Source organism: Pristiophorus japonicus, chromosome 7, assembly GCF_044704955.1.
Source record: "Pristiophorus japonicus isolate sPriJap1 chromosome 7, sPriJap1.hap1, whole genome shotgun sequence".
NCBI lineage: Eukaryota > Metazoa > Chordata > Chondrichthyes > Pristiophoridae > Pristiophorus > Pristiophorus japonicus.
This window is the reverse complement of record NC_091983.1, coordinates 32,929,229-33,001,317: the sequence shown is the minus strand read 5'-3', so window position 1 is coordinate 33,001,317 and position 72,089 is coordinate 32,929,229. Positions and strand designations below refer to the sequence as shown.

Genomic DNA, 72,089 nt, shown 5'->3' with positions numbered 1-72,089 from the left:
TTAATTGATTACATAACTTCATGGTTTGATAAACAATAATTGGGAAGTACTCAAAGAAAAAGAGTAATTGCTCATTAGTTTGGAAATTTTGTTAAAGGTTGCTACAGACACACATTAAGGGCCCAAGTTTCGAGCCGCGCCTAGAACGGCGCAGTCCCGACCTGGACGCCTGTTTTTCGCGCCACAAAGTGCGCCTAAAAAAACCCTCCATATTCTCCACCTCCCTGCAGGTCCTCTGGCCCTCGGCGCAGCGCAGCAGGAGCTGTAGGGGGCGGAGCCAGGTCCCTGTGCTGAAAACAGTGCCGGGACCTCTGCACATGCGCGCTACAGTGGGCACGCAAGTGCAGTAGCTCCAGGCGCCCGAAACTGTGTGGGAGGGGCCCGAAGCTCGCAGCCCCTAGCCCTGGCCGAATGGCCTCACTGGGACTGCGTGAATAAGGCTCCTCCCACGGCCAGCTTTTGCTTCCTCCCGACCCGGACCAGACCCGACACCCGCTCCCCGCCTCTGGACTCGACCCGACCCGACTCCCGATTTCCCCCCCCCCCCTCCCGATTCCCCCCCCCCCCCCCCCCGGAACCGACCCGACTCCTGCTCCCGCTGCCCCCCCGGACCGGACCCGACTCCCGCGCTCTCACCCCCCCCCCCCCCGGACTGGACCCGACCCTCGCTCTCTCTCTCTCGCTCTCTCTCTCCCCCCCCTCGACTGGACCCGACCCGACTCCCGCTTCCCCTCCCTCCCCCCGGACTGGATCCGACCTGACCTCCCCAAACCGAACCTCCCTCCCCCTGACCCGAACCGAACCTCCCTCCCCCCAACCCGAACTGAACCTCCCGACCCAACGCCACCTACCTGTAAATCTGGTGCTGGGGACGGGCCCTGCCCAAAGTTTCGGGCCCGGCCCATTCAGCCTTCGGTCCCGCCGGCAAACCGCTGCCTGAAAGGCATGCCTGAAGCACTTTCACACAGGTAGAAACATGGTTTATTTAATATTTTCTTTGCTTATAAATTTTTATTGAGGTTGGATTTATTTTTATAATATTTGTATAAGTATAACTAAGGATTTATTGCAGAATTTAATGACTTCCCTTTTTCCCCCCCCCCACCTCGTTCCCTACGCCTAATTTGTAACCTGCGCCTGATTTTTTAATGTGTAGACAAGGTTTTTTCAAGCGTACAAAAATCTTCACTTACTCCATTCTAAGTTAGTTTGGAGTACGTTTTCACTGTGGAAACTTTGAAATCAGGCGTCAGTGGCCAGACACGCCCCCTTTTGAAAAAAAAATTCTGTTCCAAAGTGAAACTGTTCTACCTGACTAGAACTGCAGAAAACTAAATGTGGAGAATTCCAATTTCTAAGATACTCCGTTCTACACCAGTTGCTCCTAAAAATCAGGAGCAAATCATGTGGAAACTTGGGGCCTAAGTAACTAACACACTGGTTCAGTGGGTTAGTGCTCTATGTGATGTGACACTCACTGACGACTAAGGTCCCAAATTCAATCCCTATTCTGTGTTAATTTAGCTGGTGTCTGTTGGAATAGTTGGGCTGCAATTGTCCTCATTGTCAAGTTAGGAAAGTTGGCCTTGATATTCCAAATCTTGAGCTTTCTGTACCCAGAAGTGTCTTCGTTGTTTTGATTAGGTATACGGTGGTAACAACGCAAATAGGGAAGCAAACCATTGGATCTGGAATTTCTTCAGGCTGTCTAACCTAACTGTAACCACTAGTTGGATATTATTTTTGAAGCTATTAGTAAAGAACCAGCTAGAAAAATATAGAGACTACGGGCTGGAATTTGCATCCGGATTGCCCCCACCCGATCGTTAGCGGTATTCTGGTGGTTGCATCTTTTTAACCGCGTTTTAGGGTCGGCGGCAAAGCGTTGTGATAAGCGAAGTCAAGCAGGTGGCCAAACCGGGATAAAATTTGTCGATCAGCTTAACTGTAGAAAGAAAAATGGCCAGAAAAGCTTCTCTGCGCATGCACGACCATTCTGCGCAGAGAAGAGAAGGACAGCACTCAACATTTTCAAGCTGCAGAGATTGGTTCATGTCAGTGAAGCTGTGAGGACTTTTCGGGTTTTTTGAGGAGTATTTAGTATCTTGACAGTTATATCATATTGTAAAAGAATCCAATAATATAACATAATAATTGTACTAATAAATCTATAATAAATAAATAATTATTTAAATTGACATATATATCAATACAAGTGAGAATCAAGCCATGGAAGTGGAGAGGGCGTTAGGTGGGAGGAAGAGGGCCACTCGTTTCTCGGAGGAAGCCCAGGAGTCATTGGTGGAGGAAGTGGAGACTCGCTGGAATCAGTTAACACGGGGTGGGCGAGGGAAACCATCACTGTTCATGTATCAGCGGTTATGGCGAGAGATCGTTGAGGGCAGTGTCCTCTGTCGCGCTCGTGATGCGGGGGCCGAACCAGTGCCGCAAGCGGTGGAATGACATCGTTAGGTCTGCGAGAGTAAGTACTAACTTTTATCATGCATTGACAATTAAACTCTTAAGTAGTGACACGTTTTATTATGTTGTAAAGCTTGGTGTCATTTTTATTTCCCATCATCGATCTCATTGTGTTAGTCCTCTGTATTTTCATGTGTTCATCATGCGACATTTGCATTCTAACAAAACTTAAATCATGCACTTGTTGACAAAAAGACTGGGGGACGGTTAATTGGGGATGTGTACCTATATATTATGTATGTATGTGTGTGCTTGGTATTAGTAGCTGTCAAATTAGTTCTCTCATTTTTTTGTCACCTTTGTAGAAAAAACTAGCCGGCAATAGGGCGGAGCTACGCAAAACAGGCGGTGGTCCGCCCAAGACTACTCCTCTCACGGACCTCGAGGAACGCGCTGCAGCCCTGACGGGGCATATGTTCACACCACCACGAGTGTTGGTGACGAACCAGTTGTCCCGGAGGGTAAGTCTGCATAATCCCTGGACTTGTACTTCGGTCATGTAATTCAATCTTATGGCAATATAATGTTGAATGTAATGCGATGCTGGGAGCAAGAAATGTTGTTAGTTGTGACATGATTTTTTTAGTTGATCACACTGTGCCACTTGGAAACCAAACTGTTTGGGACTGAAGTTTTATATCATGTCATGTACTTTCTCTATACTTTGCTTATGATACTTTCATGTAATGATTCTCAGTAAAAAATGTTTATTCTCCACGTGAGCTTGCGCAATGTGAATTGCTCTGATGTTACCTCTGACCCCTCCCCTCCCCTGTCGCCAACCATTAATGTTATGTTTTTACAGTTGCAGAGGTGGAGCCGCCTGCTCCTCCCAGGGAGGAGTCATTGCAGGGGAGACGAAATGAAGAGATGGTGCTGGAGGAGCTGCAGGAGAACACTCCTCAAAGCGTTGTAACGCTGGTGTTGCATGAGAAGGGAGGGGTGGCAGGACTTCAAGGGTCGTTTCTACCTGTGGCCACCGATTCCTCGTGGGAACGCTGCGCGGCAGGCAGATGCTAGCCTGGACATAGTGGGACTGTCCAGGATGAGCAACGACTTGATTCGAGAGCTCCTCCAGTCCATTGCTGGGTTGTCCGAAAACATTACGGCTTTAGTAGCCTGCCAATCGGAGGACATGGTGGAGCTGAATGCCAAGGTGAGGGAGAATACCCAGACCGCCAATGCTATGCGGCAATCGACGGTCGTGGGATATGGCACTGCGTCCTAAGGTGCCATACCACCAATGGTGACAGCACCTGATCATCGGGAGGAACCAGTTTCTTCCGACTTTGAAGATAGGTCCTCAGCACCCCCAGCTTCTCCAAAACCGCCAAACACAGCGCTGCCATTGTCCCCCCCCCCCCCACCCCCAGCAGTCACGCCCAAGGTGCTCCGCTGGAGTACGACGTGCTGGTCCCAACGTGGGCAGGGCCAGGGGTATTGTTAGGAGGAGGAGGAAGGGGTCAGGGCCAAGGATCGGGGGGCGGGGATTGGGGAGGAAAGGCGTTGGGAAAGGTGGCCGCAGGTAGAATTGTGGGAGGGTACAGGATCTTTTCAGTGGTGTTTATACTGTTGTTGATGATGATGTTGTTTGTTGTTCATAATGTTTGTTGTTGTCAAAATTGTATTCCTAAAAATCTTTTATTTTATTACATTATTAACATTTTTTAAAAAATGACAACTTTTATATAAAATTTTATTGAACGAAACCATTCTTGTACTGTGTCTCACTCACTTCTGGGAAAGGGAAAATATATCCCATTTGACAACATTTAGGAAAGACAACTTTAAATGTGTGATTGCCAGTGTCCCTTGTAAACTCATACTTTATCTTGGATGACCTAGACCCAACTGACTGGGGTTTTCTTGAGTCTTGTGAACATCATGTAACTGGGTAAGCCACTCACAATGCAACAGCTCTACCAATCTGTGAGCATTCTTACAGGGGATACATTACAGTTGTGACGCCTGCTACTGTTGAATAGTCCCATGACCACACTGTCAAGCCACGTGAAGAGTGGTTACTTGGATGTACACCTAGTGAGTGACTCCCTTCTCTGGCCAACCCCCCCTCCCCTCGGGTCATTATGTACACAAAGTTACTTGGATGAGGCCCCATTGTGTGGACACAACCCCTCCCTCCGCGTGAGACAGTGAAACCCTTTCTCTCATCCTGTACTGGAAGTTCATTCAGTGCCTGGTGTTTGTGTGAGACAGTGAGCCCGTTCCCTCTCTAATCCTGTACTGGGAGATAATTCAGTGCCTGGTGTGTGTGTGAGACAGTGAACCCCTTTCTCTCTCTAATCCTGTACTGGGAGTTAATTCAGTGCCTGGTGTGTGTGTGAGAGACAGTGAGCCTCTTTGAATACCCCTTTGAATATGAGAATTTTTAGATTACACAATGCAATAATTTGCAAGGCTTTTAGAGGTCACAATCCTTCATAGACTTCCTGATACAATATTTGCACATTGGTGAGGTGACGTTCCAGTCCACCACAGGGTCGTATTGTCAATCAACTGACACAGAACTAAATTATAGCAGAAACTCAGCATATGTGTCAGCCCAAAGCCTACTGAACAAAAGGTTCTCCCAATCACATTCAAATGATACAAAAGTTCATTTTCTGCATAGAATCACTTAACTGCAGTAGTGGTGGTCATCTTGTCGAAACCTCACATATCTGTTAATATGTACAGCACATATCTTGTCGAAACCTCACATATCTGTTAATATGTACAGCACATATCTTTACATTTGCATCAAGAATTGCTTTTCTTCATTATCCACGATCTTTTGGGCCACTGTCATGCTGCAAACAAAATGGAGGGAGGCATAACGTTGGGCCCAAGTCAGGTAAGTACTCCAGAAATGGGCGGTTTCCAGCGCCGCGATAACGGGCGGTAGCGGGCCTTAAAAAACAGATTTTAATGGAATTTAGAGTTGGGAGTGAATTTTGCGATATTTCTGGATGTCCAAAGTGGGCGGGCGATTTGCAGCAACGTTAGCGGTAATGGTAGGCCCAAATTACCGGGAGCGGTACCGGGTGGGATTTTACATTTTTTATGAAAACAGGCGGTACTTCGGCCTATTTGAGAGGAAATTCTAGCCCCGCGACTAGAAAGTTCCTCTGAGCAACTCCCGCTCTGCTGCCATAACATGCTCAGAGGTGCAATGGAAATGTGGTTTCTGCTACACTTCTGGTGAAGTTGCGGTGACTGAGCTGGAGCAACTGCGAGGAAACTCCCAGCCCAGGAAGAGAGATAAAATAGTAGTGCATTGAATTTCATTGTATTCCTGTTCAGTTTATGTCATGCAAGTGTTAATGGTAATTTTTTACATTTACCTTATTCTAACTATTGTAAATATGCTGTCAGGAATTCCTAATAGTTAAAGAAAGGTTCAAAATAAATCAGCACATCGCTCCTTTTTAGGATAAATGCTAATTTTAAAAAAAATTTGAGTTCCTTTTTTCTTTAAAACAGAAGTCTCCGGATTATCAGAAATACAGATATTACCGGCGCGCTCCTGCTTCTACCCCTGAGACCGAGCACAGTTTTCACGTGGGATTACAACTTTGTTCCAGTGGGCGACAGCGATTCAACAAGCTAGTTTGGCTTCATCACTCATGCCTGATTACCTATAAGTGAGTATCCGAGTGTGCTGTTGTGGTAATTGATATTTTATAATAATCTTTAACATGGATATTCCTAGATGTTCACCACTGAGAAGCAGAGTATTCCCTCTCTTTTGAAGGCACTGATTCTTCCAGGGGTGTGACTCCATGCAGTCAGTTGCCTTCCAATTTATTATTCTTGTGCACGCCTCGACAATTGGTCGGTTATTCAACAATAGGTTGGGGAGGCAAAGGCGTGATTGTTTCCTTGCCTGATATCCAGAGATGTGTACCTCATAGCAGGAGTCACTGGACAATAACAGTATGAGAATCCAGCATTATAAAATGCTTCTTTTTCTAAAGGATGCTCTGTAATCTGGTGAGGTTAACAACGCTCATCGTTATTATGGAGTAAATCGGACAGCAACCTCCAGAGTATGCACATGCACAGTTAAGCGTGGAAATCCAGAAGTATCCGTCCGACTACGTTGCTCCTCCACAGGCTGAGCTACAACAGCACCCCACCAATAAATGTGGCATAGAAATCGATGCAAGAGCATGAAGTTACTGTACTTACCCACTAAATAAGCCAGAAAAAGTTTGGGCTGATAACATTCAGGTATACGTGACTTTTTAATGGCGTGATAAGTCGCAATTACTGTCAAACAATCTCGCTGGCCCTCAAAATTTAATTTTACAAGCGTGGAGTCTCGTTCCTTCAGAATTTAATTAGTGTCAGAGATTTTTTTTTATTAAAATTTCTTAATCCCATTTTTCTTTCCAAATCTTTATTTCGCTTTCAGTACATGATTTAAATCTAATTTATACTTCCTGGTTTAGACTGCGGGGCCAAAATTGCCCTCCACTTTAAGGTCCATTACCACCCTAAGAGGCGGTGATGGGACGGTAAGGCCTTTTTGACCGGGAGCAGGTGGATGGGCTGACCCATGCGAAATTGCCCCCGAGCCGGGGCCACCCCCGTCCGTGTTCCCGATATCGGGAACACAGCAACCCCTTGCCGCCACTCGGTGCTGCCGGTGGCTGACGGCATAACCACCCTTAAAGGGGAGGGCGCACCGCCATGGCCGGCATTTGATTTTAATTGTCAGCCAATTCTGAAGTCGGCCCGATAATGGCGGCCATGGGTTCGGCCGGGCCACAACAGGCAGCCCGGCACCCCCTCTTGGGTACTGGACCGCTGGCCTGGCTGAAACACTCCCTGGTGGCCCAGTGGGCGCCACTAAGGTGACTGCAGAGCTAGCAGCAGCCCTCCCCTTTAACTGAAGGGGAGGGACGTCGCTACACGTCGGTGTCACGCTGACGTGCTCAGCGTGACGCTGATGACATCGCCCGCCTTCGGCCCCGCTCCCGACCAGATAAATTAAAACATTTAAAGAGGCCAATTTGGGCAAAGAATAATGATTTCATTCGAATTGTATGCCCCGTTTGGGGCGGAGGGCAATTTCGGGCCCTGCATGTCTGTCTCAGTGAGGATTTTTCAATCCGATTAGTTGAAAAGCCTTGCTGTTACCTTTACCTGCTCACAGACACCATAGATCCCCTGTAGAGGGCGCTGCATTGGATCAGATGCCCGATAACAGCAAGTCTCCTCTCAAAAGCCTGCGAAAACTCTGGGCAGTTGTCAGCGGAGTGATCGGCGAGCGCTGTCCCTTTGTTGCTGACTGCAAAATCCGGGCAATTTTTTTCCCCAGCAAGAAGCAGTGGTTACTGCCTCAACCACTCCATGTAGAAAAGCATTGCATGCTCCAACAGCCGTGTGTAAATAACGTTCTTCTAATATGCCTCCTCGCTGTCTTAGTGATGATTTTAAATTGACTCCTCATCACTAGCTCCTCAATCAGAGGAAATAGCCTTTTCCTTATTCACTCTATCAAAGCTCTTCAAAGTTTTTAAAACCTCTATTAAGTTGTCTCTACTGCTTCTGTCCACTGCTTACCGTCTTCTTAAACCCCTCTCCCCTGCCTCCACCCTCGCCTCTGACAATAAGTGTGATGAACTCATGGATGACTTTGTCTCGAAGATTGAGACCATCTGTTCAGCTGCCTCTGCCACTACCCTTCCTTCCCCTCGCCCACAGGGACAAACTTCCTCTGAGGCTCCCCCCTGCCCTAGCCCTTACCTCACATCTTTCTCCAGTTTCTCTCCGATCTCCCCTCATGACCTGACCGAGCTCATCTTGTTCATGAGACCCACATCCTGCTCCCTCAACCCTATTCCTACCAAACTGTTGACCACCCAACTTCGTTTTCTGGCTCCCATGTTAGCTGACATTGTTAACTGTTCTCTCTCCTCATGTACTGTCCCCTCTCCCTCAAATCTGCCGTCATCACCCATCGTCCGCATGCCTGACACGAGACTCCCAAAGCAAGCACTCTACTCTGAACTCCTACACGGCAAGCGAGCCCCAGATGGGCAGAGGAAACGTTTCAAGGACACCCTCAAAGCTTCCTTGATAAAGTGCAACATCCCCTCTGGCACCTGGGAATCCCTGGCCCAAGACCGCCCTAAGTGTAGAAAGAGCATCGGGTAACAAAGATTAGTGGGAAAGCGGGTTGTGTAGAGGACACAGAGAGGCTGCAAAGAGATTTAGATAGGTTAAGTGAATGGGCTAAGGTTTGGCAGATGGAATACAATGTCGGAAAATGTGAGGTCATCCACCTTGGAAAAAAAAACAGTAAAAGGGAATATTATTTGAATGGGGAGAAATTACAACATGCTGCGGTGCAGAGGGACCTAGGGGTCATAGAAACATAGAAAATAGGTGCAGGAGCAGGCCATTCAGCCCTTCTAGCCTGCACCGCCATTCAATGAGTTCATGGCTGAACATGAAACTTCAGTACCCCCTTCCTGCTTTCTCGCCATAACCCTTGATCCCCCGAGTAGTAAGGACTTCATCTAACTCCCTTTTGAATATATTTAGTGAATTGGCCTCAACTACTTTCTGTGGTAGAGAATTCCACAGGTTCACCACTCTCTGGGTGAAGAAGTTTCTCCTCATCTCGGTCCTAAATGGCTTACCCCTTATCCTCAGACTGTGACCCCTGGTTATGGACTTCCCCAACATTGGGAACATTCTTTCTGCATCTAACCTGTCTAAACCCGTCAGAATTTTAAACGTTTCTATGAGGTCCCCTCTCATTCTTCTGAACTCCAGTGAATACAAGCCCAATTGATCCAATCTTTCTTGATAGGTCAGTCCCGCCATCCCGGGAATCAGTCTGGTGAACCTTCGCTGCACTCCCTCAATAGCAAGAATGTCCTTCCTCAAGTTAGGAGACCAAAACTGTACACAATACTCCAGGTGTGGCCTCACCAAGGCCCTGTATAACTGTAGCAACACCTCCCTGCCCCTGTATTCAAATCCCCTCGCTATGAAGGCCAACATGCCATTTGCTTTCTTAACCGCCTGCTGTACCTGCATGCCAACCTTCAATGACTGATGTACCATGACACCCAGGTCTCGTTGCACCTTCCCTTTTCCTAATCTGTCACCATTCAGATAATAGTCTGTCTCTCTGTTTTTACCACCAAAGTGGATAACCTCACATTTATCCACATTATACTTCATCTGCCATGCATTTGCCCACTCACCTAACCTATCCAAGTCACTCTGCAGCCTAATAGCATCCTCCTCGCAGCTCACACTGCCACCCAACTTAGTATCATCCGCAAATTTGGAGATACTGCATTTAATCCCCTCGTCTAAATCATTAATGTACAATGTAAACAGCTGGGGCCCCAGCACAGAACCTTGCGGCACTCCACTAGTCACTGCCTGCCATTCTGAAAAGTACCCGTTTACTCCTACTCTTTGCTTCCTGTCTGACAACCAGTTCTCAATCCACGTCAGCACACTACCCCCAATCCCATGTGCTTTAACTTTGCACATTAATCTCTTGTGTGGGACCTTGTCGAAAGCCTTCTGAAAGTCCAAATATACCACATCAACTGGTTCTCCTTTGTCCACTTTACTGGAAACATCCTCAAAAAATTCCAGAAGATTTGTCAAGCATGATTTCCCTTTCACAAATCCATGCTGACTTGGACCTATCATGTCACCATTTTCCAGATGCACTGCTATGACATCCTTAATAATTGATTCCATCATTTTACCCACTACTGAGGTCAGGCTGACCGGTCTATAATTCCCTGTTTTCTCTCTCCCTCCTTTTTTAAAAAGTGGGGTTACATTGGCTACCCTCCACTCCATAGGAACTGATCCAGAGTCAATGGAATGTTGGAAAATGACTGTCAATGCATCCGCTATTTCCAAGGCCACCTCCTTAAGTACTCTAGGATGCAGGCCATCAGGCCCTGGGGATTTATCTGCCTTCAATCCCATCAATTTCCCCAACACAATTTCCCGACTAATAAAGATTTCCCTCAGTTCCTCTTCCTTACTAGACCCTCTGACCCCTTTTATATCCGGAAGGTTGTTTGTATCCTCCTTAGTGAATACCGAACCAAAGTACTTGTTCAATTGATCCGCCATTTCTTTGCTCCCCGTTATGACTTCCCCTGATTCTGACTGCAGGGGACCTACGTTTGTCTTCACCAACCTTTTTCTCTTTACATACCTATAGAAACTTTTGCAATCCGCCTTAATGTTCCCTGCAAGCTTCTTCTCATACTCCATTTTCCCTGTCCTAATCAAACCCTTTGTCCTCCTCTGCTGAGTTCTAAATTTCTCCCAGTCCCCAGGTTCGCTGCTATTTCTGGCCAATTTGTATGCCACTTCCTTGGCTTTAATACTATCCCTGATTTCCCTAGATAGCCACGGTTGAGCCACCTTCCCCTTTTTATTTTTACGCCAGACAGGAATGTACAATTGTTGTACTTCATCCATGCGGTCTCTAAATGTCTGCCATTGCCCATCCACAGTCAACCCCCTAAGTATCATTCGCCAATCTATCCTAGCCAATTCACGCCTCATACCTTCAAAGTTACCCTTCTTTAAGTTCTGGACCATGGTCTCTGAAATTACTGTTTCATTCTCCATCCTAATGCAGAATTCCACCATATTATGGTCACTCTTCCCCAAGGGGCCTCGCACAATGAGATTGCTAATTAATCCTCTCTCATTACACAACACCCAGTCTAAGATGGCCTCCCCCCTAGTTGGTTCCTCAACATATTGGTCTAGAAAACCATCCCTTATGCACTCCAGGAAATCCTCCTCCACCGTATTGCTTCCAGTTTGGCTAGCCCAATCTATGTGCATATTAAAGTCACCCATTATAACTGCTACACCTTTATTGCATGCACCCCTAATTTCCTGTTTGATGCCCTCCCCAACATCCCTATTACTGTTTGGAGGTCTGTACACAACTCCTACTAACGTTTTTTGCCCTTTGGTGTTCTGCAGCTCTACCCATATAGATTCCACATCATCCAAGCTAATGTCTTTCCTAACTATTGCATTAATCTCCTCTTTAACCAGCAATGCTACCCCACCTCCTTTTCCTTTTATTCTATCCTTCCTGAATGTTGAATACCCCTGAATGTTGAGTTCCCAGCCCTGATCATCCTGGAGCCACGTCTCCGTAATCCCAATCACATCATATTTGTTAACATCTATTTGCACAATTAATTCATCCTTGTGCAAGAAACTCTTTTTGGGAGTAAACAAAAAACATTAAACCGTGCCTCCCCGATCTGGGATAAGACTTTTAATATCAAGCTTATATCAAGTGTGCTCTCTCAGCCAAAGCTCCTCAAATTAATTGAAAGAGAATGATTTTAGAAATCAACCCTTGTCAAGGCTGGATGAGTTGCAGTGGAAATGTTGGCCGCACCCACATTAAAGATTGCAGTTAGCAGAGGATGGTTTCGATCCATTGACCTCTGGGTTATGGGCCCAGCACTCTTCCGCTGCGCCACTCTGCTGCTGGTTGCATGAATCCCAAAAAGTTAGTTTGCAGGTGCAGCAGGTAATCAGGAAGGCGAATGGAATGTTGGCCTTCATTGCGAGAGGGATGGAGTACAAAAGCAGGGAGGTGTTGCTGCAACTGTACGGGGTATTGGTGAGGCCGCACCTGGAGTACTGTGTGCAGTTTTGGTCACCTTACTTAAGGAAGGATATACTAGCTTTGGAGGGGGTACAGAGACGATTCACTAGGCTGATTCCAGAGATGAGGGGGCTACTTTATGATGATAGATTGAGTAGACTGGGTCTTTACTCGGAGTTCAGAAGGATGAGGGGTGATCTTATAGAAACATTTAAAATAATGAAAGGGATAGACAAGATAGAGGTAGAGAGGTTGTTTCCACTGGTCGGGGAGACTAGAACTAGGGGGCACAGCCTCAAAATACGGGGGAGCCAATTTAAAACCGAGTTGAGAAGGAATTTCTTCTCCCAGAGGGTTGTGAATCTGTGGAATTCTCTGCCCAAGGAAGCAGTTGAGGCTGCCTCATTGAATGTATTCAAGTCACAGATATAGATTTTTAACCAATAAGGGAATTAAGGGTTACGGGGAGCGGGCGGGTAAGTGGAGCTGAGTCCACGGCCAGAACAGCCATGATCTCATTAAATGGCGGAGCAGGCTCGAGGGGCTAGATGGCCTACTCCTGTTCCTAATTCTTATGTTCTTTTGTTATGTTCTTATGGGAGGGCGCTGAGCACCCCGAGTCTCGTCGCTGAGAGCATGGAGAAACCAAGCGCAGACGGTGGAAGGAGCGTGCGGCAAACCAGACTCCTCACCTGCCCTTTCCTTCAACGACTGTCTGTCCACCTGTGACAGAGACTGTAATTTCCGTATTGCACTGTACAGTCACCTGAGAATTCACTTTTAGAGTGGAAGCAAGTCTTGCTTCCGAGGGACTGCCTATGATGATGATCTCAAACAAACACCCCTTGACCCCCTCCATCCTTCCAAACAACTACCCCCTCTCCAACCTCCCTTTCCTCTCCAAAGTCCTTGAACATGTTGTTGCCTCCCAGATCCGTGTCCATCTTTCTCGCAATTCCATGTTTGAATCCTTCCAATCAGGTTTCCACCCCTGCCACAGTACCGAAACGGCTCTCATCAAAGTCACAAATGACATCCTTTGTGACTGTGACAAAGGCAAACCATCCCTCCTCTTCCTTCTTGACTTGTCTGCTGCCTTTGACACGGTTGACCACTCCATCCTTCTCCAATGCCTCTCCACCATCGTCCATCTGGGTGGGTCAGCACTTGCCTAGTGAGCATGCAGAACTCAAGCGCAGGCAGTGAAAAGAGCTTGCGGCAAACCAGTCCCTCCCACCCACCCATTCCCACAACGACTATCTGTCCCACCTGTGACGGGGACTGTGGCTCTCGTTTTGGACTGTTCCGCCACCTAAGGACTCATTTTTAGAGTGGAAGCAAGTCTTCCTCAATTCCGAGGGACTGCCTATAATGATGATGATTCTTATCTATCGTAGTCAGAGAATCGCCTAAAATGCCCTCTCTTCCCACTCCCACATCGTTACTTCTGGTGTCCCCCCAAGGATCTATCCTTGGCCCCTCCTATTTCTCATATGCATGTTGCCCCTTGGTGACATCATCTGTAAACATAGCGTTAGTTTCCACATGCTCTACCTCACTACCACTTTTCTCGACTCCTCCACGGTCTCTAAATTGTCAGACTGCTGGTCCAACAAGCAGTATTGGATAAGCAGAAATTTTCTCCAATTAAATATTGGAAAGACCAAAGCTATTGTTTTCTGTCCCCCACCACAAACTCCATACCCTAGCTACTGACACCATCCCTCTCCCCAACATCTGTCTGAGGCTGAACCACACTGTTCGCAACCTTGGTGTCATATTTGACCCTGAAATAAGCTTTCGACCATATATCCGCAGCATTACCAAGACCGCCTATTTCCATCTCCGTGACATTGCCCGTCTCCGCCCTTGCCTCAGCTCATCCGCTGCTGAAACCCTCATCTATGCCTTTGTTATCTCAAGACTTGACTATTTCAATGCACTACTGGCTGGCCTCCCACATTCTACCTTATGTAAACTTGAGGTGATCCAAAAACTCGGCTGCCCATATCCTAACTCGCACCAAGTCCCACTCACCCATCACCCCTGTGCTTGCTGATCTACATTGGCTCCCAGTTAAGCAATGCCTCGATTTCAAAATTCTCATCCTTGTTTACAAATCCCTCCATGGCTTCACCCCTCCCTATCTCTCTACTCTCCTTCAGCCCCACAACCCCTCAAGATATCTGCGCTCTTCTAATTCTGCCTTCTTGAGCATCCCTGATTATAATCGCTCAGCTATTGGTGGCCATGCCTTCTGTTCCCTAGGCCCTAAACTCTGGAATTGCCTGCCTAAACCTCTCCGCCTCTCTACCTCTCTTTCCTCCTTTAAGACACTCCTTAAAACCTACATCTTTGACCAAGCTTTTGGTCACCTGCCCTAATTTCTCCTTATGTGACTCGGTGCCAAATTTTTTACATAGGAATACATTGGTTATACGGCACAGAAACCAGTGCATGCCGCCATTTATGCTCATCTAAATCTATCCGCATACCATTCATTCCCTTCTTCCTCATATATTTGTCTAGCCTCCCCTTAAATGCATCTATACTATTCGCTTCAAACACTCCCTGGTGACTATCTGGAATTGATGGCCTCTAGCTATGCTCATCCCCACAAGTGGAAACATTCTCTCTGTATCCACTCTATCAAAACCTTTCATAATTTTAAAGACCTCTATTAGGTCATCCCTCAGCCTTTTTTCATGAGAAAAAAGACACAGCCTGTTCATCCTTTCCTGATGTACATATCCTTGCATTTCTGGTATCATCCTTGTAAATCTTCTCTGCACCCTCTCCAGTACCTCTATATCCTTTTTATAATATGGTGACCAGATCTGTACGCAGTGTGGTCTAACCAAGGTTCGAAACAGGTTTAACATAACTTCCCTATTTTTCAATTCTATACCTCTAGAAATAAACCCGAGTGCTTAGTTTGCTTTTTTTAATGGCTTTGCTAACCTGTGTTGCAACTTTTAGCGATTTCTGTATTTCTCTCATAATACTCCTGTGAATCGCTTGGAAGGTTTTACTATGTTAAAGGCGCTATATAAATACAAGTTGTTGTTGTCTCCTCGCCTTTTGCACTCTATACATTTCATATTTAAAGATTTGCCATTGCTCATTTGTTGATCTGCTTGCTAAAATATCTGCCCAGTTAATTTGAGCCAGATTCCTTTTTATCTTGCTGAATTTTACCTTTTTCAATCCAGCATCTTTGCCTGTTCCTTGTACCTTTCTATTCTTACATTGAACCTAACTTTGATGTTGCTATTTTCCAAATGTTTTCATACTCACATCAGTTAATTGCCCCACTTCATTTCTTAGAACTAAATCAAGCAATGCTTCTTTCCTTGTTGGGCTGGAAATACTCATCTAGGCAGTACAAAAGGAAAAAAAGCCTTGCATTTATATCGTACCTTTCATGACCACCAGACGTCCCTAAGCGCTTTACGGGCAATTAAATTCTTTTTGAAGTGTAGTCACTGTTGTAATGTGGGAAACGCAGCTGCCAATTTGCGCACAGCAAGCTCCTGCAAACACCAATGTGATGATGACCAGATAATCTGTTTTAGTGATGTTGATTGTGGGATAAATATTGGCCAGCCCACTGGGGATATCTCCCCTTCTCTTCGAAATAGTGCCATGGGATCTTTTACGTCCGCCTGAGAGAGCAGACAGGTTTAATGTCTCATCTGAAAGACAGCACTTTCAACAGTGCAGCAGTCCTGGATGTGTTCTTCACTTTGACCAGTTCGTCATGGGATTGTGTAAATCACCAAATATTTTGTTTTTCGTGCATATCCTTCTGAAGTAACAGACGATCACCACCTCAATTTTGGCTCCACTGTTTGGTGGCTTGTAATGCGCACCAAGGAATACACCATTTCTTATTTCTTAACTGTAGCATTTGGATTCTGTCTTAACGCATCTGCCCCCAAAACATTCTTAAGTTCTCGCACTGTGATAAGAGTGTGAATGTACAGGCCATTATACACTCCCTTTTAATCCTCTATCTCTCCTGAAAATGTTATGACCAGGAAAATGAAGTTACTAATCTTGTCCAAACTTCAGCCACTTCTCTATTATAACTACTATATTTGTTAATGATTCCAACTCTCCAGATATGTTTTGAAGACTTGTGTTCCCATACATACCACTCAACCCTCACTTCAGTTTTTTTTTTAAAGAGCAGTGACGCTTTTTCTGATTTCTGGTTTCCTCATTAAATTTTTTGATATACCTTGCTCTTCTACAACAATGTCCCAGATTTTACAAGGGCTAGGACCCCCGTATGCCCAGCGTACACGGTCATAAGTGCCCACCAAGTTCCGGGTTTCCGCATGCGCACCTGGAACTTGCGATCTGCAAGTTTCAGCTTGACATATCATCTGCATGCGCAGGAAATGGACATTCGCTGCCACAGAGTTGGGCTATTTGCCCAAGTACTACCCAGCAAATATCCACAAAACTCTTAGGCCTGGTAAAGGCAGGCATAAGTCCTTCTTTTACCAGCATACGGGTTTAAATAAATAAAAAAATAAATTTCTTTAAATCATTTAAACATTCAAAAATCTTTAAAATTAGTTTAGGTTATTTTTGGCCCATTTAAAAATGTCTAAATTTAGTTTACAAAAAATTTAACTTTTTTAAATGTGTAATTAGCTTGTATTTTTATTAATTTTAAACATGTGATGATTTGTTTTTATTTAGATTGTGTGAAAGTGTTTTTTACGTCATTCCGAATATGCTTATGAGCATTCCGTATGAAAATGGAATCCCCATAAGCATAATGGGGATCCTCCTTTTTGATTGGTTGGGCCGGCCCACGTGATCCCAGGGACGCTTGTGAACCACATGTGCCCCTGTGATACGTAAAGACCCAGGACTGCAACAGTCCGAAGATACGGAGGCACCAGGTAGGTGCGTACCTTTCTTGCGGATCGGAGGCATTCGCCCGCGGGAAGCCACCAATTACAATTTTGGGTCCAATGGTTTTATCTCATTAGCTCAAATACTTTCCCTTTCTAATTATTTTAGCTAAGACTTTTACTTCTATTCTAATAGCTTCATTAATCCTATTCCCCATCACTAATCTCACACCTAGACTTTTCCCAAGCCCCTGCCATACTGTTTAAATCTTCCCCACTGCTTTTAATGTCTCAGTTCAGGTGAAGTCCTTTCCATCGGTATAGCTTTCCCCTATCCCAGAAATAGCTCCAATGCCTCAAGAATTTAATTCCTGCCCTTATTCAGCCATGCAACAACCTTCTTAATCTTCCTTTTATTAACCCATTCAGCAAGTGGCACAGATAATCCAGTAATTGCAACTCTTGAAACAGTACAGAGGCAAATGTGTGGTTGAGAGAAGTTGTGTAGTGTTGGGTGTCATCAGCATACATGCGGAAGCTGACTGCACATGTCACCACAGGGAAGTGCATGGATGAACGAGACAGCTGAAGTGGTGGGCAAGAATTAATCATTGGGGAACTCCAGAGTGACTGTTTTGGAGCAGGAAGAGAAGTCATTTCTGAAGATGAGCTGGATGCATTGGGACAGTTAGATGTTGGAGCCATGCAAGAGCAGTCCCATGGAGCTATGGAACTGAGGATGGCATGGGTGGCCTTGTGAAACACACGGAATATGTCATGGAATATCAGGCTGGAAAATGCACCATTGTCACAGTCTCAGGATATCATTTGTGACTTTGGCCAAGGGGTTTCGGGTGTGAGCAGGGCTTTAATGTCAGAAGCGCATCATACTACAAGTTCAGAGTTGGTGTAAAGATGATACAGCTTTGCATGGACACTAAATTTGAGCACCGTACAAGTACAAACTGACTGAAATGAAGGTGAGTGCTAGCCTTGCTCTTCACTTCACTTCACTGTCAGGTCCTGACTCCAGATTCAGGCTGCATTTGCACTATAACTGCAGGATCAGTGTGATTGCACCCAGAGATTGAAAATTACAAGTACACTTACAAATTCTGGTGCAAGAGCGCACAGTTTGCAAATTAATTTTCAAGAAAACTGGATTGAGATTTTTTTTATACAATCGATACAGTATGGACTTTAAAAGGTTTTATATATAAGGTGTCAAAATAGCAGTTGCTGACTAATTTGTACATTCCAGATATTATTTTGTTTGAACAATATTCCAGTTACATATTTTTTCTGAACATAAGAACATAAGAATTAGGAACAGGAGTAGGCCATCTAGCCCCTCGAGCCTGCTCTGCCATTCAACAAGATCATGGCTGATCTGGCTGTGGACTCAGCTCCACTTACCCGCCCGCTCCCCGTAACCCTTAATTACCTTATTGGTTAAAAATCTATCTATCTGTGACTTGAATACATTCAATGAGCTAGCCTCAACTGCTTCCTTGGGCAGAGAATTCCACAGATTCACAACCCTCTGGGAGAAGAAATTCCTTCTCAACTCGGTTTTAAATTGGCTCCCCCGTATTTTGAGGCTGTGCCCCCTAGTTCTAGTCTCCCCGACCAGTGAAAACAACCTCTCTGCCTCTATCTTGTCTATCCCTTTCATTATTTTAAATGTTTCTATAAGATCACCCCTCATCCTTCTGAACTCCGAGTAAAGACCCAGTCTACTCAATCTATCATCATAAGGTAACCCCATCATCTCCGGAATCAGCCTAGTGAATTGTCTCTGTACCCCCTTCAAAGCTAGTATATCCTTCCTTAAGTAAGGTGACCAAAACTGCACGCAGTACTCCAGGTGCGACCTCACCAATACCCTGTACAGTTGCAGCAGGACCTCCCTGCTTTTGTACTCCATCCCTCTCGCAATGAAGGCCAACATTCCATTCACCTTTCTGATTACCTGCTGCACTTGCAAACTAACTTTTTGGGATTCATGCACAAGGACCCCCAGGTCCCTCTGCACCGCAGCATGTTGTAATTTCTCCCCATTCAAAAAATAATCCCTTTTACTGTTTTTTTTTCCCCAAGGTGGATGACCTCACACTTTCCGACATTGTATTCCATCTGCCAAACCTTAGCCCATTCGCTTAACCTATCTAAATCTCTTTGTAGCCTCTCTGTGTCCTCGACACAACCCGCTTTCCCACTAATCTTTGTGTCATCTGCAAATTTTGTTACACTACACTCTGTCCCCTCTTCCAGGTCATCTATGTATATTGTAAACAGTTGTGGTCCCAGCACCGATCCCTGTGGCACACCACTAACCACTGATTTCCAACCCAAAAAGGACCCATTTATCCCGATTCTCTGCTTTCTGTTAGCCAGCCAATTCTCGATCCATGCTGATACATTTCCACTGACTCCGCGTACCTTTATCTTCTGCAGTAACCTTTTGTGTGGCACCTTATCGAATGCCTTTTGGAAATCTAAATACACCACATCCATCGGTACACCTCTATCCACCATGCTCGTTATATCCCCAAAGAGCATGATTATAAATGGTTTAGAATCTGTTGGTGTCTTTTCCTGAGTTAGCTGTTGACATTTATTTCCTCTTGTGTAAGAACTTTTGTGTTCGTAATACATGTAACCATTTATTTTTGTTTACCATTTAGTAAAATTGCATGACAAACTATTCTTTTACTGTACCTTTATAATTACTGCTACATTATTTGCTGCATGCCTTAAGTTTACCACAATCAGTGTTTTTGTTTGAAGAGAATTAGCTGCTCATCCAAACTATTCACTCAAATGCTTTCTAAGTACTTGTTGACCTACTCACTAAGAACTTTGGAATGTGAAGACTGTTACAACAGAAGATCGTGATCGAAGCCTCTGCAGTGAGGAGGATTATTAATATATCTGTGCTAACTCTTGGTTAAAAAACTGGCATGAGCACTGCGGATATTCATGGCAGAAATGCCATTGAAATCTTTTCAAAGTCTTATCAGCTACCAAATCGGGAAAAAAAAGAGCTGCGATCTCCCCTAACCAGTGATCTTTGTTCATTTAAAGGTGTCCTGTCTTCGTAATGTAATAATTTTGCCATTAATTTTCAAGATAATAAGGACATTCTACTTTTACAACAGAACTTGCAAAATATACCTAATTTTTAAATTTATTTTTTTAGGTCAACTGGTGAGACTGCTGTTACCACATTTGACATCGATAAAATGTACACGCCCTTGTTCTTTGCCCGTGTGAAGAGTTTTACAGCGTTTGCTGAAACGCCTCTTTAATTTGATCCAATCTGTCAGTTTAGATTTAGATTCATGGCAAAGCACTTTTATCTTCTACCTTTTGCATGAGTGGAATGACACTAACTCTACAGGAAGAAGTTGCTTTCTGAGTTTGTATATTGCTGAATCAGTGCATTTTTTTCTAAAGTGCTGGGGATATTGCAAGAAAATAGGTCTGAAATCTCAATCGAAGTTTCATTATGTTGTGTCACAGATTGATGTTTTTAAGTGAAATGCATAAAGAAATTTCAGAGGTCTATAATTAGGCTTGGGCCATTTAAATATAAATCTTGAGGCTGTTATCATTGCAAGCATTGTTTCAATTTTACCGACAATATATTGGTACTGTCAGAATTTTTACACTGGGTTACCAGAATGTAACCTTCGGTGAAATGTCTCATTTTTACTACAAATGGAATCATTCATGTTATCTATGACTTTGCAGGAAAATAGTCATCGTCTCTTCATGTCTTCTGACTTCAAAGCTTTAATGGATTTAGAGATTTTTTTATTATTTACTTAAATTGAAATTATGTTTGGATAATGAGATAAATAAATGTTTTCTTCCAGTTCACTTTGCTGTTTATTTATTGACTGCTCTCCTTATACTACTAACCTTGTGGCATTTTAAATATGGCGTAAAAAGCTGGACAATCTACATCTGAGTTTTTCTTGCACTTACTTTCCAAAATCTTTCCATATTTGCTGAATCCCCACATTGGCCAAGTCAATCTAATGAGGCAATTCACAGGAATAAAAGTACCTTAACGAATTTGGTATCATGGTAGATTACATGATTCCCATTTATGCACTCAAAATATCAACATTGGTGAGGGAAAGGGCTCATGGGATTTTTTTCTCATTTAAATTCTCATTTTTATTTGGGTTTATTTTATAGCCATGCAAGTTTTGAATTAAGAATTTTTCAGAGTGCAGAGTTCCGTTATCAACTGCATTTCTGTGGCCTTTATTGACATTTTTCAAGTGTTGTCACTTTGAAGTTTTGACCTTGCTTACACCAATCCTCAAGTGTTTTCAGTGCAGTGGAAGGTCTTTCCAACTATTGACAGACATGACCTACTCCTCCATTGCCTTTGTGCCAGCCATAACTTTGAGAATTGTGAAAAGTCACTTAACCTCTCCAATGGAGCATAATGCAAATGCTGGCAGATTAGCCTTCAGGGCTACATAGCTTTACTTGGCATAAACCCGTCAAGTACTGGAAATGGGCTTATGAAGCGGAGTGCCATACACAAATCCTGAAAGCCCAGATAGTCCATGTCTGAAAAACTCACTAAGGTTTTAGCATCAAACTAATATAGAGCTGTATTCATAAGGGATTGTACTGGGTATCAAGAAACACCTTTTTTCCTCATAATACAGGAGCAGCATCAGTCTTTCAAATTCAAGGCTGACAGCACTGACCAGCTCAACTTAAAGGTGAGTTCTCAGCATTTCTGCAATCTATTGTGGGGCGGGTGGCAAGATTTTCAAATAAATGGCAAATTGTGGCATTCTTGTACCCTAAATATATATCTACTAAAAATGGAATTGAAACTGCCAATACATCTGGCCTTTTGAGGTTGACAGGTAAGAAATTTTCATCTGATCAAATTTGAATCCAGAATAGTATGCCATTCACTGCTCTCCAGAATTATTGTTACCGCGGTTCTGATGAAGAATGTGGCATTGGCTTAATAAATAGTTAAACTGGCACTAGGAAGAGCTTGTTCTCTTATTGCTATCATTATACCATTTAATAAGCATCAAGCACAGCTATTTTATTATATTTTGGACTGTGCAGTTTTGATTAAAAGCAAACAAGCCATTTCCATTTAGAACAAGTGGTAGCATCTTGCAACAAACTAAATGTAAAAGCAAACCATTATGAACTCTGGTCCTAACTAAAGTTAAATTCATCAGCAACTTTCGAATATATTTTAAAACATAGCTTTACTATGTCTTTACTATAGGGAAGAGAGACCAGTCATCTTGGTTAATCCTTGCCACTGGACCAAGACCTAGCTCTGTCAAGCCTGTGTGGTGGCTGGGGTGCAATGGCCACCCCACGTTAAAAAAATCCATGCACAGGCATCTTCCACCCTTCAAGATGTAGTTCGGGATCCGGAATATTAGGTCTTTCATTGAAACACCTGTGAACTCATCCCTTTTTGACGTGGAAGCAAGTCATCCTCGTTTTGAGGGACTGCCTATGATGACTATAGGGAAATCATGTTTGACAAATCTGTTAGGAGGTTGTAACTAGTAGAATAGATAAGGGGGACCAGTGGATGCGGTGTATTTGGATTTTCAGTAGGCATTTGATAAGGTGCCACACAAGAGGTTATTGAACAAAATTAGGGCTTATGGGATTGGGGGTAAAATCCTAGCATGGATTGAGGATTGGTTAACGGACAGAAAACACAGTAGGAATCAACGGGTCATTTTCTGGTTGGCAGTATATAACTAATGGGGTGCTGCAAGGATCGGTCCTTGGGCTCCAGCTATTCACAATCTAGCAATGATTTGGATGAGGGGACCAAGTGTAATATATCCAAGTTTGCTGATGTGGTGGGAATGTAAGTTGTGAGGAGGGTTCAAAGAGACTTCAAGAAGATATCGACAGGCTAAGTGAGTGGGCAAAAACATGGCAAATGGAATATAATGGAGAGAAATGTGAAGTTATCCACTTTGATAGGAAAAGTAGAAAAGCAGAGTATTTATTAAATGGTGAGAGATTGGGAAATATTGGTGTACAGAGGGACCTAACATGCAGGTACAGCAAGCGATTAAGAAAGCAAATGGTATGTTGGCCTTTATTACAAGAGGTTTTGAGTACAAGGGTAAAGACGTCTTACTGCAATTATATCGGGTCCTGGTAAGACCACACCTGGAGTACTGTGTACAGTATTGGTCTCCTTACCTAAGGAAGGATATACTTGCCATTGAGCGAGTGCAACAAAGGTTCGCCAGACTGATTCCTGGGATGGAGGGATTGCCCGACGAGGAGAGATTGAGTAGACTAGGCCTATATTCTCTAGAGTTTAGAAGAATGAGAGGTGATCTCATTGAAACATGCAACATTCTTACAGGGCTTGACAGGGTAGATGCAGGGAGAATGTTTCTTCTGGCTGAGGAGTCTAGAACCAGGGGTTGGCCATTTAGGACTGAGACGAGGAGAAACTTCTTCACTCAGAGGGTGGTGAATCTTTGGAATTTTCTACCCCAGAGGGCTGTGAAGGCTCAGTCTTTGAGTATGTTCAAGACAGACATCGATAGATTTTTGGATATTAAGGGATATGGGGATAGTGCAGGAAAGTGGAGTTGAGGTAGATCAGCCATGATCTCATTGAATGACGAAGCAGGCTCGAGGGGCCGAATGATCCACTGCTGCTCCTATTTCTTATGTTCACTTGATGGTGTTCAGCTAGTAACACAACACGTATAACTTTATCCATGTAGGTATTTTTAATGGCATCACTAACTTTTTGAACACTATTTTCAGGTTGACACTGACAGTTGATAATATTTTCATAAAATACATTGTAAAATTCAAAATTAAATGATGTAATAAAACTACACAAAGCAAAGTACCCTTAATCAAGAAAAAGCACAAAGGCAAGCATTTTTTTTTTTAAGTGGCACATCTCCCTCTTATTAGGGCGGAAAATTTAACAGAATGGCCTGTCTATTTTTGCTGTCACTGGCAATCAAAAATGACCCCTGTATTCAAACATAACATGGGTCAGGTGTAAATGATAAGAGCACTTGTGACCCCAGTAAAGAATTCCCCCAAAGGGCATCCTTTCAAATGTACTCTGTGAATACAATTTTCCAAATGTTTATTAGGTTTCTATAATGAGAATGTTCAGATAGGGATAGATATGTACTCTTGATTCTTTTTTTTTAAATATCAACCATGCAAAGGCTTGATTTAGCACTTTACCTTCTGCACAAAACAAGCTACTAAGCACTATAATGAGTTTAATTCTAAGGTAACTTGTCTGAAAAGTAGGAAACATTGTACTATTAATTCATTGCACCATGTATCCCATGTAGAAGTGACAAATGTGTAGCCATTTATTTTCACATGTAGATGAATATTGTCGCAATTTATATACATTAATGAACTGAAGGAATGAGGGATTATATTTGTAATATTGTACTAAATTTCATAGAAATTTGATCACAACACGTTTGTCAAGGTTACTGATGTGTTTCACAAAATATGGTGCAGAATGTCGTAGAGGGTAGCAGCAAAAACTCTTAGCGCAATCAGTGTTGATACGCTGCAAACATGCTACCATAGTTCTGAAACTCCTCTTGAGTTATTCTTTTCAATAGTCTTTCATATGAAGCTGCTATAATTTCACCCAATATTTACCATCAAATCTAGTGCTGAAATGTCAGCATGAATGAACCCATATTTGATTGTGACTGTTTTTGTGTTTTTCTTTAAATAACATTAAAATGTATTTTATGCTGGAGTTGATGTACAAACATATGGTTGGAATGTTAAATATCTTTCAGTTCATAGATGTTTTAGTTAAGAATCAACAGGTTACAAATATTGGGTAGAATTGGTACGTTTCTGCTCTCCACATTTTCTATAGCAGTTGATGGTGGTTGTATCTGGAGAGACCCTAAACTGGATAAATAGCAGCAGGAACATAGGTGCTGTTCTGATTTTGCAGGAACATAGCATCATATAGATAATCATTATATTCATCCAGGTTGGGCTTAGAGGTCTGGTACATGGTTTTGTTCATGTTGTTTATTGCAGTTTGTGCATTCTGTGTTGGGTCTCTGAAGTTCTTGGGACTGGCAGCTTCATTGCAAGGGTCTGAAGAACCTTGAGAATATCTAATAAAAGAGTTGCTGTAAGCAGTCTTTCCCAATGTAATTTTATTCCAGTTGGGATACTCTCCACACTCAAAATTTGTATTACAGTTTGCTCCAGGGCCACTATAATTCCCAGGATTATGGCACCCTCCACTAAATTGTGTGCATCTACCATAGAATCTGCTAATATCCATTTCACAATGCGGATCATAAAGGTAGGTGGGCTTTCCAAGGTCATGCCCATTCGTATATGATAGACATGGATTACCAGAGATGTTCTCAACTGCTACACATTCTTCCAGGTTTCCATTTACATAGAGATTAGACAAAATACTTTTTGGATTAGAGGTAAATGTTGGCTGAGATTCTTCACGTTCAGTTGCCCCTGTTATCGGCTGAACAAACAAAATATTGTTTAATAATTAACAATCTGGCATACAATTTATAACGATGATAACTTGCATTTAAATAGCATCTTCATGTAAAATAACTTCCCAAACTGCTTCACAGAGCCAAAGAGGAGAGATATTGGGAGAGGTGATGAAAAACCTGGTTAAAAAGGTAGATTTTAAGAAGGGTCTTAGGAGGAGAGGAAAGTGGAAAGACAGAGGGTTTCGGGAGGATTCCAGAGTGTGTGGCCTGGGAAGCCAAAGAGAGTGGGATTGCATAAAAGGCCAGAGTCAGACAATGGAGACTTTGGCTGGGGGGGCTACGGGAGTGTTGTTGGACTGGAGGAGGTTGCAAAGAAAGGGAGGGAGAGAGGCTATGAAGGAATTGCAGCATGAGGATGAAATTTAAATTTTGAGGTAGTGGTTGGGGGTGGTGACTGGAAACCAATATAAGTAAGCAAGGACAGAGGTGATGGGCAAGTGGGACTTGATGTGGGATAGAATACAGACAACAAAGTTTTGACTGAGTTAAAAGTTTATGATGGATGGGATACAAGAGGCTGACTAGGAGAATATTCTCCTAATCTGGTTTGGAGGTGACAAAAAAAGCATGGATAAGGTTTCAGTGACAATTGGGCTGAGGTGGGGGTGAAGGCAGGTGTTGTTAGAGGTGGAAGTAGGCAATGATTGTGATGGAGCAGACAGTCCAAACACCACCACCTCTCGCATTTCCACTGTCAATATGCCATAGATATGCTAAAACCATACTTAATGACAATGTGGAACATACTCAATCCTCAAGGGAAAACAAACAATAGTTGTTGTACTATACATGTTGGCCTTATTCTCAAATCCTCTTGTAATAAAAAGTCAAGGTGTCCTACTGCAATTATATAGGGCCCTGGTGAGGCCACACCTGGAATATTGTGTACAGTTTTGGTCTCCTTACCTAAGGAAGGATATACTTGCCATAGAGGGAGTGCAACAAAGGTTCACCAGACTGATTCCTCGAATGAGGGGATTGTCCTATGAGGAGAGATTGAGTAGACTAGTATATTCTCTAGAGTTTAGAAGAATGAGAGGTGATCTTATTGAAACATACAGGGTTAGATGTAGGGAGGATAATTCCTCTGGTTGGGGAGTCGAGAACCACGGGTCACAGTCTCAGAATAAGGGGTTGGTCATTTAGGACTGAGATTGGGAAAAATTTCTTCACTCGGAATTCTCTACCGGAGAGGACTGTGGATGTTCAGTTGTTGAGTATATTCAGGACAGACCGATATATTTTTGGATATTAAGGGATATGGGGATAGTGCAGGAGTTGAGGTAGATGATCAGCCATGATCTTATTGAATGGCCTACTCCTGCTCCGATTTCTTATGTTCTTACATGTCCAGAATCAATTAAAGTAGGCATTAAAATCATGGCAAAACCTAGCATTAAAACATACAAGAAAGGCACAATGTAATCTCAAATGTATCATACCCTGAAATGCATATCACACCATGAGCAGTAAGATTTTATCAAGAACAGCAACAATTAATATTTCCAGCATCCACAGTTCAAAAGATGCAAGATGTTTACTCTTCAAACACTTTGAGCGAGGGGGGGGGGGTGGAGGAAGAAAGAGAGAGAGAGAGAGAATGTGACTTTTATTGTACCAATATTTGAAAAAGACAAAATGTGAACAATGATTCTTTTGCAGGAAATAAAGATGCAACCCATATAATACGTTACGCAACAATGGAGAAATGACTTAGAAAATGTTGCTTCTCGGTGATGTTTTTCCTCCCACCCTAGTAACATTTAAGTGGCCCAAGATTTCAGTCTAGGACCATGCTTCCCTTGTGTATATACTTCCGGTCACCGGTATAATCCGTAGGCATTGAATCAGCTTCATCATGTATGCTAATAACGCTCAACTCCGGGACTACAACTGTACTATCCAACTACTTACATGACTTCAAGTCCCAGATCTGCAAGAACTTTCTCCAACTTAACATTGGAAAGATTGAAGCTATCATGTTAATTTCCCATCACAAACTTTGCTCCTTGTTTCATCTTCCTAATGTGCCATTTTAGTGTTCAAACACTGCTCTTTCAATGTTTCTTTGTTAGCTGTAAAATGAATGCTTTATGCTAGTAATTTTATAATCCTAGTCCCTTTGATGTAGGATCCATTTTACTGTGATACATATTGCTGTAATGATGATTGGAATTGGATTAGTGCTTTCCTTCCTGTACATTAACTGTTTTGATTGAGCTAGTTATTAAACTTTGTGGCAGGCTACTAAATGTGATTATCAGAGACTTTGATGCCCAATAAAAACAAGCAATTTTAAACCACTGCCTTGATCACAATTTCTTCACTCAAGAAACAAAGTTGTTTATATTTATCTTAGTCATTGTTGGCATAAAAATATCCTATTTATGCTGTCTGCACAGTTCCCACACCACTTGTCTGGAACAATTACTAGCAATGCACACTGTACCTGCAGTTCCCTTTTGTCTTTATAGCAACCATTTTCAGCATATGGTCTTTTTTTGTTGATTGACCTCCTTGCTTCAGCTTCTGTTTTTGTCTCCGGTCTGGGGTGATCATGTACACCTTTGGCCTGCCAAGTAAAGAAATTTAGGGCATAAAAATATGCAACAACATTGGACAAAAGGCTATATTTTAGAGGATACCTATGAATTTAGTTTCAAATGCCAAAGCACTTTCAGATATTTTGTAAATATATGGGAGAGGGGCCAATTTTTGAGTGAAAGGAATTATCTTGAACTGGCAATTTGTTCTGTTGACATTGAGCCTATGGAACTTACATTTTCCATCTTGAACTAAGCATTATTAAAGCTGGACCAATTTTCTGAATATGATGAATTAAGGAATATCTTTAACTTCTGATGAGCAGTGAAAAGTTCTAGAATATCCTAATTATTTGGTTGTTATAAAATACTAGAAATATAAATTATTTTTCCTAACCAGCCAGGATCTCCTGAAAGGATTCTAATTGAAGAATTCAAGGCTGTGGAAAACCTTTGTTGTGCAAAGGCCATTATATGATGCCAAACGTGGCCTGCACCACTGAAGACACAACCTGTCTCTTATCTATCCAAACCTCTTGAACTATATTGCATTAAATGGTATGCACTGTATCCAATGTTAGTCTGTCAAATTTGATTTGTCGAATTACATCAGCCATATTGGACAAATCAGGTGTGTACAGATAAGTCTACTATAACTGTCTAATGCTAACAATTAAGGAATTAAAGGCTGAAATCAAGTTCATCATTAAAAAGGACATCTTAGAAAAAGTTTCTAAGAACTTCATGTATAATTAATTACTTTGAAGTTCAGCGACTTGAGTACGCAAATATGGCAATCCATTTTGAGCATAGCATGATCTTTCAAAACAGTAAAAAGATAAATATAGCCAGTTAATATGTTTTAATGGTGTTGGTTAAGAGAAGAATATTGTCCAGGACACCAGTAAACATTCCGAGTAATGCCACGGGCTCTTTAACATCCATTTGGAATGGGCAAAGGAGACTTCAGCTCAATGTCACATCTGAAAGATGGCATCTCCAAGATTGCAACACTCTCTCAGTACCATGCTGGAGTATCATCCCAGATTATATACTCAAAAACTAGCGTGGAGCTGTCTAATCGGCTGTAGTGATTAAATATACTTCATCCTACAATGAATAAAATTCAAAACAATGGCCTGGAATTTTGTCACGTGCTCCTGCTCTGCCACCGTAACTTCACCAGAAATTACATGTACAAACAGTGGGGGCAGCTCTGAGGATGTTACCAACCATTTACTTATTTAGCGGTGGTGTTCTAGATATTTAGGACTTATTCACAGTGAATTTCTTTTGACATTTACTATTTTGTTAGTACAGTTCTCACCATTTAGTGTCCACGCTTATTATAGGCAGCCGCCTATGTCCGGTAACTAGAGCTAACCATTTGCCAGCACCATAGGAGTCCATTACAAAAGTGCTGCTTATAACGTTATGGATGCCGGCTAGTTCAAACAGTTCAATAAATTCTTAACATCTCATTGATCCCCTGTATTTACAGATTTAAAGAGCTCTGCTGATTTCAGGCAACGTCGGGTCTGTAAGCAACTTCAATCAGCTGTTCGTACCACATTCAAATCCAATTACCTTAATGATGCGATTCTTAGCATTGGTATTGATTTGGTGGCAATTGAGAAGCGATTGAAAAATGGAGACCTCAGGCATACTGCATGAAAGATTTTTTTTTAATCTGCATGTGAAGTTTTTTCACTCCAGAAATATGTCCTAGGGGCCAGATGAGGTTTTCAGTATGGATGTGCTGTTGGTTCCGATTGACCATGACATGCTGTTTCATTACTACAACCTATTATGGTTTTACCGTCCACTGTCTGTTGCAGGCAAATCACTTAAGTGGTGGGAACTGCTAGCAAAGCCCACAGTAAGGTGTTGGTTCCAGGAAGACAACCACTATCCCATGTTGTGTGATGTATTCTGCTGCGAATTTGGAATTGTGTTACAAGTGACATGTCCCTGTAAGACCACCAATTCCGTTGTAAACACTGAGCTCAGTCAGGGTTATTCTGGTGAGCAAAGGTTGTAAATTGGGAGGTCCTAATAAATTTTTAGCTCCAAGTCAGAAGAAATCAGTGTAAAAGATTGTTTTTTCTATTTTGTTACATAATAATTAGGAGTAGGCCACAGCCCCTCGCGCCTGCTGCGCCATTCAACAAAATCATGGCTGATCTTTGACCTCAACTTCACTTTCCTGCTCGATCCCCATAGACCTTGATTCTCCTCGAGTCCAAAACTCTTATCTATCTCTGCCTTGAATATACTTGTTATACCCTTCACACTTCGCTCTGTACCGTGGCTAGCGTCAAGATTTATTTATAGACATAGACATAGAAAATAGGTGCAGGAGTAGGCCATTTGGTCCTTCGAGCTTGCACCACCATTCAATAAGATCATGGCTGATCATCACCTGTACCCCTTTCCAGCTTTCTCTCCATACCCCTTGATCCCTTCAGCTGTAAGGGCCATATACAACTCCCTCTTGAATATATCCAATGAACTGGCATCAACAACTCTCTGCGGTAGAGAATTCCACAGGTTAAGAACTCTGAGTGAAGAAGTTTCTCCTCATCTCAGTCCTAAATGGCTTACCCCTTATCCTTAGACTGTGTCCCCAGGTTCTGGACTTCCCTAACATCAGGAACATTCTTCCTGCATCTAACCTGTCCAGTCCCGTCAGAATTTTATATGTTTCTATGAGATCCCCTCTCATCCTTCTAAACTTCAGTAAATACAGGCCCAGTCGATCCAGTCTCTCCTCATGTCAGTCCTGCCATCCCGGGAATCAATCCGGTGAACCTTCGCTGCACTCCCTCAATACCAAGAACGTCCTTCCTCAGATTAGGAGACCAAAACTGAACACAATATTCCAGGTGAGGCCTCACCAAGGCCCTGTATAACTACAGTAAGACCTCCCTGCTCCTATATTCAAATCCCCTAGCTATGAAGGCCAACATGCCATTTGCCTTCTTCACCGCTTGCTGTACCTGCATACCAACTTTCAATGATTGATGTACCATGACACCCAAGGCTTGTTGCACCTCCCCTTTTCCTAATCTGCCACCATTCAGATGATAATCTGCCTTCTGGCTTTTGACTAGGTCCCATACAAGAGATTGGTGTGCAAAATTAAAGCACATGGTATTGGGGGTAATGTACTGACGTGGATAGAGATCTGGTTGGCAGACAGGAAGCAGGGAGTCGGGATAAACGGGTCTTTTCAGAATGACAGGCAGTGACTAGTGGGGTGCCGCAGGGCTCAGTGCTGGGACCCCAGCTCTTTACAATATATATTAATGATTTAAATGAAGCAATTGAGTGTAATATCTCCAAGTTTGCAGATGACACTAAACTGGGTGGCAGTGTGAGCTGTGAGGAGGACGCTAAGATGCTGCAGGGTGACTTGGACAGGTTAGGTGAGTGGGTAAATGCATGGCAGATGCAGTATAATGTGGATAAATGTGAGGTTATCCACTTTGGGGGCAAAAACACGAAGGCAGAATATTATTTGAATGGCGACAGATTAGGAAAAGGGGAAGTGCAACGAGACCTGGGTGTCATGGTCCATCAGTCATTGAAAGTTGGCATGCAGGTACAGCAGGCGGTGAAGAAGACAAATGGTATGTTGGCCTTCATAACTAGGGGATTTGAGTATAGGAGCAGGGAGATCTTACTGCAGTTGTACAGGACCTTGGTGAGGCCTCACCTGGAATATTGTATTCAGTTTTGGTCTCCTAATCTGAGGAAGGACGTTCTTGCTATTGTGGGAGTGCACCGAAGGTTCACCAGACTGATTCCCGGAATGGCGGAACTGACATATGAAGGGAGACTGGATCGACTGGTCCTGTATTCACTGGAGTTTAGAAGGATGAGAGGGGATCTCATAGAAACATATAAAATTCTGACGGGACTGGACAGGTTAGATTCAGGAAGCATGTTCCTGATGTTGGGGAAGTCCAGAACCAGGGAACACAGTCTAAGGATAAGGGGTAAGCCATTTAGGACTGAGATGAGGAGAAACTTCTCCACTCAAAGTTGTTAACCTGTGGCATTCCCTATCGCAGAGAGTTTTTGATGCCAGTTCATTGGATATATTCAAGAGGGAGTTAATTATGGCCCTTACGGCTAAAGGGATCAAGGGGTATGGAGAGAAAGCAGGAAAGGGGTATTGAGATGAATGATCAGCTGTGATTTTATTGAATGGTGGTGCAGGCTGGAAGGGCCAAATGGCCTACTCCTGCACCTATTTTCTATGTTTCTTCGTATTTTTGCCACCAAAGTGGATAACCTCATATTTATCCACATTATATTGCATCTGCCATGCATTTGCCCACTCACCTAACCTGTCCAAGTCACCCTGCAGCCTCTTAGCATCCTTCTCACAGCTCACACCGCCACCCAGCTTAGTGTCATCTGGAAACTTGGAGATATTACATTAATGATTTAGACAAAGGAATTGAGTGTATGTTGTAAAGAGCTGGGGTCCCAGCACTGAGCCCTGCGGCACCCCACTAGTCACTGCCTGCCATTCTGAAAATGATCCGTTTATCCCAACTCTCTGCTTCCTGTCTGCCAACCAGTTCTCTATCCACGTCAATACATTACCCCCAATACCATGCGCTTTAATTTTGCATGCCAATCTCTTGCGTGGGACCTTGTCAAAAGCCTTTTGAAAGTCCAAATACACCACATCCACTGGTTCTCCCTTATACATTCTACTAGTTACATCCCCAAAAAATTCTAGAAGATTTGTCAAGCATGATCTTCCTTTCATAAATCCATGCTGACTTGGACCGATCATGTCACTGATTTCCAAATGCGCTGCTATTTCATCTTTAATAATTAATTCCAACATTTTCCCCACTACTGATGTCAGGCCAACCGGTCTATAATGCCCCGTTTTCTCTCTCCCTCCTTTCTTAAAAAGTGGTGTTACATTAGTTACCCTCCAGTCCATAGGAACTGATCCAGAGTCGATAGACTGCTGGAAAATGATCACCAATTCATCCATTATTTCTAGGGCCACTTCCTTAAGTACTCTGGGATGCAGACTATCGGGCCTTGGGGATTTATCGGCCTTCAATCCCATCAATTTCCCTAACACAATTTCCTGCCTAATAAGGATTTCCCTCAGTTCCTCCTTCCCGCTAGACACTCGGTCCCCTAATATTTTCGGGAGGTTATTTGTGTCTTCCTTACTGAAGACAGAACCAAAATATTTGTTCAATTGGTCTGTCATTTCTATGTTCCCTATTATAAATTCATCTGATTCTGACTGCAAGGGACCTACATTTGTCTTCACTAATCTTTTGCTGTGTATAAAGTAATCAAAGTTGAAAATTATAACTAGGTTCTGGTTTGTAATTTGCTCAATGTCTGATGATTAACAACAATAATTAGCTGCTGATTTAAGAGAACTTGCTGGAATTACACAAATTGTTAGTGGATCTTTCTATTGTTTATTCTCAAACAAAGCTAACATAATCATGGGGTACTATTACATTTCGACCACAACGTGACAAAATATGCACTAATAGGGTATTTTAAATAGTTGAGCTTAAAAAATAAACTCATCTATTTTATGAATGGTAATAAATGTAGAAAATGCTTTTTTTTTTAAATCAAAAATAAATGTCATTTAAAAACCTATAGTAAATATACCTCATTTTTCTTGGTTTATTTTTTTTTAAATGTTAATACAAAGTCTTTTATTTTTCATATTTACTTTGCCCTTAAAAATGCTATTTTTACAATTGGTTTAATGATTGCAAATTGTACTTTTAGGAAACCTTTATTGAACTAAAACTGTTTTTTTTAAGAAAAGATCAACATAATCAGTAAATTGTACAACATTCATTTTAGCATTTTTAAACCATTTTGACTGAAGAAAATTATTAAAAACGTATTTAAATGAACAAAAGTTGTTGCAACTTTTTTGCCTGTAATTTCAAATGCCACTGAAATTATTCAAGACTAAAACTTCATCAAGTTAACAATCCAAAAAGTCCCTTCAGTAAATATGTGTATATTTGTCGTAGCTGATGATGTGCGCATGTCCACATGTGATGTAGAAAGGAAGAGAAACTAACCTGAAAAAATATGCATTTTCCTTCATGTCTCCAGAAGTTGGTGACAGGATAGCCACCATGACCTCGACAGGGCATGAGATTCAAGGGTGCGCCACAGTTTGGACAACATTTCTCTATAATGACAAAGGCAATTTTAAGGCACTTGGAGACTTTTTTTTGCTTTACTGATAACACATGGTTCATATTACCCTAAATATGAGGTCCCAGTCAGAAAGAAAAAAGAACCAGCTTTTATATAGCACCTTTCAATGAACTTGGGACGTCCCAAAGCGTTTTACAGCCAATGAAGTACTTTTTTGAAGTATAGTCACTGTTGTAATACAGGAAACGTGGCAACCAACTTGTGCACAGCGAGGTCCCACAAACAGCGATATAATGACCAGATAATCTGTTCCTAGGTTTTGATTGAGAGATAAATATTGGCCAATCTTCAAAATACGGCCATGGGATCTTTTACATCCACCTGAGAGCAGACATCTCATGGTTTAACATCTCATCAGAAAGAAAAAGCTTTATGTATTTCATCAACTCTATGAATGCTTAAGTAGGATTGCCACATAAAAGGGACAGGGGCTGTGGGATTGCAGCTCAAGTTCTGATGCTTGCTTTTCTTATGTAGCAAGTTCACAGAAAATCTTAAATAATGGCATCAGCGGTAGAAGTAACTGGGAATAAAAATTGGACTTCTGATCAGTTTATAATTTAGATATTGTCACATACCGTAGTCAAAAATCAAACTAGTCCAAAACCAGACTGGTGCTATCCATTGTTAAAGGAAAATAGCTTAAAAATTCCAAATCAGTCACTGTATTTACTCCTATTAACTGAATAAGTACAGCAGTTAAGGGATTGTTTATTTGCTGTAAAAATGGATTTTGTGATAATACCTCATTTTGAATATAAATGCTGTGACGGTACATTTTGTCATGTTAACACCTGTTGCACTGGCTACGTCTGTATAAATTGTCACATGACTTCTGTTATTTCAATAATTTACCTAGAAGGGGGAAAAAAAAGAAAAACTTACATTTATATAGCACCTTTCACAACTACCGGACATCTCAAAGTGCTTTACTGCCAATGAAATACTTTAGGAGTGTAGTCATCATTGTAATGTGGGAAACGCAGCAGCCAATTTGCACACAACAAACTCACAAAATAGCAATATGATAATGACCAGATCATCTGTTTTTGTTACGTTGATTGAGGGATAAATATTGGCCAGGACATCGGGCATAACGTCCCTGCTCGTTTTCAAAATAGTGCCATGGGATCTTTTATGTCCACCTGAGAGAGCAGACGGGGTTTAACGTCTCATCCAAAACACAGCACCTCCGACAATGCAGCATTCCCTCAGCACTGCACTGGAGCATCAGCCTAGAAGGCAAAGGCTGCCTGTTGGTGGAGCACATTAACATACTGATGGTATTGCACTGTGGAGTGACAGCATTTGGGTTCTCTGCTGCAATTTCCCACATAGTGAGTTCTCAATTTTGCCTGGACCACTTTGAAAAATGTCATTCAAGAGACACGTCTATTGATAAGGAACTGAAAATTGGAAATCACTCTCAGTAGAGAACAAGGAATAAGTCACCTATCCAAGCTGAAAGTGGGAGAAAGCACAAATTTAGGGATGGGAGAGTTTTTAAAAATTACAGAGAACTAAGTGCATCTGATGGAATCTTTCAAATCTCAAACCACTTGCACAGTTACTGATTAGAATATGTACAGCTTGGGGATTTATGGCATTGCCTAATGATTCCGTCTTATACACAACAATGAGCAAAAAGACCATATAAAACTGGTCTGAACTGAATTGATTGCCAGCGATTGAGATGTAACGTCAAGCATATTTCAGTCTGTTTTAGATTGCCTCCCAAAGGATAGAAGTGGTCTAATTGTCATGGGGCTGCAAGTAAGTCTTTTCATCAATTAGATTATACAACTTGGAAACTGCAAGTGTAGTTTCTTTGCTAATTGATATAAATGCCAATAATTCTGTGCTGGTTGCTCTTCCTTTTATTTATTCATATCAGTTTATGGGGGTGCTGGCAGATGCCAACTTTAGTCTTTGGATGAAGGGCACTATAGACTTATCTTTTCCAGTTATGCTGTGCCCATGCTATATTCAGTTGGATGGTGACTGTGGTGTATGTAGCACACAAATCACTGACTCCACACGGTCTGGTGTAAGTCTAACTGCTGTGACCTTCGTCCTTTATTGTTCAGCTCCAGAGTGCCTCCCAGGTGTGGTGGACAGCCTTATATAGTCCTTGTTACAGGTACTACCAGGGTTTCCCACCGCAGCACCCTCTGTGGTGTGGCATAGTACTTACATTACATTTAAGGTACTGGGACGATACACACATCATTACATAACATCACCCCCCCCCCCCACCCCACCCCCCACCTGGATGCAGGACAACAATACACACATCATTACATAACATCACACTTGTCCAACGGAAGGCAGGTGGGCATAGACAGTGCGTTAGTATGGTACATTTTATCTGGTACAATAACTGGTTATTGACTGGTAGCGGAACCTTGATTTCCTTGTTAGCCGTTATCATTAATTGTACTTCATCCATTAGTTTACACAAATACAGTGGCCATTCAGCATAAAAAAAAGTAATTCTTATTATAAATTCACTACCTCACATTAACATAGCTCATTTTAGACTCGCTCTGCCAAACAGAAGTCCTTTGTGGGGACCACCTCTTAGTAAGGCCCTTTTCAGACTCCGGGGTGCATTTCCTCTAAGGCGCCATCTTTGATGCAGGAGGATTCCACGAGGCTTCTCCTTGGGCGCTGCCATCTTTGATGCTCTGCAGCTCCGACACGATGCCGCCGCCATCTTCTTCTCCGTCGCTCTGAATGCCCTCCGCCGTCGCAGCCTCTGCTCCCCTCCTCTGCCACCTGACTTGCCGCCTCTCCTGCGGCCGTCGTGGCCTCTCCAGCGGCCGCACTTGCCGCGTCCCCCGCGGCCTCCCCTGCGGTGGCCGCAATCCGACGCTACCAGCTCCTCGGGGCCCGCCCAACGGCCTCTTCCTCTGCGGGGCCCTTCCGAACTGCCGGCCCCTGGATCCCTCAACCCCCACCCCTCCTTAGGCCCCTCTGTGCAGGGCTGCTTGCCTGTGGGGGCTGGGACTGCAGGGTCTCTGTGTGAGGTCCGGGGCTGGGGCTTGCCTGTGGGTGGATTGAGGCTGCAGCTCCAGCTCGGTCGGCGCTGCTCTCTGGGGACCCGGGGCACGGCAGCACCCCAGGGAGCAGCAGCCTGTGGAGTGATGAAGTCTTCCCAGCTCCCATGGACCTTCCCCATCCACCTCTGGCCGAGGAGTGTCGGCCCATCGCCTGCAACGACCCACAAAGGTAAAGCGTGCGTCTCGTCCCCTTGGGATACCTGCACCATTGCTCTGCCGAGAACAGGTATCAGTTCCCTGGTGTAGGTACGCAGCCTCGCTGTGACCGGGACCAGCTTGGGTCGTGCAGCTGGGTTAATCCATAGTTTATCAAAAGTTCTCTAACTCATCAACGATGGACCCGAGCCCGTGTCCACTTCCATACTCACTGGGACTCCGTTGATTTTTACTTCACTTATCACTGGGGGCGAATCGTCGGTACACATGTACAGCCCCAACACCTCATCTTCTTCTACCTGCTCCTCGCTGAACAGTGGATCATCCCCCATCTCCTCAGCCACACGGTGAGTCTGATTTCTTTTACACAAACGCTGAAGGTGGCCTTTAACATGGCAGGTATTGCACGTGTACTCCACAAACCTGCACCGGTGAGCCCCATGGCTTCCTCCACAGCGCCAGCATGGTGCTGCTTGATTGGCCCCCCTCGGCGGACTCTGAGTTCCAGGATCCCGAGGTCCGTGCTCTCTGCCCCGGGCAGAGCCACGTTCTGCAGTTTTGTCCATGGTGGGCGCTATCCTGTGGACCGTGCCTGCCGGGTTCGAGACTGTGTGGATCATTTGCTTGGTGCTGCAAGTCGAGGTCATATATGCCTGGCTGATGGTCATGGCCTTTGTCAGAGTGACTGTGGGTTCCATGGCCAGCAGCTTGTGAAGGAGGCCCTCGTGGTCAATCCCCATAATGAAAACGTCCCGCAAAGCCTCGTGCCCCAAAATCACACGGCGCCGCGAGTCTCCTGAGGTCCGCAGCATGTTTGGTGACATCCTGGCCCTCAGGTCTGCAGTGATGGTAAAATTTGTATCTGGCCGTGAGGATGCTCTCCTTCGGTTTCAACTGGTCACGAATGAGTTCAGTCAGCTCCTCGTATGACTTGTCCCTGGCGCTCCCAGGTGCCAGCAAATCCCTGACGAGACAGTAAACCTCATCTCCACAACTGGAGAGCAATATCGCCTTACGCTTCTCTCTCATTGCGTATGTGTCCTCCGTCATGTCATTTGCTGTGAAGTAGTACTCGAGCCTTTCCGTAAAGGCCTCCCAATCATTGCCCACGGTAAAATCCTTTAGCGAGCCCAGAGTAGCCATGGTTGCGTGGAGTTCGTCCGCTTTCTCGTCGCCAATGTGGTGTATGTAGCACACAAATCACTGACTCCACACGGTCTGGTGTAAGTCTAACTGCTGTGACCTTCGTCCTTTATTGTTCAGCTCCAGAGTGCCTCCCAGGTGTGGTGGTCAGCCTTATATAGTCCTTGTTACAGGCACTACCAGGGTTTCCCACCGCAGCGCCCTCTGTGGTGTGGCATAGTACTTACATTACCTTTAAGGTACTGGGACGATACACACATCATTACATAACAGTGACCATGCACTAGCACATTTTATGGTGAATTGTGCTGCTCATGGTATCATACTTACCATGCTAAGCTATTCACTTAGCAAGAACTCAGATCTGAACTGGACATTTGTCTAATGATCAACTTATTAACTATCCTGGGGGCAAACTGGCATTACGCCAACATAGAAACATAGAAAATAGGTGCAGGCCATTCGGCCCTTCGAGCCTGCACCACCATTCAATAAGATCATGGCTGATCATTCCCTCAGTACCCCTTTCCTGCTTTGTGTCCATACCCCTTGATCCCCTTAGCGATAAGGGCCATATCTTGAATATATCCAATGAACTGGCATCAACAAATCTCTGTGGCAGGGAATTCCACAGGTTAACAACTCTCTGAGTGAAGAAGTTTCTTCTCATCTCAGTCCTAAATGGCCTACCCCTTATCCTAAGACCGTGTCCCCTGGTTCTGTACTTACCCAACATCGGGAACATGCTACCCACATCTAACCTATCCTGTCCCATCAGAATCTTATATGTTTCTATGAGATCCCCACTCATCCTTCTAAACTCCAATGTATAAAGGCCCAGTTGATCCAGTCTCTCCTCATATGTCAGTCCTGCCTTCCCGGGAATCAGTCTGGTGAACCTTCGCTACACTCCCTCAATAGCAAGAACGTCCTTCCTCAGATTAGGAGATCAAAACTGAACACAATATACCAGGTGAGGCCTCACCAAGGCCCTGTTCAACTGCAGTAAGACCTTCCTGCTCCTATACTCAAATCCCCTAGCTATGAAGGCCAACATACCATTTGCCTTCTTCACCGCCTGCTGTACCTGTATGCCAACTTTCAATGACTGATGAACCATGACATCCAGGTCTCGTTGCACCTCCCCTTTTCCTAATCTGCCGCCATTCAGATAATATTCTGTCTTCGCGTTTTTGCCCCCAAAGTGGATAACCTCATATTTATCCACATTATACATGCATTTGCCCAGCGGGTGATGGTAGATTTGGAACCGGGTAAGTCCTCCCTGAATAAATGGGTTGGTGTCCCTTTGGGGAAACTCTTCATTCTATATCAGGCAAACAGAAAATCTCTCTGTGTAGTTTTTCTCATGAACTTGGCTTGAATACTCCTAAACATGGTAATGGGTTTAAAAAGCCCATTCAGATACTTGGTTGACACAAATATCCTTTACATTTTCGGTAATTCAGTGGCGTCCTTTCATTCTGCTTCCGGTTTATTGGCCTTTGTATTTATGTTAATTTATTCTTTCACAACTGGTTTTCGGTAGCTAGTGTCTCCTACAGGAAACTTTAAGAACAGGAAAATGCCATTTGACCTAACAAACCTGCCCATTTTTTAAATTACTAATCTCAACCCCCACATTTTCTCTTCCCTCTCTAAACAGGTTTAATGTCTATTCCGTCACTTCCTGTAGCATTTTGAAAGGTTAATGGAAAATTTTCTGATATGAACTACATCTTTTCAATTGGCTTTGGCTGTGCGCAACTTGTGGTTCATCACACGATTTTATAAACATGCAATTTTGGAAGATTGAGGCAGTGAGTGCTGCATTGTTACTGAATACAAAAATGTAGAGCCACTTCTGTTCAATTTTCAGGATTCTATATCATAATTCTGTCCTTAAAGTATCTTAAAAATATCATCTTGAGGACATCTTTTAAGAATGACTTTTAAAAATTCTGCTTAATATTAACATTTGTTTATTTTAATCTATTTTCCATAATTTTTGTTTAGGCTGGGAGTGCTAATGGTGTCAGGGCTACAGGTGTGGAAGGGTTGCTACCCGCAGTACTGTGAGGGAGCCAACTACTGATTTTAATTCAAGGCTACTCTCAGTAAATTGTTTGAGCTAATTCCGATTGATATAATCAGTATTCAGTGTAAATAAAAACATTTTTAATAATTATAAAATATATAGCGTAGATCAAGGATGAGAATGAAATGATGTGTTGAAAATTAAAGATTAATCCTGATGTGTGGAAAAATATCCCACAGCATTATTCCAATTAATATTTCCTCAAAAAAGCCAATGTCTGACCCTTACTGATGTACTGAAATATATTGTACTAGATTACATTTATTAATTGCATTTATTCATTTTTTGTCAGTAGTTTTCAAATGTGTCTATATGCTTGCCCCAAAACTTTTAATTCATTCTACAAATGTTTTGTCAATGAGATTTCTGTCTTTCTACTCTTGTGTGCCTTTAAGTTCCTAGATGTGTTTTATGTAGTTTGTATGTTTTCTGCCTGAGAAAGGTGAAGACTTTTAATCAGCCACTATTTTACCGTATGCCTGTTAACATCCCTAAAAGGTTGGATAGACTACAGGGATGCAGTTGGTTGATCTGTTCCCTTGCTGATTTTACTACTACAGTATCAGAGTAATGGCACAAGTTGAGCAGGTTTTATAAATGTTACAGGAAAATGTATTTAGCAAAATGTATTTAGCAAAATGTAGGCAAATAAATGCATTAAGCAGGCAAGTTATGACTACTTATGGTACTGAGTCATCATATGGATCTTCCTCCTATTTTGTTGAGGAACATAGGTGAAAGGCCAAGGACCATAATTAGGACAATACTAAGATTCAAAAGAGAGAAATTAAGCAAATTCAGAAGTAGAGTTTAGGTAATACCCTATGGTTTAAAAGCCTGAAGATGTGGGCGAAGGGGAAGACGAAGGAAGGTTAACAGGTCCACAGTTTACAGGTGCTCAGGAAGAATGAGTTTGAGTGGGAGAGAGTGCGCTGAGTGTTGATCTGAACACCGTGAGGCTGCAAGGAGAATGAAGAGCATATAGCATGGAGAATTTGGAACTTGGGTGGAATGAGGGAGGAGCAACGACCACAATTGTGAGGTTGGAAACTAGAGGTGCGAGAAGGATCATCTATCAGATGACGGGGTTAACTGTCAGATTCAAAGTGAGAGCAAAATACGATGCATCGCTGATTTTATCGGCACATTTTTAGTTTCGTGTCAAATGTCAAATATGGGAAAGGAAATTAAGGCAAACTTATTTTGTCTTCCGAATAATTTTTAGTCCGAGAATTCATTTAATGTATTATTATATCGGCCATGCTTCTACATATGCTCAACAATGAATAAGTTGCAAGCTCCATTTTCCTCTGATATTGCTAAAATAATCTGATGTTTTGGCCCATATCTTCACAAAATTACTTTGGCTCATTAAAACTCAATGCTTTAGGTTGACACGGCAACACAAATTATTTTTTTTTAAACTGTTCTTTTGACTCTCTAACATGGGCCTAAATTACTGAATACAGAGGAAGCTGGTTTATTTCCTCCTCTCACATTCTGATGGCTATTCTGAATCCCAGCAAACTTTGGACAATTTTACTTGTCGCTTTGAAAAGACAAGTTTTGTTTTTAAACAATGAATTAAAATGCAAACAAATTTCATTTATTTTATGAGATCTCATACCAGCAACATAAAACCCATAGAACATGTTGAAGTTTACCTGATGCCTCTATAACATATACTCTAATTTTATGAAAAATATAAACTGAGTGCACAAAGTGACCTCATTTGAAATGCAGTGATAGCAAAACAGTAACTATTCTTGTTTCCTGTAGTCAGATCGTTTTCCCATATTTATAATTACAAGTCTCCTGCTGTTGTGTTTCCAGGTTGTGGCTTTTTCAAAAAAATATTATCCATCCCTTACCTAATGAAAACAATACTGTTCAAATAATGCGACTTAACAATAGTTTTCTTCAGCTTTCGGATATATAGTTCACTGACAACTGTATGAAAATGCCCTGAAGAATGGTTTTTATTTTTTAATAAATAGATATGTGGAAACTAATTCTAATATTGAACTTTCTAACCATGACATTATTACTTTGCACTTAACTTTGCCATGTGCCAAAATATTCAAAGCCTTATTCACTCTTGGCACCGTCAGTGACTAAATGTTCAACTCCCATTGAGGCCTCCTTTTCAACGTACATGTACAACAATAAAACAAAACCTGCTGTTTTTAGAGAAATTATATGTAATTGTTACTTTTATAAATAAGAGTATATTAATAAATAGTGCACACACCCATTGGCATACCAGTTGAGTCACTTTGTAGGGCTGTTTTATGAGCCATTGTACAACAGTAAGAGTGCCTGAATGGTTTATCAACACGTCGTGGTTCTAACACCAATGTCTCTGAAACACCCTCTTTTCCATGTTATTATTTTGAACATACATATTTTTATTATTTTTACCATGTTCAGCATATAGATAAGAAAGTATATTTCAGATGGGGAACAGGCTCCAACAAATGAATTATATGGAAATAAAACCATAACGATAGTGACATTGGGTTGTTATCCGATTATAAAATGATATCCCCAATTGTCAACCCAACGTTCTGCCATTTCCCCAAACCCCGACACTGATCTTATTCTTTCTTTGGGACTTTCCACTATCCTTATATTTATTTGTAAAAAGCAAAACTGTTGAAAGTCAGAAGCCTTTCAAGTGGAATCTGAGTTTTGTCTTTATATATTATAACATTTAATGTTAGTCGTGCAACTAAAATTATAATAAAGCCCTGGGTTACAAGCCATGCGAAGCTGTTTCAGTGCCTTTTTTTTGGCAAGATGAACATAATTTACATTAGAAATACTATAATTTAGCTAATCAAAATCAAAATTTGTTTTCCTAGATTATGAAATACAAGTCCATTGCTGTAACCTCTGATTTGCATTAAAACAAACCAGCTTTTACTAACCTGCCTGTCATAAAATGCTCAAACAATAAATTGACAATTTCACCGGATGCAAAGTTAGATCAAAGAGAAACAAATTCACTGAACCTCAGTATTGTACAAAAACTCTTAAAATAAATCAAACTTTATGGTCAAGAAATGCCTATGATTAAATATACTGTTATTACAGAATTCCTGTGGTTGATAAGTTATCACGTGTTAATTCAACACTACTGCTGAGGCATTTCAGGCATTGAATGTAATGCCAAATTCATAAGCTTGTAACCCTTGTAAAGAAGTTGCTCCTTGTTAATGGCTATTCAGTAATATTGAATAAAATGACTCAGTGTAATGTTTCACCTGACATGTGCAAGGATCGCCCTCAATCAAAGCTGCCATTATAGTGGTGTTCAGAACTGACTGATTTCTTCAATGACGCATGTTGGTTTGTTATCTATTACATACACTTTCCTACTCCATTTGCAATGTTTTTTTTTATATTTCTATATTGCCTTTTTTGTTTTGGTTCTGTTCATTGACATCAAACTACCTTTTCCTTTGTGTTCAGGTTTTTATTCAGAATATTTATAGGTAATGTTATTAACTACTGCAAGCAGATGAAAAGAGAAGGGAGCTGCATAGTCAACAATTCTTTCTGGCTGCAGAAAACCGAGATGATCCATCCACACTTAAACATTACCCTATTCACTGGGTGTATCGCTAACATATGAACTACCTCATCATGACTGACGAACAAAACCATCCTTCAAACGAGGCATTAATCTGAGGTCCCATCCTACTGTTCACGAGGTAGGAAGTTCTTCCAATGTTCTGGCCAGCATACCTTCCTTAACAAATACCACCACTGGTTGTGTCAGCTTGGCTCAGTTGATTATGATGGGTTTGGGCTTTTAGCTCCACTCTAGGACTTAAGCACATAATCAAGGCTGACACTGCAATGCAACACTGAGGTGTGCTCATTGTTAATGGTGCCACTTTTTGGATGTCATTAAACAAAGACTATGCCTATTCTAGTGGTGACAGATGGAGAGCAAAGATCCTGTGTCACTATTTGAAGAACAGAAGTTTCTCCTTCAATGCTAGCTAACATTTCCTTTCAATTGACACCATCAAAAAGAAATTAACTGGTCATTCAATTTGTGAGATTTTGTTGTGCATAAAATGGCTGCCACGTTTGCTTACAAAAGTCACTGTGGTTCAGTTAATGTATGTAATTTTTCTGGAATTTTGCCCAAACATTTACCACACTCCAAAAGTAATTCACTATGTGAGATATTTTGGCAACATGATAAGGCATTACATAAATGCGAGTATTCTTTTATTTTCAGTGTTTGCGAATTCAGCAGCCATCCATGTCTCCCCTGACCAATCTCTGCCACCTGTAATGTGAAGACCTGCAGCCATGCTCCACAATAAGGGGAAAATGACAGCTGCTTTATTTAGCCATCTTGCAATCGCCATCAATGTCACTGAACAGCAGCAGTAGTGGTAGGGAAAGGTGCTTGTGTTCATTTTTGGCTGCAAGAAGCAGTCAATTGCACCCACACGGCCATTTGGGGCCAACACAGAAAACGCACTGAGTAATGCAATAACATTTAACCGCTGGCAGCAGGTAAAGACGGATAAGTAAATTGCTATAAAATCAAATTCAGGATTTCCTTAAAATTTGGTGGCACTCTCCTATCACAGACCTTAGAAGCATGACTTAAGTATCCGTGGTGATGCTTCTATTAATCCACAAAGTTTTGCAGGCTCCCTTCATAAATTGGAGAAGAAAATGACCTTCTGACAAGTTAAGGTGAAATATTGCTATGACAGGTGTATACATGTCTGGAGCTTGGTTTCAAACTTAAATGTCCTATAAATTTGGAATATTTATATTATATAAGGCCTGTTGATGGAAGTCTTCCTAAAGATTATCTTCTTATGAAGGGGAACATCCTTCTCCAAGAACTATAACTATTCACTAGCCAAGCCTTTGTTGATGGAGGGAAAGAGATTGGCTCAGTTTACAATCAACAGTACGAAGAATTTTGATTTTCTTTGTCAGTCAGGGATCTCGCTGCCATCTCCATCTCTAATTTCATCCTGGACTCCAAGCAAATAGATTAAATTCAGAAAATAATCAACTGCTCCAAGAGACTGATAGACAGTTGAGAGACTGGACATTTTATTCTCTCTAAATGTCAAAAGTCTATGGACAATTCTTACTGAGATGACATTCTGGTGAACCCCATTACTGGAAAAGGAGATTCATGAGCTCTAACATGTTTACAACTGTTGGCTCTGGCCATAATGTTGCTAAGTGGTTCTATAACTGATCTGGAAAGAGTCAGTGCAGAAGATGAAAAAACTCCACATTTGTTCATGGAATGAATTACTGTGCTATGCATCATCCATAATTGTTGCAGACCCGGTCTTGAAAGTACAGAAGGACCAGATAGACAGCCTTCAATTGTAGTACCCTTATGTGCCAATGAGGCATTGCAAGTTCAGAGGCATTGCAAGTTCAAAGGCCTGTGGGCTATGTTACCCTGCAGGTGGATGCACAATTATATTTGGGAAGCAGCCTTCAAGATTAAAATGTCTAGGATAATTTTTTTTCCTTTGATGTCCAAGAAGTGTGACATCAATAAGCACTTGAAGCACTAGCGAGAGTGTGCACCCCCTCCCCTTCCCACAGCACCTTCCCACGCAAGTGCAGGAGATGCAACACTTGCCCTTTTACCTCCTCCCTTCCCAATGTCCAAGGCCCCAAACATTCCTTCCAGGTGAAACAGCAATTTACTTGTATTCTCAATTTAGTATACTGTATTCACTGCTCACGGTGTGGTCTCCTCTACATTGGAGAGACCAAACGCAGATTGGGTAACTGCTTTGCAGAACACCTTTGTTCAGTCTGTAAGCGTGACTCTGAGCTTCTGGTTGCCTATCACTTTAATTATCTGCTCCACTTCCACTCTGACCTCTCCATCCTCGGCCTCCTACACTGTTCCAATTTAGCTCAACGCAAGCTCGAGAATTGCACCTCATCTTTCGTTTAGGCACTTTACAGCCTTCTGGACTCAACATAGAGTTCAACAATTTCAGACCATAACCTCTGCCCATATTTTTTTTCCCTTTCCTCTTTTTTTTTTACAAACCCCGCTTTTTTTCTTTTTCCCATGGCCGCCATTCACACCCCATCTAGACTCATCTTTTGTTTCTTAACTTGTGCCATTGCCATCTCATTTTTGACCAACATCCCTTTTGTCTCTTAAATCTCTTCTGCTTTTCACTGCCCCTGCAATTCCTTAAGAATCTGTTCCATCTCGAACATTTCTAGTTCTGATGAAGGGTCATCGACCTGAAACGTTAACTCTGTTTCTCCACAGGTGCGGCCTGACCTGGTAAGATTTCCAGCATTTTCTGTTTTCATTTCAGATTCCAGCATCCGCCGTATTTTGCTTTTGTATCAAGAGTGTGTAATTGAGCTGGATTGGTATTACTGTTGTATCATAGGACAGTAGTTGAGCTTTCGTGGAATGCAAATGATACCTAACCAATAGCAATGATATTAAACTAACTAAAAATAACTAATATTCTTATTGTGAAGTTATTTCTTCTTTCCTGGTGTGGTCTTTAGAAAATGCAGTTTGAGATACCTCCATCCGTGATCGCCAGAACTTGATAGCTCACTTTCTGGGGTCAGGGAGCAATTTCCCAGAGTAATTTCCCCCCCTTAAATTAGCCTAGGGTTTCTTTCCTCCACTTTTTATTTATCTTTTGTGGGGGAAGGGGATAGATGAGGGTCCTGTTATACATCTGTTAAAGTATTGAACAACTGGTCGTAGAATCGTAGAAGAATACAGCACAGAAGCAGGACATTCGGCCTATCGAGTCTGCGCTGGCTCTTTCAGAGAGCAATCCTGAAACTCCGCTCTTTACCCATATCCTTGCAATTTTTTCTCCAAATATTTATCCAATTCCCTTTTTGAATGCTACTATATTGAATCTGTTTCTACCACTTTATCAGGCAATGTATTCCAAATCCTAACCACTCGTTGCTTTAAAAAGTTTTTCCTCATGTCGCTTCTGGTTCTTTTGCCAATCACCTTAAATCTGTGCCCTCTGGTTATCCAACCTTCAGTCATTGGATACAGTTTCTTTTTATTTACTCTATCTAAACCATTCATGACTTTAAACATCTCTATCAAATCTCCTCTTGACCTTCAAGGAGAACAACCCCAGCTTCTCCAGTCTATCCACGTAACTATAATCCCTCATCTCTAGAACCATTCTTGTAGATCTCTTCTGTACCCACTCCAAACATTTCCTACATTCCAGAAAATGTAGCTGCCATACTTCATATTTCCTATAACATGGATAAATAGAACTAATTTTCCAGACCTGAGTGTAAGTATAGGTAATGTATCCATTTATTACAATAAATAAATGTGGAGAGAAAGTCTATTAATCTGGCTATCAGCAAAACACTCAAATGACCTTGGACTCCTCAGCAAATCTATTCTTTTACATACCCAATACCAGAATATAACCCAATTTAAAACCTAATCGAAAATCTTTAAAAAAAATTGCTAGACATTCTTGGATTGAAACAAATACGTATTTTTATTCCACTGGTGAAGTAGACAATTGTGGAATTAAAATGTCATCAAATATATACTTTGCCATGCAAAGTCCTCTATTTAAATATATATACGTATTTGAATGACATATAATGTGGTGAATCGTGGTTGTCTACTTACTATATTACAGTTTGGATCATACTTTTCACTGAAATCCAGAGCCTTAGAAGGTTACAGCACATAAGGAGGCCATTGGGCCCATTGTGTTTGTGCCGGCTTTTTACTAGAGCAATCCAAAACTAACTCTACTGCCCTGCTCTCGCCCCATTGTTCTGTGTCTTCCTCTGCTTCAAATATTTATTCAATATTCCCTTAAAATATGCACTAATCTCTGCATTAAACACTTTTATAGCAAAATATTTTGTGCTCTAACAACTCTCTGCAGAAATAAATTTCTCCTAACTCTTCACCTCACCATCAATGACTCTCCAAACAAAATAGATTTTCCGTAGTCAATCCAACAAAACCTGTCAAAATTTGTTTAACTCTATTAAACCTCCTTTTAGCTTTCTCTGCTTCAAAGGAAATAATCTCAAGTCTCTCCTCATAACTGTGGAAGAATTGTCTTGTGCTCCCACGAGATGTTTTGAAATTTGTGAAAATGTTTGTTTTGAGCATGGTACTAACTTGTATTCAGTTCAAACAAAAGTGCAAACGTTCTGTATTCACAAATGAATAAAATAGCAGTTTCCCATCCCTGGTATCATCTTGATGAATCTATGTCTTATGCTCACTATAGTTTTAATGCTCTTTTTCCATAACGGAAACCACAAAACTACACACAATATTGTATAACTAAAGCCTTACCAATGCTTTGTACAAATTTATCTTTACTCTAGGTATTCCATGCTAATATTTACAAAACTTAAATTGCTTTTGGCTTTTTATAATCGCTTTACCTATCTGCACTTGCAAACCAAAACATTTTTTCAGTCCATCATTATATAGTTTGCTTAATGTCATAACATATTTTGTACAATTAACAAATGCTCAAATGATCTTGGGATCCAGATAGTGGTTCCTGCACCTAGTATGCTTGAAACAGGATGGACAGGACCAGCCCTTCCTTCCCCACCACACCCAATTTCTCACATGCTCAATGCATTTACTCTGATCCATTCCATTGAAACACAGGGATGGACTGGGTGAGAAAGGGAATTGGGACAGATGCATGAGGATCAGAAAGGGGGATGAGTTTCCAGACATGCAGCATTAGGAGAGGAAATAAGTTTGTTTTTCAAGTGCTTGAATCCCAGAGTTGAAATTCAGCTTCTGTTCACAGTGCAGCCCTCAAAACAGAATCCAGATGGTCATGCTTTATAGGGTTGCAGTTCCATCAATGAAGCCATGAGAGGAAACTGCTATTGAACTCTCAAAACTATTATTATTTAGGACAGCTATGGTAATCAGGCATGTAACATTTATTGAGGGCTTGGCAAGAAAAAAAACGTGATAAACTTTGTTGATTTGAGTACTTCAGCTGGCTTTCACCAACATTAATTTAATACAAATGTACCTAAATAATTTCAGATATTTCCCCATGTTACAATACGTCAGCTATTGAACTAATGAATACAAACTTATTTACATAGAACTGCATTAGAATATATAGCACAGAAACAGGCCGTTCGGCCCAACCAATTCCATGCCGGTGTTTATGCTGAAATTGAGCCTCCTCCCATCTTTCCTCATCTAACTTTATCAGCATAACCCTCTATTCCTTTCTCCCTCATGTGCTTGTCTAGCCTTGCCTTAAATGCATCCATAATATTCACTTCAACCACAACCTGTAATAGAAAATGATTTACCCAAAGAGTGGTGAGACCAAATAATTTTCTTCTGAATTCCCGATTGAATTGTCGGTGACTATTTTATCATGTTGGCCTCTAGTTAAGCTCTTTCCCACAAGTGGAAAAACTCTCTCTGTATCTATTCTATCAAAACCTTTTATAATTTTAAAGACCTCTATTAGGTCACCCCTCAGCTTTCTCTTTTCAAGAAAAAAAGAGACCCAGCCTGTTCATCCTTTCCTGATAGATGTACTTTTGCATTTCTGATATCATTTGATCTATTTTTGTCTTCCTGTAAGTTTCTCAGTGTAAATGTGAATTGTATACTTATGAAATATCAAGTGTTTGGAACATTCTTCTATATTCAATTTACCTAGTGACCCAAATAGACCAGTGAAAAAGTTTGGACTTTCACTTTGAATATTAGAGTGTTTTGTGGATACCAAGAATAATATTATAATTTAGTTTTATAAGTTTCCCTTTGTTTTGTTCAAAGTTAATTTTTAAAAAAACAATTTCAAATAAATGAAGTAACGACAGAATCGATGACGATTTTATAAGATTTGACTTACTTTGTTGTTTCTGTCGTGCCTTGTCACATATGGCAGGTCTCTGATAGATCTTTTTACCATCAGGTAGGGAGCAATCATTGGTGCAAACTACTACTCCGAGACAGGATTTCTTCAGAATGTGGCAGTTGTGGTTGTTGGTATTCCTCATGGCCCACCCGCTCTGATGTCGTTGCGCATTTTTATCATCCGCAGTATAAATAAATTTTACGTAGGAATCCGTCCATTCCTGGAAATTATCCAATTGATGCACATCCTTCGAAGAGAAATTAAACAATAAATAAAATGTAGTTGCTTTCTATTGTATGTGTGCTTTCAATCACAATCTACAGTGAAAATTAAATTGTCAGAAATACCTGTAGTGTAGAGAGTTATTCATAAGTGTCTTTAATTTTGATAAAATCATCCAGGTAGATTTTTTTATTAGTTGACTTCAATTCAGAGCTTAGCTTTAATGAGCATTATTAACTAATATATCTGTATTAACTAACATGTTCTTGAAAGGTACATTAATAAAGAATGTTATTGATCAAAGGGCAATTAAAGAGATGTTTAATATTATTAACCTAAAACAATTTGATTAGAATAAAAGTTAAAAAAATGTACTGTATATTATAATATATAGACAATATAATATTTTCAGGGATTAGTTATATTTTAATAACAGGAAATTTCTTGTCCAATTTTATCTGCATGTGTCATTTGAAAAAGAAATGCTGTAATTTATACCACTTCCTTTGTTAAAGTTAATCAGTTATTTCTGTATTTTTTAACATCTTTTTGTGTTTAATTTTTCAACTGTTCTTATTAAAGAATAATGTTAAGCTAACAACGAGAAATGTTTTTGAAAAGTACTGTGCCTGACACAGAAGCAGCTGAATTAATATCTAAAATGCCAAAAGATGCTAAAGCGTTCTAGGTTAATAAAGAAGGAACTGGCACTTATATTGTGCCTGTCATGTACATCCAAAGTGCTTCACAGCCAATGAATTGCTCTTGCCTGAAGTGTTACATAGGCGCATTTGGTAGTCACCTGCCAGGATATGAACATCCCTGCTCTTCTTCAAATACAGCTGTGGAAACTTTTATATCCACTCTTTCTATCTTACCCTAAAGATAACGCTCCCATCGATGCAGCACCCCTGCAGCATTGTATTAAGGGGCCCAGATGATATGTTCAAGCCCAGAATGGGTGCACCACTTTCTGACTCAAAGGCCAGAGTCCGACCAACTGAGTCAAACAGACTATAACATTAAACTCAGCTCTCCGACAGCGGCCAGATTCAGAAACTTTCCCTCGTACGGTTCCCCTAATGATGTTATCACCTCGTGTGAAATGCTAATTGAGGAATGGACAAACACAAACAGATCACTTTACGCGACTTCATGTAACTGCTTAATTTGCGGTTGGGGAGACTTTTGGTGGATCATTCGGCATCACGACTGTATTGTAAAATGTGACTACTTTAGGGCATCACTTGCCCATTTAGGTTGCAAGCGAGTCAGTGACCAAAACGTACAGGTTGTGCATTTGCCACTTGCTGTAATGGTGATTTTCTGATGCCGCCGCTTTGTAAGGCTTAAAACACGGCCAGAAAATAATCTAAATATTCCTCGAGGAAATGTTTCTAATTTTTACAAAGAAAACTACTAGGCGATCGGGGAAAAACACAGAATCCATAACTAAATCCATAAGTAAATGTAAAGACGGGGTGTGAGAACGCGCCTTGTAACATGCAAAATATTTTGGCCTATTAGGCAACAGTTAACTGAGAGTAACACCCTAAGTTATATACACACCTTTCTGGTAAATTCTGCACTTTCCCCTCACATAATATCGAGCAATACGACCCTTTGAAATTTGGAACTGTTACTTTAACACACTTTTTAAATGCGCAAGACTCTGGAAAGGTTCGATGTATTGCAAGAGAATTAATAAAGGGATCGGGGCACCAATCCGCATTGAATTTGTGTTGAAGGTTTTATCTTTGGAATTAAAATAAATTTCCGTTGGTATGTTACACGCACTCCAATTTAACCGCGTATATTTTCTATATGCTGGCAGGTAGAAAACAAGTTACAGGTTCCACCTTAATAACTTGGTTGCCAGATGTTGCTCGCAGGAGCTGATGTTGTGTGAGCGCCCTGTGAAGATGCACTCACCTGGGGCAGTTTGGGGTCGTTAATGTCCCAAGATATTGGTGATTCGTGTGAAGAAATGTAGTCGGAGTTTGGGAAACAATGCTCTCCGCTTTTCAACATCCTCTTGAGCTGTTTTTGCTTGTGCAAGCACGAACTAAAGACTCCCACGTCTCCCCCAAGAGCCTCTTTTAGAACTCCAGAACCGGTTTCGGTGAGACTTGAATTCTTCTCTGAAAAGCAGTTACAAGATAAGTATCAATTCTGCATTGCTGACAAAACTCGTTCTGTGGAATAGCTTGTGTTATAGATAACAGGTCACACCTTGAGCAAATTATTTACATGCAAAGGAAACCAAAAATTAAACCACTTTAAAAAAAAGTAATATCTTCCTAACAGATATATTTACATAATTGTTATCTGGTCAGTAAGATCCACCTGAACTGAAAAAAGTTCAGACCGACTTTTAAAAAAGCAGTAGCTGCTTTTACTCGCGAAGCTGTGATCCTGTGTATCCAGATCAAGGACTGTGTAGAGCTAAAGTTGGTACAGTACTGAGTACAGGTACAACCACACCATTGCCAACCAGACCTGTCAAAAGTCAAGCTAACCATGAGCTTTATGGAAGTTACTGAAAACTCGCGACGCGTTCAGCCAGGGCAGTCTCTGCCTGGTTGCCAATAACGTTATCTCAGCTCAGAGATACTTCATTAGGATACGGTCAGAATCTTCGAACATGACCAAAAAGAAACAAGACAATTATCCGAAGAAAGGCAAGTGAGAAATTCCGCTTTGGGGCGCGCAAATCAGTCACAGTTTACTTGAGCGCCGTTGACCTGGGCGCATACTTTTAAATCCCCTTCACCTGGGCACACAACTGAAGAAACTTTCAGAGGTGAGGGCAACGCTTCTCTGGGAATGATCCCAGACAGGTACACCTGAGCTCACACTATTACCAGTGCAAGTGTCTGAGCAATAGGATAAAACCAACAACTCCCAACCAACATAGGTGAAAGCAACCCATGCATGTACAAACCATTCACATTGAGACTCAAGCAGGAAAGGTGTTTATTTCAGAATACAGTATCCGCAGTATTTTGCTTTTGTGAGGTGTTTACCTGGCTGCAGGCTGGAAGCGTGCGCCCGGCGGTGTGCTGCTGAAGAGCGGTTTGCGCCAGGGAGCCGCAGCAAAGGTCCGAGCCGATGCTCCTGCGCTCCTATGAGTCACACAATCCAGGAAAGGAACCGCGCTCTTCACCGGAACATCAGCTCTGTGACATTTCATGCAAATAAGTGCTGCTGCCTGTCCAATGAGCAACTAACAAGGGCCCGAGTTGGCGCAAGAGAAACGCTTCCAATCATTTAGTCCACAATAAGACATATTTCTCAAGATGTGGTATAGAACACAATCTGACAATTTTTCAGGTAAAAGTCAGAAAGCAGTATTGGTGTCTGTCAGATTTTTTTTTGATCAGCCAGATGGCAATGCACAGACATTCATTCTCATTCTTAATCGTCCCCAAAGCAAACTGCTGAGAAATCCATTTGCTTTTGCCTAATGTAAGCTAAACCTCTCTTGGTGGATTTAGTCCACCTAACCCCCATTGTGCCCAGCAAATAGCTGGATCTTAACCAACTAAAGCGGCGCCACTTACCAGCGCAGAGCACTTCCTGGTGATTGCCCAGATAGGACAACTATTGCACATTTCGGGCCTTGCCTCAGGTATTCTGTCAGGTACAGTGGTGCTCGTCATTCCCGTAAATGGTCTGAGCATCTTAGGTTTATGGATGTGCCCATGTTGCCCAATATCAAACAACAACAGCCCCTTTAATGTAGCTACATTTTCCAAAATGCTTCACAGGAACATAATCTGACGAAAATTGACATCAAGCCAAAAAAGGATACATTAGGACAGGTGACCAAACACTTCGTCAAAGAGGTAGGTTTTAAGGAGCATCTTAAAGGAGGACAGAGAGGTGGAAGGGAAAATAGGTTTGGGAATGGAATTGTAGAGCTTAGGACCTAGACGGCTGAGGGCACGACTGCCAATGGTGGGGAGAAGGAAGTAGGGAACGCACAAGAGGCCAGAATTGGAGGGATGTAGAGTTCTCGGAGGGTTGTAGGGCTGGAGGAGATTACAGGGACAGGAAGGGACAAGCCGATTTGAACTGGAGGATGAGAATGTAAAAATCAAGGTGTTGATGGACCAGGATCCAAAGTAGGTAAGTGAGCACAGGGCTAATGTATGAAGGGGACTTGGTGCAAGTTATGATATGGCCAGCAGACTTTTGGATTAGCTCAAGTTTATGAACGGTGGAAGATGGAAGACCAGCCAGGAGAGCATTGGAAAAGTTGAAAGTAGAGGTAACAAAAGCACGGATGATGTTTTCCGCAGCAGATAAGCTGAGGCAGAGATTGGGACAGGCGATATTATGGAGGCGGAAGTGGGTGGTGTTTGAGATGGAGAGTATGTGGGGTTGGGAGCTCAGCTCAGGGTCAAATAGAATGTCAAGATTGTGAACAGTCTGGTTCAACCTGAGACAGTGACCAGATGGAATCGTTGGCTTGGGAACTGAGTTTGTGGCGGGATCCAAAGACAATGGCTTTGGTCTTCCCAATGTTTAATTGGAGGAAATTTCAGCTCATATATCTAACAATATAGTGTAACCCTGGGGTGTAACAATAGTATTCCCTTGAGATCTGAAACAGATATTAGTGTCATTTATGCATTTACATCTTTATTCTCTTCAAAGCTAGAGTGAAAAAACACTTAGTAAAATGAGACCTGATAAAAATCATTAAGTTGATTGATTTCACAGCACATGAACATAGACTGCAATAGTTGTGATCAGATTCACTTATTCCAATCAGTAGAGTTTGTCTTGGCATAATAATATTAACTAATGAACACACTACACTACCCCACTTGATTTACTTGATTGTTCTACTTGATTTAGCACAATAACTCCTAATCACAGTCCTGCTTTCTAACCTTCTCACAGTCTGTGTTGGGTCTGGCTGCCTGTGTCTCTGTCTCTGTTTTTTTAATTACCCTCTGTTCACAACCATTGGGGACCAGTGGCTCCCCAACACAATGGGTATGAGATATTTATCATTTGCTTAAATCGATTAACAAATTACTTATTGCTTACGGTCTTTGAAGAAAACAACAGCCATTAGCATATGAACCACTTTTGATCTTGGTACTTTTTTCTGAACTTGAGTGAGTACATTTTGCTTGAAAAACCAACATTTTAAAGTAACTCTTTTTCAAGCCTATTCTTCGGCACAAATGCTCCAAAAATCCTGAAATGTGACAATCACTCTACCTCTTACAGGATTGATTAGCAGGTTCATCTGGAGTTGAGGGCAAACAATCTGAGCTCCCATTGATGGATCTACCTTTCCAGACTGATGGATTACTCAACATTAACACTCTGGAATACTGTTGGCACACCTGGTCCAGATACTTGATCGTCGTGTCCAGCAAAAGGATCAGTGCAGCTCAATATTTCCATAGCCAGGTATGTCTAAAGAATAATTCCTTCTGAGGTGGCTGATAATTCAACAGTATCTGGAGGAGTGTTAAAGACAAAAGCTAAATCACTTGCTGAAATCAGATAATTCCATTTGAACGTTCATGGCCTCGCCCCTCCCTATCTCTGTAACCTCCTCATGCCCTACAAACGATCCATTTCTCTCGCTCAGGCCTTTTGTGCATGACACACTTCCCTTTGACCCATCAGTGGCAGCCATGCCTTTACTGCCCCACAAAATGGAATTCCCTCCCAAAACCCATTCACCCAAAAAGGGAGGCTTATGACTGATACCAAGGGCTAAATACTGCACGATCTCTAGAGGAGTGTAGAAAGTCCAGAGGTGAAATTAAAAAGGATATTAGGAAAGCAAAGAGAGAGCATGAAAAATTCTTGGCAAGTAAAATCAAGGAAAACTCAAAGATGTTTTATAAATATATTAAGAGTAAGAGAATAACTAAAGAAAGGGTATGGCCTATTAGAGACCATGAGTGTGTGAATCTGTGTGTGGAAGCGGAAGATGTGGGTATGGTTCTTAATGTATACATTGCGTCTGTTTTCACAAAAGAAAGGAACAATGTAGACACTATTATCGAGGAGAAGAAGTGTGAAATATTAGATGAAATAAACATAGTGAGAGAGGAGGTATTAAGGAGTTTAGCAGCTTTGAAAGTGGATACATCCCCAGGCCCAGATGAAATGTATCCCAGGCTGCTAAGTGAAGCAAAAGAGGAAATAGCAGAGGCTTTGACCATCATTTTCCAATCCTCTCTGGGTTCAGATGTGGTGCCAGAGGACTGGAGGACTGCTAATGTGGTACCTTTGTTTAAGAAGGAGAAAGGGATAGACCGATTCATAGAGAGATTGGAGAGCACCCAGTTCCAACTGTCACAGGATGGGAGAGTGGAGAGCACCAGTTCAGACTGTCACAGGACGGGAGAGTGGAGAGCACCAGTTCCAACTGTCACAGGAGAGAGAGTAGAGAGCACCAGTTCCAACTGTCATAGAACAGAGAGTGGAGAGCACCAGTTCCAACTGTCGCAGGAGAGAGAGTGCAGAGCACCAGTTCCAACTGTCACAGGACGGGAGAATGGAGAGCACCAGTTCCAACTGTCGCAGGAGAGAGAGTGCAGAGCACCAGTTCCAACTGTCACAGGACGGGAGAATGGAGAGCACCAGTCCCAACTGTCGCAGGAGAGAGAGTGCAGAGCACCAGTTCCAACTGTCACAGGAGAGAGAGTGCAGAGCACCAGTTCCAACTGTCACAGGACGGGAGAATGGAGAGCACTAGTTCCAACTGTCACAGGACGGGAGAGTGGAGAGCACCAGTTCAAACTGTCACAGGACGGGAGAGTGGAGGGCACCAGTTCAAACTGTCACAGGACGGGAGAATGGAGAGCACCAGTTCCAACTGTCACAGGACAGAGAGTGGAGAGCACCAGTTCCAACTGTCACAGGACAGAGAGTGCAGACACCAGTTCAAACTGTCACAGGACAGAGAGTGGAGAGCACCAGTTCCAACTGTCATAGAACAGAGAGTGGAGAGCACCAGTTCAAACTGTCACAGGATGGGAGAGTGGAGAGCACCAGTTCAAACTGTCACAGGACGGGAGAGTGGAGAGCACCAGTTCCAACTGTCACAGGACGGGAGAGTGGAGAGCACTAGTTCCAACTGTCACAGGAGAGAGAGTGGAGAGCACCAGTTCCAACTGTCACAGGACGGGAGAGTGGAGAGCACTAGTTCCAACTGTCACAGGACGGGAGAGTGGAGAGCACTAGTTCCAACTGTCACAGGACGGGAGAGTGGAGAGCACCAGTTCCAACTGTCACAGGAGAGAGAGTGGAGAGCACTAGTTCCAACTGTCACAGGACGGGAGAGTGGAGAGCACTAGTTCCAACTGTCACTGGATGGGAGAGTGGAGAGCACCAGTTCCAACTGTCACAGGAGAGAGAGTGGAGAGCACCAGTTCCAACTGTCATAGAACAGAGAGTGGAGAGCACCAGTTCAAACTGTCACAGGACGGAAGAGTGGAGAGCACCAGTTCAAACTGTCACAGGATGGGAGAGTGGAGAGCACCAGTTCCAACTGTCACAGGACGGGAGAGTGGAGAGCACTAGTTCCAACTGTCACAGGACGGGAGAGTGGAGAGCACCAGTTCCAACTGTCACAGGAGAGAGAGTGGAGAGCACTAGTTCCAACTGTCACAGGACGGGAGAGTGGAGAGCACCAGTTCCAACTGTCACAGGAGAGAGAGTGGAGAGCACTAGTTCCAACTGTCACAGGATGGGAGAGTGGAGAGCACCAGTTCCAACTGTCACAGGAGAGAGAGTGGAGAGCACTAGTTCCAACTGTCACAGGACGGGAGAGTGGAGAGCACCAGTTCCAACTGTCACAGGATGGGAGAGTGGAGAGCACTAGTTCCAACTGTCACAGGAGAGAGAGTGGAGAGCACCAGTTCCAACTGTCACAGGACGGGAGAGTGGAGAGCACCAGTTCCAACTGTCACAGGACAGAGAGTGGAGCGCACCAGTTCAAACTGTCAGAGGACGGGAGAGTGGAGAGCACCAGTTCAGACTGTCACAGGACAGAGAGTGGAGAGCACCAGTTCCAACTGTCACAGGACGGGAGAGTGGAGAGCACCAGTTCAGACTGTCACAGGACGGGAGAGTGGAGAGCACCAGTTCCAACTGTCACAGGAGAGAGAGTGGAGAGCACCAGTTCCAACTGTCACAGGACAGAGAGTGGAGAGCACCAGTGCAGACTGTCACAGGAGAGAGAGTGGAGAGCACCAGTTCCAACTGTCACAGGACGGGAGAGTGGAGAGCACCAGTTCCAACTGTCACAGGAGAGAGAGTGGAGAGCACCAGTTCCAACTGTCACAGGACGGGAGAGTGGAGAGCACCAGTTCCAACTGTCACAGGAGAGAGAGTGGAGAGCACCAGTTCCAACTGTCACAGGAGAGAGAGTGGAGAGCACCAGTTCAGACTGTCACAGGACGGGAGAGTGGAGAGCACCAGTTCCAACTGTCACAGGAGAGAGAGTGGAGAGCACCAGTTCCAACTGTCACAGGACGGGAGAGTGGAGAGCACCAGTTCAAACTGTCACAGGAGAGAGAGTGGAGAGCACCAGTTCCAACTGTCACAGGACAGAGAGTGGAGAGCACCAGTTCCAACTGTCACAGGACGGGAGAGTGGAGAGCACCAGTTCAAACTGTCAGAGGACGGGAGAGTGGAGAGCATCAGTTTAAACTGTCACAGGAGAGAGAGTGGAGAACATCAGTTCCAACTGTCACAGGACGGGAGAGTGGAGAGCACCAGTTCCAACTGTCACAGGACGGGAGAGTGGAGAGCACCAGTTCAAACTGTCAGAGGACGGGAGAGTGGAGAGCATCAGTTTAAACTGTCACAGGACAGAGAATGGAGAGCACCAGTTCCAACTGTCACAGGACAGAGAATGGAGAGCACCAGTTCCCACTGTCACAGGACAGAGAATGGAGAGCACCAGTTCAAACTGTCACAGGACAGAGAGTGGAGAGCACCAGTTCCAACTGTCACAGGACGGGAGAGTGGAGAGCACCAGTTCAAACTGTCACAGGACGGGAGAGTGGAGAGCATCAGTTTAAACTGTCACAGGACAGAGAATGGAGAGCACCAGTTCAAACTGTCACAGGAGCATCCAGTCGTGCCCCGGTAACTGCCCCCAAAGGAAGTGGAGTGTGGGAAATTGCACTCCGCTTCCATTGAGGGGTGGGAAGGCCAATTCTGCAGCGGGAGCAGGACTTCCACGCTGGGGGCTAAAATTCCCTGCCCCAGAAGGTTACCGCCCCCAAGATGGGAGCCTGTGCGGGGAGGCAGAGGGAAGATGAGGGGAGACGGGGGCGGGGGTTGGAGGGGAGAGTGGTGGAGGTGGGGGGTGGAGAAACCCAGGGCGGGGGACGAGAGGGGCCACATTACAGCGAAGGTCTGGGGGGTCGAAGTGTGTTGGAGGGGCGGGTCTGGGTGCTCTGTGCCTCGGTGCGGGGAGTGTTCAGAGTGGGGTGGACGGGTTGACTGCGCAGATGGCGGTTGGTGGATGTGGTGTGGTTGGCGTCGCGGGGGCGTGGCTCCGGGGTGGTCGGGGCTGGGGGCTCGACATCCGGGGGTGTTCGGCATTTGGGAAGGATTCTGACGGGACGGGGCGGGTTGGGTGCGGGGGGAGTGTTCCCGATGTTGGGTGGGTCCGGAGCCGGGGGGGTGGCACGCTCTTGGGATGGGGGGTGGGCTGTTTGGGGCTGGGATTGGGAGAGACTTCTTCACTCGGGGAATTGTTGGCCTGTGGGGTTCCCTGCCGCGGAGAGTTGTTGATGCCAGTTCATTGGATGTGTTCGGGAGGGAGTTGGATGTGGTCCTTGCGGCTGGGGGGGTCGGGGGGTGCGGAGGGGGCGTGGGGGGGGAGGTGCTGGGGTGGGTGATCAGCCATGATCTTGTTGAATGGCGGTGCAGGCTCGAAGGGCTGAATGGCCTACTCCTGCACCTATTTTCTATGTTTCTATGTTTCTATGTTTCTATTACAGGCCAGTCAGCCTAACATCAGCGGTGGGAAAATCATTGGAAAAAATCCTGAAGGACTGGATAAATCTTCACTTAGAAAAACATGGATTAATCAAGGACAGTCAGCATGGATTTGTTAAGGGAAGGTCATGTCTGACTAACTTGATTCAATTTTTCGAGGAGGTAACCAGGAGGGTCGATTAAGGTAATGCGTATAATGTAGTGTATGTGGATTTTAGCAAAGCTTTTGATAAGGTCCCACATGGCAGACTGGTCACAAAAGTAAAAGCCCATGGAATCCAGGGCAAAGTGGCAAGTTGGATTCAAAATGGCTCGGAGGCAGAAAGCAAAGGGCAATGGTTGATGGGTGTTTTTGCGACTGGAAGGATGTTTCCAGTGGGTTCTGCAGGGCTCAGTACTAGGTCCCTTGCTTTTTGTGATTTATGTCAATGATCTAGACTTGAATATAGGGGGTATGATTAAGAAGTTTGCAGATGATACTAAAATAGGCTGTGTGGTTGATAATGAAGAAGAAAGCTGCAGACTGCAGGAAGACATTACTCAACTGGTCAGGTGGGCAGAGCAGTGGCAAATGGAATTTAATCCAAAGAAGTGTGAGGTAATGCATTTTGGGAGGACTAACAAGGAAAGGGAATACACATTAAATGGTAGGATACTGAGAAGTGTAGAGGAACAAAGGGAACTTGGAGTGCATGTCCACAGATCCCTGAAGGTAGCAGGCCAGGTAGATAAGGTGTTTAAGAAGGCATACACAATACTTGCCTTTATTAGCCGAGCATAGAATACAAGAGCAGGTGGGTTATGCTTGAACATTATAAAACACTGGTTAGGCCACAGCTGGAGTACTGCGTGCTGTTCTGGTCACTGCATTACAGGAAGGACGTGATTGCACTGGAGAGGGTACAAAGGAGATTTACGAGGATGTTGCCGGGAGTGGAGAATCCAAGCTATGAGGACAGATTAGATAGGCTGGAGTTGTTTTGATTGGAACAGAGGAGTGTGAGGGGAGACCTCATTGAGCTGTATAAAATTATGAGGGGCCTAGATATAGTGGATAGAAAGGGCCTTGTTCCCTTAGCAGAGGGGTCAACAACCAGGGGGAATGAATTTAAAGTAATTAGTAGAATGTTTTGAGGGGAAATGTCTTCACGCAGAGGGTTGTGAGGGTCTGGAACTCACTGCTTGAAAGGGTTGTAGAGGCAGAAACCCTCACCACATTTAAAAAATACTTGGATGTGCACCTGAAGTGCTGTAACCTGCAGGGCTACAGACCTAGAATTGGAAAGTGGGATTAGGCTGGATAGCTCTTGTTGGCCCGCATGGATACGATGGGCCAAAATGGCCTCCTTCTGTGCTGTAAACTTCTATGATTTTATGATTCACCTTCCCAACTCCCAAGTTTTTGGTTGCCCCAAGTAATATTTCCTTCTTTGGCTTGATGCCCATTTTTGTGTGATTACACCTCTGTGAAATGCCCTTTGTGATATTTGTCTACATTAAAGGCAATATATAAACGCAATCACGGTCACAATTTGGGTTTATTGATTATTTTTTTTCCTTCATGGAAATTAATTTGATTTTCAATTGTGTTCAAATTAAGTGTTTGAAAACAAGGTAGTAAACTTTGAACAAAATCTTAATGCCTATTGACACCAAACAAATCCGTTGACGATCGAGTCTGTTCCGCCATTCACTGATAAGTATCTAAACTCCTTTACCCGTCTATTTTCCATAATCCCTTTACCTTACAAAAATCTTATTAATCTCAGCTTGAAAATTTTAATTGACCCAACATCCACAAGTTTTTGGGGAAATAATTTCAGATTTCCATTACCTTTTGTGTGAAAAAGTGTTTCTTGATTTCACTCCTATTTGACCTAGCTCTAATTTTAAGATTATGCCCCCTTGTTCTGGGTTCCACCACCAGAGCAAATAGTTTATTTGTATCTCCCTTAATCATTTTAAATACCTAGATTAGATCACCGCTCAACCTTCTAAACTCAAGAGAATACAAATCAAGTTTATGCAACCTGCCCTCATAACTTAACCTTTTATGCTCTGGTGTGATTTTGGTGAATGTGTGCTTTACCCCTTCTGAGGCCAATATATTCTTCTTGAGGTGCTCAAAATAAAATGCAGTGCTCCAGATGGGATCTGATTAAGGCTCTGAGTGACTGAAGCATTACTTCCTCACTTTTGAATTCCAACTCTCTTGAGATAAATTCCATTAGCCTTTATGATTACTCTTTGTACCTGTGTACTAGCTTTTAGATACACGGACACCTAAATCCCTTTGTTCCTCCACATTTCCTAGTCTCTCACCATTAAGAAAATATTCTGATCTGTGTTCCTTGGATCCACACTTCCCCACATTGAATGCCATCTGCCAAAGTTTTGCCCACTTACTTAGTCTGCCTATGTCCCTTTGTAACTTCCTCCCCCCGCCATCCACACAACTGTGCTTTGTAACTTAGTGTCATCTGAAAACTTGGATATACAACTCTCTCTTCCTTCATTCCAGTCATTAATATAGATGGTGAAAATCTGAGGCCCAAGTACAGATCCCGCCAATCAGAGAAAGAACCCTTTATCCCCTACATTCTGTCTCCTACTCCCAACTAATTACCGACTCAAGTCCAAATCTGGGCATTCTCAGTTTTTGCTAATAATCCTTATCAAATGCCTTTCTGGAAGTCCATATATACATCATCCACAGACACTCCCCTATCCACCATGCTAGTGACTTTCTTACAAATATCAGACATGGCCTACACATCACAAACCAATGCTGACTCTCTTTGCTCAAGATCTCTGATGATAGATTCCAGTAACTGCCCCACAATTGATGTTAAACTGACAAGATTTGTAGTTACCTGGTTTCTCCCTCCCTCTCAGGTGTAAGGTCTGCTTTTACCAGTGTAAGAGTTTAAAAAAACATAAAAATAAATTTGTATAATTCATTTATACATTAAAATATCAATACCATATGGTAAGTTTATTTTTAGCCCCTTTAAAACATTTACATTTATTTTTCAAAAAAATTAATTTATGCTTTAAATATTTAACTAAATGGCATTTTAATTCATTTTAATACTTGTTTTTTTATAAGTATTTAACTGGAAATTTATTTTTTTGGCTTTTCCCATTCATGCTTATGGGGTTTCCATACATATGGAATCCCCATAAGCATGAATGAGGATTCTCTTCTTTTAATGCTTGGGCCGGCCCACGTAATCCCAGGGGTGGTCGCGAACCCCCTGCGCCCCTGGGATACGTGGGCCTGTACCCACGGGTACCCAGAGAGGCTCAGGACCACGAGTCTCCATACCTCCCAGACCAGCCAGGTACACGAGCATTTTATTTGTGGATCGGAGTCATTTCCCCTCAGAACGCCTCCGACTGCAAATTCAGGGTCATTACTTTCCTTGTATTCCTTTGATGTTTTTTATAGTTCTTCCAGTCCGCTGCATTTCCACTTTTTCTTGCATTTTTCTAAGCCTTTTCTTTTAGCTTGATGTTGTCTCTTACCTCATTTTTGTACCTCCTCTACATAAGTGGAGCCTTTGCCCTTTAGGGATTTACACTGGTTTTATAACGTACATCATGGGTCGCTCCGACCTGTGTGAGAACACCACCGCAGGTCGGGGCGATAAATAGAGCTGGAGCACTGGGCCCTGGAACATCGTGGGGTGGGCTGCCCCGACCTGTGTGAGAACACCACCGCAGGTCGGGGCGATAAATAGAGCTGGAGCACTGGGCCCTGGAACATCATGGGGTGGGCTGCCCCGACCTGTGTGAGAACACCACCGCAGGTCGGGGCGATAAATAGAGCTGGAGCACTGGGCCCTGGAACATCATGGGGTGGGCTGCCCCGACCTGTGTGAGAACACCACCGCAGGTCGGGGTTATAAATAGAGCTGGAGCACCGGGCCCTGGAACATCATGGGGTGGGCTGCCTCGACCTGTGTGAGAACACCACCGCAGGTCGGGGTTATAAATAGAGCTGGAGCACCGGGCCCTGGAACATCAGGGCGGAGGTGCGGTGAATGAGGATACGGGCCCAGAAGAGCCGAGGGCCCAGGGCAGCACGGACCTGCCCACACTGCGATATGTGTGCGCACTAGGTCCGTGCAGCAGAGCAGGTCTTCAGTCGTCCTGGTTAATCCTTGCCACTGGATAAAGGTCTAGCTCTGTCAAGCCCATGTGGTGGCTGATGTGCATTGGTCACCACACGTTAAAAAAATCCACACACAGGCATCTTCCACCCCCTCAACTGGAGTTCAGGACTGGAACATCGGGTCCTTCATTGAAACATCTGTGAATGCTCATGGAAGCAAGTCATCCTCATTCGAGGGACTGTCTATGATGATGGATGATGATAACGTACCAAATACCTCTTGGAATACTTCACACTGTTTGTTGGTTTATCCTTTAACAGTTCAGCCCAGTTTACCGTGGTCAATTTATTTCTCATCCCTTCGAAGTTTGCCTTACTTAAAGATTTATGACTCTCCCTTCTCCCTCTCAAACCTAATATCATATTCAATCATTGCCATCAGATTGTTAACTAACTCCAATCTGGCCTGTTCCCTTGTCAGTTCTAAAGCATTGCTGTAGTAAACTGTCCTGAATACATTCTAGAAATTCACTGCCTTTACTATTTGAACTGTTCTGCTTCTCCCAGTCTATGTGAAAATTAAAACCTTCCATTCTAACTACATTGTTTTTGCTACAAGCTTCCCTGATCTCCAAATTTTTATATCCACCACTACATCACTACTATCAGGAAGTCTGCAAACAGCTTCTACCAGAGTCTTGCATCTTTTGCTGTTCCTTAACTCCACCCATACTGCTTCCTTTGCCCGATCACTCTTACTGAAATCCCTACCCGTCCTTTCCAATTAATTAAGATGTACAAATTATCTGTGGGAGAAAGGGTAATTCCACGTATGAGCAATTTCCAGGCACTACAGAATTCCCAAAAGCAAAATGCTGCGAATGCTGGAAATCTGAAACAAAAATGGTGCAAAACACTCAGCAGCAATTTTCCCGCTCAGTTGTGTGGCCATGCAATAATCTCAAAGATCCCCTGCAGGTCGCCTCACCGGCTTTTACATTGTAAATACTGCGCATGCGCAGAGCTTTAAAGGGACCGCGCAGTAAAAGAAACAGGCCGCGCAGAATAAAGCGCAACTTCCAGGGAACATTGCTCAGTGGGTCAGGCTGCAGCTGTGGAGAGAGGAACAGAGTTAATGTTCCAGGTCGATGACCTTTTGTCAGAACTGGAATGAAAGAATTCCAGTCATATTTCCCAATGCTGCTCAGCCGCCTTTGGGAAGTTAATGACACAATCTTCCACACTCACCTACGTGATTGCGGCAAGGTTGATATAGTTGGAGATTGTTATCTCACCGATGCTTGCGTTGTGGCTGACATAATGTGAAATATGCTGGTAGCAAATAAATGTTAAGACCCTCCCTCCTCCTTCAAGTCACCTTCTAAAATAGGGCAAAGGGACAATTTTCCCTGCTTATTCAAATTGTTATGGTATACAGCTTGTGTGTGAAAACCAAGACAATAAAACAGAGTCTATAAGTTGTATGCCAGAGATGTGATTTTCTTCTTCTGCCTGCTCCCTTCTCCAGCTCTGCAATTTATGTGATGAAGTAGTCTGCCATTTTAGCTTTTGTAGACGGGCAGAATTTACTGTAGCCAGTGAATGAATGGTGCACATCATTTGTTAAACTTGCCCATACCTGTTTAATTTCCATGAGCTTTTGCAGAGCAAGTAGCTGTTAATGGGAGATGGACCAGTATGGCATCCTCTACAGGGTATTGGGTCCTGCGTGAACAAGGCAAGTAACTGTGTGTCTCCTTAACCAATCAGATTGAAGTGCTCGTAATGGGCAGCACAGAATCTGAACCAAGAAGTGTTAGAATAATGAATTCAATGTCAAATCAGGTACACAAAGAGAAATAAAGAGAGGGAAAGAAAGATTGGAGTGAGAATTAAAAGAGACAGAAAGAAAAAGTTACAAAAATGTAACTTATTTTAAAAAAATCTGCAACAATAATTCAAATCTGAAGGAATGTGACTCCACACTTGTTAAAGTTAATTTTCAGTGCCAGAGTGGTTGTTTGGTAGTAATTAAGACCTATCACCATTAAAAAGGGTACTTATATTGAAATGGACAAGCCCTAACTTTCTGTGCTGAGTTTAGTCCATATCTACAATGTCAGGACAGGAATTTCATGCGCTTCATTACTTTTGACTGGGGAGCCAGACAGCGAGATGCCGTGTTCACGCAATTTACAGAGGGGCGGTGATACGTCCTTACTACACAGTATAAATGCACACGAGGTCCATGCTTGAGAGAAGGTCAGTCTGTGACCTGTCCTTTATTCCTTAGCACTCAAGTGATGAAGGTGGGTGGAGCTTCCCCTTTTATACCTGAAGGTCCAGGTTAGGAGTGTCTCCCACCTAGTGGTCAGTGTTCTCACGGTGTACAACTTAGGTCAGTTTATACATGGGTTACAATGCTGGTTGAATACATGACATCACCTCCCCCCCCAAAGTCTTATTGGGATCACAGGTTGAGTCTCTCTGGTGGTTTACGCTCCCTTGTAGAGCGCCTGAGTTGGGGCTCCGGTTGTTGGGCGCTGGCCTGAGTGTCTGCTGTTTGCAGTGCCTCAGGCCTGTCCGGACTGCCCACAGTGACTGGGCTCTCCTCCCTTTGGTTCCGGTGTTCGGTCACCCGTGGTGGAGTGAACTCTATATTGTGTTCTTCCTCTACTTCTTCTATGGGATTGCTAAACCTCCTTTTTGTTTGATCCACATGTTTGCGGCAGATTTGTCCATTGGTAAGTTTAACTACCAGAATCCTATTTCCCTCTTTGGCAACCACAGTGCCTGCGAGCCATTTGGGCCCTGCAGCGTAGTTGAGGACAAAAACAGGATCATTTACATCAATACATCGCGCCCTCGCATTCCTGTCATGGTAGTCATATTGTGACTGGCGCCTGCTCTCGAAAATTCCTTTCATGGTGGGGTGTATAAGGGATAATCGGGTTTTGAGCATCCTTTTCATTAGTAGCTCTGCGGGTGGAACCCCTGTGAGCGAGTGTGGACGGGATCTATAGGCCAACAGGTGGCGTGATAAGCGGGTTTGTAGGGAACCCCCCTTGGAATCTGAGCATCCCCTGTTTGATTATCTGCACTGCTCGTTCTGCCTGGCTGTTTGAGGCCGGCTTGAACGGTGCCGTTCTAACATGGTTAATTCCATTGCCTGCCATGAAGTCCTGGAATTCAGTGCTTGTGAAGCACGGGCCATTGTCGCTGACCAAGATGTCCGGTAGACCGTTGAACATTGCCCGTAGACTTTCTACCGTGGCAGAGGATGTGCTTGAATTTAAAATGTCACACTCGATCCATTTGGAGTAGGCGTCTACTACAACCAAAAACATTTTCCCCATGAAAGGACCTGCGTAGTCCACATGGATGTGTGACCAAGGCTTGGCAGGCCATGGCCAGGGGCTAAGGGGGGCTTCCCTGGGCGCATGGCCCAGCTGGGCACACGTGTTGCACCTGCGAACACAAAGTTCCAAATCTGCGTCTATCCCTGGCCACCAAACGTGTGACCTTCATCGTGACAATGTGGAGTTCTCTGATGAACACCTCTCTGCCCATCTGGGGCATGACTACGCGGTTTTCCCACAGTAGGCAATCGGCCTGAATCGAGAGTTCATCCTTGAGCCTGTGAAATGGTTTAAATTTCTCAGGGCATGACCTGTACGTGGCTGCCCAGTCCCCATTCAGGACACATTTCTTGACTAGAGACAATAGCGTGTCTCTATTTGTCCAGACTTTAATCTGACGGGCTGTCACGGGTGAGCCTTCGCTTCCGAAAGCTTCAACAGCCATGACCATCTCAGCACCATGCTCGGTAGCCCCCTCAGTGGTGGCTAGTAGGAGCCTGCTGAGTGCATCGGCGCAGTTTTCGGTGCCCGGTCTGTGCCGAATTGTGTAGTCATAGGCAGCTAACATGAGTGCCCAACTCTGTATGCGGGCCGATGCGTTTGCATTTATGGCCTTGTTGTCGGCCAAAAGGGACGTTAGGGGTTTGTGATCTGTCTCCAGCTCAAATTTCCTGCCAAACAGGTACTGGTGCACTTTCTTTACCGCATATACACATGCGAGCGCCTCCTTTTCTACCATCCCGTAGCCCCTTTCTGCCTGGGACAGACTCCTGGAGGCACAAGCTACCGGCTGTAACTGACCCTTGGCATTGACATGCTGCAACACACACCCGACACCATAGGACGACGCATCGCACGTTAACACAAGTTTCTTACATGGGTCATATAGCGTTAACAGATTGTTGGAACATAACAAATTGCGTGCTCTATTAAAAGCCCTTTCCTGGCTATCCCCCCAGACCCATTCGCGACCTTTGCATAGGAGCACGTGTAGCGGCTCTAGCAGCGTGCTCAATTTGGGAAGAAAGTTACCAAAATAGTTCAGGAGCCCTAGGAACGAACGCAGCTCCGTCGTGTTACGGGGCCTGGGTGCTCTCTGGATCGCTTCCGTCTTGGATGCAGTAGGGCTGATCCCATCTGCTGCTACCCTCATCCCCAGGAATTCTACCTCTGGAGCTAGGAAGACGCACTTCGCCTTTTTCAGTCGCAGACCTACCCGGTCCAGTCTGCGTAGCACCTCCTCCAGGTTATGGAGGTGTTCTTCAGTATCATAACCCGTAATGAGGATGTCGCCCTGAAAAACCATCGTCCCCGGAATTGACTTGAGGAGGCTTTCCATATTTCGTTGGAAGATCGCGGCGGCCGAGCGAATCCCGAACGGACATCTGTTGTACTCAAACAACCCCTTGTGTGTCGTGATGGTGGTCAGCTTCTTCGACTCACTCGCCAGCTCCTGGGTCATGTAAGCTGAGGTCAGGTCCAATTTTGAAAAAAGTTTGCCACCGGATAGTGTCGCAAAGAGGTCCTCCGCTCTCGGTAGCGGGTATTGGTCTTGGAGTGACACCCGATTGATGGTGGCCTTGTAATCGCCACATATTCTGACTGACCCATCCGCCTTGAGCACCGGCACAATCGGACTCGCCCAGTCACTGAATTCGACTGGCAAGATAATGCCTTCCCTCAACAGGCGGTCCAATTCGCCTTCTATCTTTTCCCGCATCACGTACGGCACCGCTCTGGCCTTGTGGTGTACTGGTCTGGCGTCCGGGTTTATGTGAATCACTACCTTGGCCCCCATGAAAGTGCCAATGCCGGGTTGAAATAATGAGTCAAATTTGTCCAGGACCTGTGAGCATGATACTCGCTCCACAGAGGAAATTGCATTGACATCGCCCCATTTCCAGTTCATGACAGCAAGCCAACTCCTCCCCAGTAGTGCGGGACCGTCCCCTGGGACAATCCAGAGTGGCAACCTGTTCTCCGAATCTTTGTGGGTCACGACTACCATGGCGCTGCCTAGCACCGGAATGATCTGCTTTGTGTAAGTCCGTAGCTGTGCGTCAATCAGCGATAATTTTGACCTCCTGGCCTTGGATGCCCACAACTTTTTGAACTGGCCCCCATGTCTAACTCCATTGATACTGGGATGCCATTGAGGAGCACTTTCATCATTATCGGTGGCGTCCTGATGTATGAACTGTATATGTGCGCCACATGAACTCGCTGAACTTCAGCTTCCAGCGATTTCCCCCAGTGTCCATTTCTGCAATTTCTGCAGGTATTTTGCTCATCTCTACAAACTCCGGCTGAATGTATGCCTCCACGCCTCCAGCATGAGTTGCGGTTTGAAACAAAAGGTCCCTTGCCAGTCGATCGTCCCTGACTGCCCCTGTTATTGTCCTTGAGTGCACCATTAACAGGTGTTGATGGCCCCATTACTGGCCGCATTGTCCCTTGCAATGGCGTGAATTGCTGTTCAGCTTGCCATTGTCTCTGTCGAACTTCCCCGCTGGGTTCGACTACATGTTGGGGCATGCCTGACTACCCTTGTCTGCCTGGAGAACTGTGTGCTGCTTTAACAATGTTGAATCTCTGTTCCAACCATTCCTTAACACAGTACCTCTCGTCTGTTCTGCTCGTGGCCATGCTCGCGTGGTTTAAATCCCAGTTTCTTGTCGCCATTGATACGTCCTTACTACACAGTATAAATGCACATGAGGCCCATGCTTGAGAGAAGGTCAGTCTGTGACCTGTCCTTTATTCCTTAGCACTCAAGTGATGAAGGTGGGTGGAGCTTCCCCTTTTATACCTGAAGGTCCAGGTTAGAAGTGTCTCCCACCTAGTGGTCAGTGTTCTCACGGTGTACAACTTAGGTCAGTTTATACATGGGTTACAATGCTGGTTGAATACATGACAGGGCGGCATATCTCGTACAGCAACTTCCGGATTTTCATGTTTAACTGCCCATCTATACTCACATAAATAGCAGTGAGCGCTGTTCGACTCACCATTATTTTTACAGTAAATTCTGGCTCATTTTATTTTGATTACGATCTGTTGACAGTTTAGGGAAGGGTGATACAGTTCTGAATTCCCATAATTTTCCATTGTTTATGTAAGAGAGGTAACACCCCACTTTTGAGTGAGTTAATGTGATCTATTTGTGCCGAGACATGTTCACTGCGTGTGTGCAAAATAGATTTCACAAATTTACAAACCATACATAAAACAAGTATATGTGAACGTTGTCAATCAGTCCACATGTATGGATGCAAAATTAGCCTTCTATGTATTGTGTATTTACACAGAAAAACATTATACAGAGGGCAGACGGACACACATCCATCTTATGAAAATAAAAATAAAACATAAACAGGTGATATATGGAACAGATATTTAATAACTCCAGGTGGAGGTGCTTCACCCATTAACATTAAGTCTATTTAGATGTAAAAGTGCACAGTAACTATGCATATTGCTACCAAACCAATGAAATTACCTTTTTCAGAGGCTAATTTTCCAACAATATTAATTGACGCAGAAACATATTTTCAACCTGCACGGTCAGTGGCGGATTCAGTGCATGGGGCGAGAGACAAAAAGCTGTCTGTTCTCAGCAGGATCCCAGGCAGCATCTCCGCCCATGC

General features: G+C 43.2%; 2 protein-coding genes across 4 annotated transcripts in view; one reads left to right on the top strand and one right to left on the bottom strand.

Annotated features, from left to right (window-relative positions):
• Positions 1-20,880, top strand: part of fbxo9 (F-box protein 9) — a 148,365-nt gene extending 127,485 nt beyond the window's left edge. For 2 of the 3 annotated variants that reach the window (XM_070884904.1, XM_070884903.1), the window contains exons 12-13: positions 5,965-6,125; positions 20,198-20,880. In XM_070884904.1, the coding sequence (XP_070741005.1) occupies positions 5,965-6,125; positions 20,198-20,306 (270 nt within the window). In that variant the 3' untranslated portion in view covers positions 20,307-20,880. Of the gene's footprint in view, positions 1-2,786; positions 2,943-3,286; positions 3,921-5,964; positions 6,126-20,197 lie in introns of those variants that run through there. The other variant, XM_070884905.1, reaches the window with a different exon arrangement.
• Positions 20,881-24,949: 4,069 nt separating this feature from the next.
• On the bottom strand, positions 24,950-53,001 carry LOC139267104 (chorion-specific transcription factor GCMa-like). The gene is made up of 5 exons (XM_070884906.1): positions 52,903-53,001; positions 50,743-50,995; positions 34,225-34,337; positions 28,030-28,152; positions 24,950-25,543 (listed from the first exon to the last, which is right to left on the bottom strand). The coding sequence occupies exons 1-5, from the start codon at positions 52,999-53,001 to the stop codon at positions 24,950-24,952; spliced, it is 1,182 nt and encodes a 393-aa protein (XP_070741007.1).
• Positions 53,002-72,089: the final 19,088 nt, after the last annotated feature.

Excerpts from the sequence above, each read along its gene's own strand:
- LOC139267104 (XM_070884906.1), bottom strand. The coding sequence starts at position 53,001 with ATGTTGAAAAGCGGAGAGCATTGTTTCCCAAACTCCGACTACATTTCT. Across the intron at positions 50,996-52,902 it reads ACGACCCCAAACTGCCCCAG|GATGTGCATCAATTGGATAA; the intron begins GTGAGTGCATCT and ends TTCTCTTCGAAG. Across the intron at positions 25,544-28,029 it reads AAGACAAAAGGGAACTGCAG|CCGATAACAGGGGCAACTGA; the intron begins GTACAGTGTGCA and ends TTGTTTGTTCAG.